This window comes from Lepidochelys kempii, chromosome 3 (genome assembly GCF_965140285.1).
Source record: "Lepidochelys kempii isolate rLepKem1 chromosome 3, rLepKem1.hap1, whole genome shotgun sequence".
Lineage (NCBI taxonomy): Eukaryota > Metazoa > Chordata > Testudines > Cheloniidae > Lepidochelys > Lepidochelys kempii.
The window spans coordinates 97,109,404-97,177,796 of NC_136382.1; the positions used below are offsets into that span (position 1 = coordinate 97,109,404).

General features: G+C 42.5%; 1 protein-coding gene across 1 annotated transcript; it reads left to right on the forward strand.

The window, feature by feature from the left end:
* The first annotated feature begins 50,324 nt into the window (after positions 1 to 50,324).
* HEY2 (hes related family bHLH transcription factor with YRPW motif 2) lies at positions 50,325 to 60,130 on the forward strand. The gene is made up of 5 exons (XM_073337220.2): positions 50,325 to 50,532; positions 52,491 to 52,569; positions 52,673 to 52,756; positions 55,522 to 55,603; positions 58,026 to 60,130. Exons 1-5 carry the CDS (start codon positions 50,450 to 50,452, stop codon positions 58,694 to 58,696), a joined length of 999 nt encoding a protein of 332 aa, XP_073193321.1. The 5' UTR covers positions 50,325 to 50,449; the 3' UTR covers positions 58,697 to 60,130.
* Positions 60,131 to 68,393: the final 8,263 nt, after the last annotated feature.

Genomic DNA, 68,393 nt, shown 5'->3' on the forward strand with positions numbered 1-68,393 from the left:
TCTAGTGCAGGGGTGGACAAACTATGGCCCACGGGCCAGATCCGGCCCGCTAGCCGTTTTAAGCTGGCTCACAAGCCGCGCCACGCAGCTCGGCCCCACTCCACCCGAGGCACTGCTTCGGGGCCACACCAGGTGGCTTGGCCCCACTCCGGCTGGGGCACTGGGTCAGAGGCTACAACATGTGGCTCGGCCCCGCTCCAGCCAGGGCACAGGGTTAGGGCCACACCATGCAGTTCCCAGAAGCTGGCATGGCCCCACTCCGGCTCCTACGTGCTCCAATGGGAGCTGCAGGGGTGGTGCCTGAGGATGGGGCAGCATGCAGAGCCACCTGGCTGCGCCTCCGCGTATGAGCCAGAGGAGGGACATTCTGCACCTAAAAAAACCCCTATGTTGAAAGTACATTGAAGGCTGCAAAGTCAAATGCTCAGAAATTAGGAAATGTCAGAATTTAGGCTCCATGTGCAACTTAAATTCAGCCGCCATGTGTCTGTGCATTATGACGTGGTCTTGATTTACCTGACCACATCCTTTCCCCCCCCCCAGCCAAGTATTTTGGCCACATTGAGTGCAAAGGTTTTTTGACTTACTTCATTTTTTGACCAGACGTTTTACTGAGCTTTCCAAACATTTCAAAATGGCAGCGATATTTTCTTAAGACAAAGCTTCATTATTTTTTGTAATGAATGTTTTAAACGCACAATACATAACAAAGAATCTATATTTTAAAAAATCATGAAACATGACACCCGCCTTAATGCCCCACTCAAATCCCCTGTTGGCATGGGAGGGAAGGAAAGGAGATGCGTGTGGAGTTCCAAAATGCAATGCCTATCTTCCCTTAGGAGACCAAGGCTACAGGAGAGAATATGAACTTCTATGTTTGTAGATGTGTTTGTTATATATTACGCTCCCAAAAATATGCTAAAGTGTTTACAGTACAAGACCAATCCTGGCCTCAAATTGCTTACAGTCTAAGTAGATATGACAAGGGAAGCTCAAACCAAAGGGATGGGCATATGGAAGAGGGGGGGAAAGATTATAAATACCTGACCATGAGACTGCTTTGTTGTACTGCACTCTTCCTCCCTCTCCTCCCCCCATTCTATTTTCCCATTTCATCTTCATCTTCCTTGCATTAAAATGCAGGATCTAATTCCACTCTGCTTCTTCCACAGTCTCCTGCATGGTGAAATAAGGTTTGCCACAACTAGCACCCAAACTCTCTAACTTTTCACAGGCTGGCTCCAATTAAGGATCAGCAGCAGCTTTGTTTTCAGCAGCAATGCTCTGCATATCCATAACAAAGGCTGCAGGCATGCTGGGATCTGGCAATTTTCAGTTATGAGATGTGAGTCAGAGGAGTTCACCAAGATTTGCACAGAGCCTCACTGTGCTCCATGTAGTTTCAGGGACCTTTGGCGTCTGACATGATTTGAACAGACCTAAATAACTAATCTAAATGGCCTAACTGTTGACTCAGCATTAGAGTTGGACCACTAATAATCAAACAAATTTAGGCTTGTGTTCATAAATTATCCTCAGACTGTAGGTTTTATGCGATAACTTATTAAATAATTTACACAAGGAAATTTCAGAGTACAGGTTGCGCTTTAATGCTTTGCTGTAATTATCCATTGGAGGCTTTTCTATGTGTGCTGTGTGATGGGTCACCTAACTTACGTGGTATTGTTTCTGTTACCTGATTGGTTGACTGAAACTTTTATAAGCTGGTAGAGAACTTGAACAAGTCACTTCTGTTCATACTTTTGAACAAATATAGATTTGCATGGGTATTCACAAAATGAGAGCAGTTTGGCCTTGTATGGTATTACTGTGTTAGTAGTTCTTAATACTGAACCTTAATTCTACATGGTAAAAGAGAATGTATATGCAATATAAACTCAACTGCATCTGCTAAAACATCCAGGGCTAGATATTCAAGTGTCCACTGCATCTCTAGAATAGGGACACCAAATTAGTATGCCACTTACTGGACATTGCAGAATAGTTAATAATCCTAAATTACACAGGACTGTACCAGACCCTAGTGTCTGACAGAAGCTCATGCTCAAATAAATTGGTTAGTCTCTAAGGTGCCACAAGTACTCCTTTTCTTTTTAAGTTTAAATCAGATGCACTGCAGGACCCCAATCCCTGCAATATTTCAGAACATTGCCTTTTGGCAGGAGTAGAGTCTTGGGATATCCCCTGAGAAAGCCATAGTTAATTCATACTGGTCTTGTGGTTAATTTAACAAAAGTCTTGATATCATTGTTACTTTATAAAAATGTAGCTAAAACAAATACTTATCAGGTTGCCAAAACCGAAATAAAATCTCAAGTTTCTTAAGTGGCCCTTTTGAATGTTTGGTATAGTACACACATCTCTACCTACGATACACCGGCATACACAGATCTACTTACACACAACGGTGGCTTGTAACATGCCGAAGCTATTTGCAAACAAGCATTAAAATGCTGGCTTATGAAAGTGACAGTGATAAGTAAAGTGCAGTCTGGAACAAATCAATACATTTCCCGGTCACCTGTGGTATGTCAGTACAGCTTGTAGTACTAGGTGGACCCTCATGTTTCCATACAGAGAAAGAACGTTAAGGTTGCAAAGTCAAATATTCAAAATTCAATAAATAAGCTTGCCCATACAACCGTAATTCGGACCCCTTGTGTGTATGCAGTATGCTACAATCTTTATGATATGATCGCATACAGGACCCTGCCTCATTCAGAGCATAGGGTGGGTCGGAAACCAGAAAGTAGAGCCAAAGTGCCACATTCCAAGTAGGGCACAGGAGAACGCAGTAACAGAATTCAGTAGCATTAAGAATCAGTGAAGATCCCGATGAGGAATCAAGTACAGGGTTCTAGCTGGTAGGTCTGGTGAGAGTGCAGATGGGAAAAGGGGGTTGTGCAGGGACCTGGAAGCAGAGGGCCCAGTCCAACTGCAGAGACTAGATAACATTTTATTAGACAGGTTTCAGAGTAACAGCCGTGTTAGTCTGTATTCGCAAAAAGAAAAGGAGTACTTGTGGCACCTTAGAGACTAACCAATTTATTTGAGCATGAGCTTTCGTGAGCTACAGCTCACTTCATCGGATGCATACCGTGAAGTTTCCACAGTATGCATCCGATGAAGTGAGCTGTAGCTCACGAAAGCTCATGCTCAAATAAATTGGTTAGTCTCTAAGGTGCCACAAGTCCTCCTTTTCTTTTTATTAGAAGCACTCTTGGGCTATCCTAATAGAACACCACTAATCAGAGATTATCAGCCTCCACAAACCAATAGAAGCTACAAGTGCTCATCACCTCCTCAAATTAGGCCATAAATGTGTTGCTTTAGGACAAAGATGGGCTTGAGTTTCAAAATTTGGACACAAAGTACCAAAGTCTGGGGTTCTTAATATCTAGGGTTTGATCCAGTCCATAGTGGTCAGCCACAACATTTCAATTCGTAGTGGTCAGTCACAACATTTATATCTGCACCCAGATCCAGACTTTTCTAGCAAGCGGAATTAAGGGTTTTATTCCAGAGATTTGTCTCACACCCATTTCTGTTTTAGGATTTAGCTAATTATTTTTTTATCCTCTATTTTTGGGAAGTCTGTCAAGCCAATTAAATCTTTATTCTCAGGCCAAATAGGTGTTTTGCTTTCTTGAGAAACAGACAATTATTGATTTCATTATTAGGTCTGTTTATTCCTTTTTTGCATGAACTCAATTGTGGAACTTTCACAGCAAAAGTGCAGTAAAAGAAGCTGAATACTGAAGATAAAAGATGATGTGTTGGCGATCCCTCTGAGTTCAAGGATGATTGTCTTCCATAAATGATAGCCAGTTATCACAGGTGGCTAATGAGATCTGCAGGTGTCTAATGAGACTGATCCAGAATCCACAGATCTTGTCACAATTGGGGCAGACATTTCCCGGTGGATGGGGCAGATCTGGATTGTTGAGTCGGGCTGTGGTGCATTCTTTACTCCTTTCCAGTTTCTCCATTTCCTGTTCCATTTTGGTTGGTTGAGGGCTTGGGTTTCCCATGAGTTTCTCAATATTGCACTTCTTTATGCTGGCTGTGAGGGTGACTTTGAAGTGCTTTTTTTGACTGCCCCTCAGCCATTGGCTGTGGCTCAGCCCCAATTGAGAAGATGATAGCTAGCAAGTGAAGTAATTGTACCTTGCTACTACATAGCACCTTTTATCCAAGGATCTTGAAATACATTACTTATGTTAATTAATTATATTCAGCACCCTGTAGCAAATAGGTAAAAATCTCCAATGGTCTTATTACTGTCACTCTTCGATTCTTCCTCCTCACTCAGTTATTTTCTATACCCTCTTTGTGTCATGCTATTTATTAGAACTGGGTAAAAAAGGAGAAAAGGTTATTAAAATTTTCATAACATTTTATCCTCCTTTTCTTAGTTAAAATTTTGACAAAGAATTTCAACCAAATTTCAAAATTTGGAAAATTTAGACCAGCTCTACCATTTATATTGTCTTCTTTGACATTTCTACAGCACTAAGCCCTGGTCTACACTAGGAGTTTAGGTCGACTTTAGCAGCGTTAAATCGATGTAAACCTGCAGCCGTCCACACGATGAAGCCCTTTTTTTGACTTAAAGGGCTCTTAAAATCGATTTCCTTAATCCACCTCTGACAAGTGGATTAGCACTTAAATCAGCCTTGCCGGGTCGAATTTGGGGTACTGTGGACACAATTAGACGGTATTGGCCTCCGGGAGCTATCCCAGAGTGCTCTATTGTGACCGCTCTGGACAGCACTCTCAACTTAGATGCACTGGCCAGGTAGACAGGAAAAGGCCCGCGAACTTTTGAATTTCAATTTCCTGTTTGCATGGTCACCTGCAGCTTGCCACGCTGGCCAGAGCTCATCAGCAGAGGTGACCATGATGGAGTCCCAGAATCACAAAAGAGCTCGAGCATGAACCGAACGGGAGGTACGGGATCTGATCGCTGTATGGGGAGAGGAATCCATGCTATCAGAACTCCATTCCAGTTTTCGAAATGCCAAAACATTTGTCAAAATCTCCCAGGGCATGAAGGACAGAGGCCATAACAGGGACCCGAAGCAGTGCCGCGTGAAACTGAAGGAGCTGAGGCAAGCCTACCAGAAAACCAGAGAGGCAAACGGTCACTCTGGGTCAGAGCCCCAAACATGCTGCTTCTATGATGAGCTGCATGTCATTTTAGGGGGTTCAGCCACCACTACCCCAGCCGAGTTGTTTGACTCCTTCAATGGAGATGGAGGCAACACAGAAGCAGGTTTTGGGGATGAGGAAGATGATGATGATGAAGTTGTAGATAGCTCACAGCAAGCAAGTGGAGAAACCGGTTTTCCCGACAGCCAGGAACTGTTTCTCGCCCTGGACCTGGAGGCAGTCCCCCCCGGACCCACTCAAGGCTGCCTCCCAGACCCGCCAGGTGGAGAAGGGACCTCTGGTGAGTGTACCTTTTAAAATACTATACATGGTTTAAAAGAAAGCATGTTTAATGATTAATTTGCCCTGGCATTTGCAGCTCTCCTGGATGTACTCCCAAAGCCTTTGCAAAAGGTTTCTGGGGAGGGCAGCCTTATTCCACCCACCATGGTAGGACACTTTACCACACCAGGCCAGTAGCACGTACTCGGGAATCATTGTAGAACAAAGCATTGCAGTGTATGTTTGCTGGCATTCAAACAACATCCGTTCTTTATCTCTCTGTGTTATCCTCAGGAGAGTGATATCATTCATGGTCACCTGGTTGAAATAGGATGCTTTTCTTAAGGGGACATGCAGAGGTGCCCGTTCCTGCTGGGCTGTTTGCCTGTGGCTGAACAGAAATGTTCCCCGCTGTTAGCGGGGGGGATGGGGGGGTGAGGGGCTAGCCACGTGGTGGGGGGAGGCAAAATGTGACCTTGGAATGAAAGCACATGTGCTGTGTGTGTAATGTTAACAGCAAGGTTTACCGTGAAAGAGTGTAGCCATTGTTCTAGAAAATGTGTCTTTTTAAATACCACTGCCTCTTTTTTTTTCTCCACCAGCTGCATGTGTTTCAATGATCACAGGATCTTCTCCTTCCCAGAGGCTAGTGAAGATTAGAAGGCGAAAAAAACGCACTCGTGATGAAATGTTCTCTGAGCTCATGCTGTCCTCCCACACTGACATAGCACAGATGACTGCGTGGAGGCAGACAATATCAGAGTGCAGGAAAGCACAATATGACCGGGAGGAGAGGTGGCGGGCTGAAGAGAGTAAGTGGCGGGCTGAAGACAGGGCTGAGCTCAAATGTGGTGGCAGCGTGATGAGAGGAGGCAGGATTCAATGCTGAGGCTGCTGGAGGATTAAACCAATATGCTCCAGCGTTTTTGAGTTTCTGGAGTTTTTGAGCTGCAGGAAAGACAGCAGGAGCACAGACCGCAGCTACAGCCCCTGTGTAACCAACCGCCCTCCTCCCCAAGTTCCATAGCCTCCTCACCCAGACGCCCAAGAACACTGTGGGGGGGCCTCCGGCCACCCAGCCACTCCACCCCAGAGGATTGCCCAAGCAACAGAAGGCTGGCATTCAATAAGTTTTAAAGTTTTAAACTTTTAAAGTGCTGTGTGGCCTTGTCCTTCCCTCCTTCACCACCCCTCCTGGTGCTTCTCTCCTCCACCACTCCTCCTGGGCTACCTTGGTAGTTATCCCCCTATTTGTGTGATGAATGAATAAAGAATGCATGAATGTGAAGCAACAATGACTTTATTGCCTCTGACAGTGGTGATCGAAGGGAGGAGGGGAGGGTGGTTAGCTTACAGGGAAGTAGAGTGAACCAAGGGGCGGTGGGTTTCATCATGGAGAAACAAACAGAACTTTCACACCGTAGCCTGTCCAGTCATGAAACTGGTTTTCAAAGCTTCTCTGTTGCGCACCATGCCCTCCTGTGCTCTTCTAACCACACTGGTGTCTGGCTGTGTGAAACCAGCAGCCAGGCAATTTGCCTCAACCTCCCACCCCGCCATAAACGTCTCCCCCTTACTCTCACAGATATTATGCAGTGCACAGCAAGCAGTAATAACAGTGGGAATATTGGTTTTGCTGAGGTCTAACCGAGTCAGTAAACTGCGCCAGTGTGCTTTTAAACATCCAAATGCACATTCTACCACCATTCTGCACTTGCTCAGCCTGTACTTGAACAGCTCCTGACTACTGTCCAGGCTGCCTGTGTATGGCTTCATGAACCATGGCATTAAGGGGTAGACTGGGTCCCCAAGGATACATATAGGCATTTCAATGTCCCCAACGGTTATTTTCTGGTCTGGGAATAAAGTCCCTTTTTGCAGCTTTTGAAACAGACCAGAGTTCTTGAAGATGCGAGCGTCATGTACCTTTCCCGGCCATCCCACATTGATGTTGGTGAAACATCCCTTGTGATTCACCAGTGCTTGCAGCACTATTGAAAAGTACCCCTTGCGGTTTATGTACTCGGTGGCTTGGTGCTCCGGTGCCAAGATAGGGATATGGGTTCCGTCTATGGCCCCACCACAGTTAGGGAATCCCATTGCAGCAAAGCCATCCACTATGACCTGCACATTTCCCAGGATCACTACCCTTGATATCAGCAGATCTTTGATTGCGTTGGCTACTTGCATCACAGCAGCCCCGACAGTAGATTTGCCCACTCCAAATTGATTCCTGACTGACCGGTAGCTGTCTGGCGTTGCAAGCTTCTACAGGGCTATCACCACTCGCTTCTCAACTGTGAGGGCTGCTCTCATCTTGGTATTCTTGCGCTTCAGGGCAGGGGAAAGCAAGTCACAAAGTTCCATAAAAGTGCCCTTACGCATGCGAAAATTTTGCAACCACTGGGAATCGTCCCAGACCTGCAGCACTATGCAGTCCCACCAGTCTGTGCTTGTTTCCCGGGCCCAGAATCGGCGTTCCACCACATGAACCTGGCCCATTAGCACCATGATGCCCACATTGCCAGGACCCCTGCTTTGAGAGAAGTCTGTGTCCATGTCCTCATCACTCATGTTACCGCAGTGACGTCGCCTACTCGCCCGGTAACGCTTTGCCAGGTTCCGGTGCTGCATATATTGCTGGATAATGCGCGTGGTGTTTAATATGCTCCTAATTGCCAAAGTGATCTGAGCAGGCTCCATGCTTGCCGTGGTATGGCGTCTGCACAGAAAAAAGGCGCGGAACGATTGTCTGCCATTGCCCTGATGGAGGGAGGGACAACTGATGACATGGCTTACAGGGTTGGCTTACAGGGAATTAAAATCAACAAAGGGGGTGGCTTTGCGAGAAACTGAATGGCCCCCTCAAGGATAGAACTCAAAACCTCAAGGATAGAACTCAAAACTGGGTTTGGCAGTCCGTTGATTTCACAGAGGGAAGGAGGAGAAAATGAATACAAAACAAATCTGGTCTATTTCTTGTTCTGAGCCACTTCATCTATCTTTATACATCTTGATGGCAGCAGACTGTGCAGTACGACCGCTAGCCGTCATCATCTCCTGGGTGCTCGGCAGAAGACAGTGCAGTATGACGACTAGCCACCATCTTCTGCTGGCTGGAGGTTAAAAGACAGTGCACTGCCGGTAGGACTGAATCGCCATGAGACGAAACTTAAAAGGGAAATGACCTGGCTGAGTCACTCCCATGTTTGCCCAGGTGCCCGATTAAAAGGGCACCCAGGACTACATCGATGACGACTACCCGTCATACTGCACTGTCTGCTGCCAAAAGGCAATTAACTGCTGCTGTGTAGCAATGCAGTACTACGTTTGCCAGCACCCAGGAGACATACGGTGACGGTTAGCTGAGCGGGCTCCATGCTTGCCGTGGTATGGTGTCTGCACAGGTAACTCAAGAAAAAAGGCACAAAACAATTGTCTGCCCCTGCTTTCATGGAGGGAGGGAGGGAACGGGGGCCTGACGATATGTACCCAGAACCACCTGCGAGAATGTTTTAGCCCCATCAGGCACTGGGATTTCTACCCAGAATTCAGCTGGGCGGCGGAGACTGCAGGAACTGTGGGATAGCTACCCACAGTGCAACGCTCCGGAAGTCAACGGTTGCCTCGGTACTGTGGACACACTCCACCGACTACATGCACTTAGAGCACTTGTGTGGGGACACACACAATCAACTGTATAAAACCGCTTTCTACAAAACCGACTTCTATAAATTCGACCTAATTTCGTAGTGTAGACATACCCTAAGCACACTGACACTCCCATCCTGGTCAGGGCCTCTGGGCACTTCAGTTATTACAGATGGTAAACTGGAGTTCAGAAACATTGAGTCACCTGTCCAATGTCACAAAGTGAGTGGGACAGTGTGAGAAACCAGAAGTTTTGATTCTCAGCTTCCTATTCTAACTACTGAACTTCTGTTACCCTCCCTATTGTACACTGAAAACGGTGCCCTCTATTTAAAAGCCTTATTCTGAAGTACCACATATCATGCCCCCCAAAGCCCACAAGCCTCAGGATAGTATTTCACTAAACCCCAAATTTACCAAAACAATTTCACCTCAGGTGAACCTGGCATGGCCAAGTTTTGGGCTCATGCAATACCTGCAGTCACACAGAGTGCTCAGCCACTCACAAATAAATTTATCCCTGGCTAATTTGTAGGCAACAAACCTTCATACCCCATTCTTGGAGGCTAGGGGTTAAGCTTTGAAAGGACAAGTCCAAAGAGAAAATGACAAGGAGCATGGCATAGGAACTTGCTTTAAAAGGAACTAAAGCCTAATGCACCAGAGTATTTTTCTTTTTAAATCAGGCAAAGAACCTAACACAAATAATACAGTAACTTATTATTCAAAATCGTCTCTGCCTCAAAGTTCCTAAATTGCTGGCGGACTTTACTACTTTTAAAAATTTGAGAACTCTCACATAATCCCAGAAAGGGTATTTACTACCCTAAAGTTGGCTGGAAATAGGAGGGTAAATTCATCATCCTCAGTTTGAAAGCTCTTCCCAAAGGCACAGCACACTTTTCTTCTGGACTGTTTTCAGAGTAACAGCCATGTTAGTCTGTATTCGCAAAAAGAAAAGGAGTACTTGTGGCACCTTAGAGAATAACCAATTTATTTGAGCATAAGCTTTCATGAGCTACAGCTTACTTCATCGGATGCATACTGTGGAAAGTGTAGAAGATCTTTTTATACACACAAAGCATGAAAAAATACCTCCCCCCACCCCACTCTCCTGCTGATAATAGCTTATCTAAAGTGATCATTCTCCTTACAATGTGTATGATAATCAAGTTGGGCCATTTCCAGCACAAATCCAGGTTTTCTCACCCCCCGCCCTGCAAATGGCCCAACTTGATTATCATACACATTGTAAGGAGAGAGTGATCACTTTAGATAAGCTATTACCAGCAGGAGAGTGGGGTGGGAGGAGGTATTTTTTTATGCTTTGTGTGTATAAAAAGATCTTCTACACTTTCCACAGTATGCATCCGATGAAGTGAGCTGTAGCTCACGAAAGCTTATGCTCAAATAAATTGGTTAGTCTCTAAGGTGCCATGAGTACTCCTTTCCCTCTGGACTGTGTTATCAAACTGAGATCCAGCATGAAGAAAATCATTTTATCATCCACATCAACACTTTTCGTGGCAAGAGCCACCAGCAAAATAAGGTTTCTCTCTGCAGCAGTCTTCCTGGGCTGGAATCCTAGCTGGATGGTCACAATGGAATTCTGTGCACTTTTTCAAACCTTATCGGATCGTCTTTACCATTTCTATTCAGGACAGAATGGATAACAAAAGTGTGATCTCTTTATTTTCAGGAATTTCAAACAGCCTGATGTTTCAGCTCCTAGATTTCCTTTAAGAAGATTTTAGAACAAAACATCCATCATTTTGGCATCTAGGGCAGTAATTTACTTTTAGTTTCAGGTGTTTTTTTCTGCCATTGGTAATAGCTCCACCTCTCCCAGTATTAGGTTATCCAGAATGCACATCAGAAAGCTAATCAGCAACTGGAAAGTATAGCCCTAATAGTCTAACACAGATCAACAGTGGGGCTGTAAGCAGTGTGTTAAAGCTTCAGCCTCAATAAAACCTATACAGGAAGGTTTAGAGGGAAATATGTGAACTTACACAATATTCTGCTTTTTCTTTTTGTTGTGCTCTCTGTGTTATGCAGACCATATGAAGCTGTGGGAAACCTGCTGGTTTTGGTTCAGTGGGTTTCAGTGAATTCAGTCTGCATGGTTTTAGTACCTTGCAATTCAGGCTGATGTGAATATGTTTATTCAAATGAAACCTGCAAAACAGATGGGTCTCACTTGGCTTGAGAGGAAAGTGGCACAAATCCTATCCCGCTTTCCCCTACAACCGTTACCTGATGCTGTCTTTTGGAAGACTAAGAGGGAACTGGTGGCTTGCTACACGCTCTTCTACTCTGCAGTCTTCAGGGGATTGATGGCTGCCCTCCTTGCCATCCTGATAATTAAAGGGGTTAGCCAGCAAGCCTTATGTCCCCTGGGGGTAGAGGAAGCAAAGTTAGTTCATTTCCCCCACTTAATCCACTGGTATTCTGTTACCTGTTCCCTATTTCTGCTTGGGCCCAGAAAATTCAGCTCTCCATGGACCACCAGCAATTGCTCAATCAACCACAAATGATCTACAGAAAACAGGAAGGAATGAAACTCTGCCTTATCTAGTTCTAGTGCACCACATACTGGTGGAGATCCACTTAGTGAAAAGTTTGAGTGAAACTCAAAGTATTTTGCGTTCATCATGGAGTTCCAAGTTTTTTGTTTCAAAAATCTCACAGCTCTAATACCAACAATTATTTACTCAGGCTGACCTCGGCTACCACCTACAGACCCCCAAGACTGCAAGAAACTTAATCTGTTCCCTGAATAAGGTAAGCCAGATGCTTAATTACCTTGCTGAACCCAAGCCAGAGTGAAGGGATACAAAAAAAGAGGGCAGTCAGCTATAAATGCTGTATTGTCTTTTCCTACAAACAAAAGATTCTGATGCCTTCTAGCTTTGATTGCTTATTTTTCCTTAGGTTAATGAGTATTGTTATCACCATAGAAACCTCAATGGAGCTCACATTTTCAAAAAAATATTATTTCCAGGATGAGAGACAGAACTTGGGGGAAGCAGTTCACAAGACAAAATTAGAATGTCCCCTGTTTAATCACGTACCCGTTTTCAACATGTAGAGTCTGATCAGGTCACGAAATCTATCAAACAAAACCAAACTTCTTTGCTTTCTTTAAACAGTTTTGAGTTATTCCCTTCTTGTTTGATCACATATTTACTGAATGAAAATCAATCCATAGTGTTATATGAATGGCACAAAAAGCAACTGGCAGGAGAGCTTGCAAACATTGGAAAACATCTTACATCTGTTATTTTTAATGTGGTTTTACATTTGAATGTGGTGCCAAGTTTATCCATGGTCCTTTACAAAAAGAAATCCTTCCACAATGGCTCTGGAATCAAATGATCAGAATGAAACTTCCAGGGAAAGAGATGAAAGAATGATTGTAACGTACTTCAGGACAACGTAAAGGATTCATTCTTATAAGACATACTGTATTTATGAGGGAGCCTGTCATGGGGCGATGACTCACTGCTGTGGCGCCTCCTGCTGGTTGTCCAGGGAATTAGCTGTTTTCAGCTAGGAGTACCCTCCGCCAGTTGGTGTCTTGCCTGCCGCTGGCCCCGTGCCCCTCCCAACCCCGGTGCCCTTCTAGATTAGGGTTCTACCCCCTGGCAGTACCCCCTCAGTCTGGGTCTCCCCTCTCAGGGGAACCCCTAACCCCCAACTCCCTATCCCTCCCTTGCCTTAGTGACTACTGTCAGTCATCGTCTAGCCCCTGCTCCCTCGGGCAGACTGCAGTCTGTACCACTCATCATCAGCAAGGGATGGGTCGGACTAGCTGCCTCTGTCTAGGTCTGGGCAGCTCCTCTGCAGCCTTAGTACCCTTTCATAGGCCTTTACCTCAGCCTGCAACTCTGCTAGGCTGGAGCTCCCCAGCTCCCCCTGCCCTGCCCTGCCCTGCCCTGCCCTGCCCTGCCCTGCCCTGCCCTGCGCTTCTCAGGCAGCCAGGTCCTCCTCTCTCCATGTAGCTAGAGAGAGTGTCTCTCTTTCTGGCCCACTGTCCTCTTATAAGAGCCAGCTGGGCACTAATTAGGAGACTGATCACTTTAGATAAGCTATTACCAAAAGGAGAGTGGGTTTGTGGGGCGGGGGAGAAAACCTGGATTTGTGCTGGAAATGGCCCACCTTGATTATCATACACATTGTAAGGAGAGTGATTACTTTAGATAAGCTATTACCAACAGGAGAGTGGGTTTGGGGGGAGAGAAAACCTTTTGTAGTGATAAACACCCATTTTTTCATGGTTTGTGTGTATAAAAACATCTTCTGTATTTTCCACAGTATGCATCTGATGAAGTGAGCTGTAGCTCACGAAAGCTTATGCTCAAATAAATTGGTTAGTCTCTAAGGTGCCACAAGTCCTCCTTTTCTTTTTACACAGGCTACAGTTGTGGCTGTTTTCCCAAACAGCCCAGCTTTTTCCCTTTCAGCCCTCTCCCATGGCTGTTTTAAGCCCTTCAAGCCACCCCACCACAGAGCCATTGTCTATGAATTGGGTTAAAGGGGAGACTTACCTATTTGGTAGCCTTAGTGCTGGAGGGTTTAATGGAGTGCAGTTGGAATTGATTATTTATCTCCATTTACTTATTGTTGGATGTACTCAGTTCTGGCTCACCCACACTGCTATTTGATCAAAGCACTGCGAGCATATTTTTTTAGCATGTGTGTAATGCTAAGGTACCCATTGGTGTGTATGTCACTGAAAATACTATTGGCATGACAATGTACGGTTTGGTGCACTCACCTGCATTTTAATACCCAGAATGCTCTCACGGAAGCGCTAGTGACTAATCTCAAGCAATATACTGTAAAGTTTGAGCCTGATTTTGGAAGCACTAAAATTATTTCTCTGTTATTTACAGAGGTTAGAAAAGTCTTCTCACTGAAGTCTTTGAAGCAAATAATATATGAACAGAAAAATTATTCTCCAAAAATGTAAATCACTTCAGTCTTATCCCACAGAAACCTGCTCATCCCTTTTGCCTATTTCTACCACATTTGTTTTATGCCATCTCTATCTAAAACAAGTGGGGAAACTGATCAAACGCATTCTGTACATACCACCCAGCCCACAGTCTCAGCATCCCAGCTGTATCCTAACCTCACAAATTCACAGTGAAACCATCTCCAGTGTTTCAAAAGCATAATAACTTTCATGAAGGGGGGCAGTGGGAGCTCTCTTAATTAACTCAATTTATTTCTGCATTTCTAGACATGTCTTCCTCTTTGTTCACCTTCAGTAGTTTAATCTCAGGGTACAAAAGGAACATTTTTCCCATAAAATGCATTCTTTTAGGACACTTATATTCCTGTCAAAGTTTTGGCAGCCAGGAAAACATTTTGGGCCAAACATTCAAATGGAAAGAGGTGCATTTAACCAATATGCAAGCAGTAAACTCTAGCAGAGGAAAATTCAGAAATCTGGCCAGTTAGGCAAGCATTTAATTTCCATGAAGTTCTTCACCTATTGTCCATACAACTTATCCTGTATATAAAATACCTCTGCACTGTCCTCAAACCCATTAATAACCATCGAGGGACGTGATCGTTCCCCTCTATTCGACATTGGTGAGGCCTCATCTGGAGTACTGTGTCCAGTTTTGGGCCCCACACTTCAAGAAGGATGTGGATAAATTGGAGAGAGTCCAGCGAAGGGCAACAAAAATGATTAGGGGTCTGGAACACATGACTTATGAGGAGAGGCTGAGGGAGCTGGGATTGTTTAGCCTGCAGAAGAGAAGAATGAGGGGGGATTTGATAGCTGCTTTCAACTACCTGAAAGGGGGTTCCAAAGAGGATGGCTCTAGACTGTTCTCAATGGTAGCAGATGACAGAACGAGGAGTAATGGTCTCAAGTTGCAGTGGGGGAGGTTTAGATTGGATATTAGGAAAAACTTTTTCACTAAGAGGGTGGTGAAACACTGGAATGCGTTACCTAGGGATCAGAGTAACAGCCGTGTTAGTCTGTATTCGCAAAAAGAAAAGGAGGACTTGTGGCACCTTAGAGACTAACCAATTTATTAGAGCATAAGCTTTCGTGAGCTACAGCTCACTTCCTCAGATGCATATCGTGGAAACTGCAGCAGGCTTTATATATACACAGAGAATATGAAACAATACCTATTCCCACCCCACTGTCCTGCTGGTAATAGCTTATCTAAAGTGATTTCCAGCACAAATCCAGGTTTTCTCACCCTCCACCCCCCCACACAAATTCACTCTCCTGCTGGTGATAGCCCATCCAAAGTGATAACTCTTTACACAATGTGCATGACAATCAAGCTGGGCTATTTCCTGCATAAATCCAGGTTCTCACATCCCCCCCACCCCCATACACACACAAACTCACTCTCCTGCTGGTAATAGCTCATCCAAACTGACCACTCTTCAAGTTAAAATCCAAGTTAAACCAGAACATCTGGGGGGGGGGGGGTAGGAAAAAACAAGAGGAAACAGGCTACCTTGCATAATGACTTAGCCACTCCAAGTCTCTATTTAAGCCTAAATTAATAGTATCCAATTTGCAAATGAATTCCAATTCAGCAGTTTCTCGCTGGAGTCTGGATTTGAAGTTTTTTTGTTTTAAGATAGCGACCTTCATGTCTGTGATCGCGTGACCAGAGAGATTGAAGTGTTCTCCGACTGGTTTATGAATGTTATCATTCTTGACATCTGATTTGTGTCCATTTATTCTTTTACGTAGAGACTGTCCAGTTTGACCAATGTACATGGCAGAGGGGCATTGCTGGCACATGATGGCATATATCACATTGGTGGATGTGCAGGTGAACGAGCCTCTGATAGTGTGGCTGATGTTATTAGGCCCTGTGATGGTGTCCCCTGAATAGATATGTGGGCACAGTTGGCAACGGGCTTTGTTGCAAGGATAAGTTCCTGGGTTAGTGGTTCTGTTGTGTGGTATGTGGTTGTTGGTGAGTATTTGCTTCAGGTTGCGGGGCTGTCTGTAGGCAAGGACTGGCCTGTCTCCCAAGATTTGTGAGAGTGTTGGGTCATCCTTTAGGATAGGTTGTAGATCCTTAATAATGCGTTGGAGGGGTTTTAGTTGGGGGCTGAAGGTGACGGCTAGTGGCGTTCTGTTATTTTCTTTGTTAGGCCTGTCCTGTAGTAGGTAACTTCTGGGAACTCTTCTGGCTCTATCAATCTGTTTCTTTACTTCTGCAGGTGGGTATTGTAGTTGTAAGAAAGCTTGACAGAGATCTTGTAGGTGTTTGTCTCTGTCTGAGGGGTTGGAGCAAATGCGGTTGTATCGCAGAGCTTGGCTGTAGACGATGGATCGTGTGGTGTGGTCAGGGTGAAAGCTGGAGGCATGCAGGTAGGAATAGCGGTCAGTAGGTTTCCGGTATAGGGTGGTATTTATGTGACCATTGTTTATTAGCACTGTAGTGTCCAGGAAGTGGATCTCTTGTGTGGACTGGACCAGGCTGAGGTTGGTGGTGGGATGGAAATTGTTGAAATCATGGTGGAATTCCTCAAGGGCTTCTTTTCCATGGGTCCAGATGATGAAGATGTCATCAATATAGCGCAAGTAGAGTAGGGGCTTTAGGGGACGAGAGCTGAGGAAGCGTTGTTCTAAATCAGCCATAAAAATGTTGGCATACTGTGGGGCCATGCGGGTACCCATAGCAGTGCCGCTGATCTGAAGGTATACATTGTCCCCAAATGTGAAGTAGTTATGGGTAAGGACAAAGTCACAAAGTTCAGCCACCAGGTTAGCCGTGACATTATCGGGGATAGTGTTCTTGACGGCTTGTAGTCCATCTTTGTGTGGAATGTTGGTGTAGAGGGCTTCTACATCCATAGTGGCCAGGATGGTGTTATCAGGAAGATCACCGATGGATTGTAGTTTCCTCAGGAAGTCAGTGGTGTCTCGAAGGTAGCTGGGAGTGCTGGTAGCGTAGGGCCTGAGGAGGGAGTCTACATAGCCAGACAATCCTGCTGTCAGGGTGCCAATTCCTGAGGGAGGTGGTAGAATCTCCTTCCTTAGAGGTTTTTAAGGTCAGGCTTGACAAAGCCCTGGCTGGGATGATTTAACTGGGAATTGGTCCTGCTTCGAGCAGGGGGTTGGACTAGATGACCTTCTGGGGTCCCTTCCAACCCTGATATTCTATGATTCTATGATTAAAGGGAAAATCAGATTTGATTTCTTAAATCTTTTAACTCTTCCCATTGAGGCTTCCCATTTGGCTGCTGGAACGGGATGAAGGGAGAATGACTCTGTGATTTTCTCCTATATACCTTGAAGTGCTGTTCTCTTCTGAAAGGAAATTCATTAATAATGGCCTGGCAGAGTTCCAAGATTATTGTGTTCATGATTTCTGTATTAAATGTACTCAGTTTACAAGAAGGAAAACATTTGATCCAACTGACAGCCATGCAAATGAAATCTGGGCTCTGAAGGTCAAGGGCCATAATCCTTCGAGTGACGGAACACCAAGGCCCTTATCTTGCAAAGCACTTAAGCACGTGCTTAATTAATGCATCTGAAGACCTTTAAAGATGGAGTTTCAGAATAACTGTGAACTTCATCGCTTTCATCAGTCTCAGTGTTACCATTAAAATACAATTTGAAAATCAAGGTTTCATATCATGAAAATTGTACATTACTTCCAAAATTTGTAATAACCCATGAGTGGATAAGAAATACCAGGTGATGTGTAATATTTTGTAGTTGTTCATAATCAAATTATCTTATATATTCTAATGTTTATAGCATCATGGAAGCAAAATTAAGAGGTTGCAAGATTACTTGTATAGGAGTAAATAGGAATTCTTTGATACAATATTGGAAAATAGTCCTAGCAAAATTATTTTATCATAATTACATTGGGTACATTAACATCAGTTAATGCTTATTTCTATTATAAGAAGTCAGAATGGAAATTGTAAGAGCTCAACCCCTGTGGCCCAGCACATGTCTCAGGACCAGGGTCTAAATTCCCATTCTGATGATGCCTAAAACTGGTTATAGGTTGACTTTCTGCTGCTATTAGCCAAGAAGCAAATACATTTTTAACAGATATTATAAAACTTAAATCAAAATCTAATTCTCTATTTAAAGCTCAGGTGTTTTCCCTCTCTTCTTTAACAACTCAGTCTGTTTAGTTTATCCAAGAGAAGGTTAAAGAGGTGACTTGTTCATGGTCTACACGTACCTATATGGAGTCGAGATTTCTGATCGCGGACAGATCTTTAACTTAGCAGCAAAAGATACAACAAGATCCAATGGCTAGAAGCTGAAACTAGACAAATTCAGACTAGAAATAAGGTGCAAATTTTTAACAGTGAGGGTAATTAACCATTGGAACAACTTACCTAGGGATGTGGTGGATTCTCTGTCACTTGAATTTTTAAATCAAGACTAGATGTCTTTCTAAAGAGATGCTTTTGCTCAAATGGAACCTATGGGCCTCAGGCAGAGATTACTGGGTGAGGTTCTGTGGCCTGCTATGCAGGAGGCAGACTGGATGACCAAAATGATCCTTTTTGGCCTTAAAATCTATGATCCAACATCCAGTGAATAAATGAGACTATTGAGGAAGGGAAAATGAAGAGGGCAGAGAATTTTCAAGACCCAGATGAATGTGGCAACTGTCCTTGACGGAAATGGAATCCCACTGCACATATCTGGGGTAGACTTTAGCCCTAAATGTTCCATAATCTTACATGAAAGGTCTGCCTTTCTATACCAAGTGACCTAGATACCCAAAAAATTCCCATGCAAATCCCTACATGACAAGACAACATAAATCTGCCTCAGTCTTCATCTCAAACCTTGCCTCGTACTGAATCATTCCCCCATCATCTGTACTCTGCCAATATTGGCCAGGATGCCCTGTTCATTTATTTCTCACCCAGCCAGAAGCATGCCTTCTAGGCTTCTCCCAGTGCATGGATTGGAGCTAGGAGGCCCTTCCACAATGCTGGTGCCTTCTCTTCATTCACAGCTCTCCTGATGACTCAGTACTACTTTGTTGCCCAGGAGAAGTTAGTTAATATAACATAAGATACTTAAGTTTTAAATATAAATATATCCTCCTGTATATTTGTCCTCTGCTTTCTAGTGTGTCCCATCTCCTTGGTCTGCCTTGCTGAGAAACTGTAAAGTCTTTGGGGCAGATTCTCTCTGCATTTGATGTCTTCTATAGTACTAAGCACACTGTCAGGGCTTAACAAACCCATAATATTTAGTTATACTTATGATGTCAAACAACCTGACAAATCCAGGAAACTCAGCATTGAAGTGTTTGACACTCAAATGCCCTCTCCTCTAACTCCTGCTGCTATGTCTTCTATATTTCGTTTGATCTTATTCTCCCAATGGCACAAAATAAAGCCCTGATTCTGCAAACCCTTATGCACATGCTTAACTTTACGCACTGTGAGTAGTCCTATTAACTTTAATGGGACTACTCAAATGGTGAAATCCTAGCTCTACTGAAGCCAATGCTATTGGCTTCAGGATATTAGCCACAGGGGAAAGTCAGTGCATAAAGTGAAGCATCTACATAAATCTTTGCAGGATCAGAGCCCAAAGATGGAGTATTGACCTTAATTTTGAAGCTGCTAAACTGCTACTTTTTTGTAAACGAGTATCTTAACTGCCTTGTTTTGTTTTTTTAATTTTGTAATCTACACACGAGTGGCGTTTGTGTCACAGAGATTTTGAAGATGAAAGTTCTGTCAGTCTAAGAAAAATTCCAAAGGGATTATCAGATTTTAGTGAATAAATTACTTCTATTCCTATTGGATTTTGCTGTTCATGGTAACTTAACTTGGGCCGAAGCCTCACTTCTTGATCATTCTGCTGAACAAAGATCACAGACTTTACATTTACCCATGGAAAAAAAGAGGCCCAAGTGAATTTTTTTGGCCAGCTATTCACCCTCATGTTTTTCAATGTAATATGTAACATGTTGATGCCATTTTAAAATAACTGGCCTCATTAACACATTATCCAGCTTTATAAAAATTTTGTTTGACAATTAACTCCTTGTCTCTGCTTTGCAGACTTGAAATGATAAAACAAAATCAGTTTCATAAAGCTTTTTGCTGTTCTTATTTTCCAGCAGTCTTTTCAAACTACCAGTTTCTTTAAATAGTTGTGTGAAAGGATAGCCCTCCTTACCTACTCTTCTTCTTTTTCCCTTTTGTTTAATTAACTATCGTTACAGACTTTCTGCTGCCTGAGGAGATAGAAACATTCCCTATCTGGGAAGTTACTGACTGTCTAGAGCCAAGGAAAATAGTTTAGGATACAATTCAACAAACACTTATGCATGTGCTTTGCTCATCTGTAAAGTTAAGCATGCAGGTCCCAAGAGAATAATTTCCACAGCTTCTTCCCTACAGCACATCACTGTTTCCTTGTTACAGTAAATTACTCTAGACAGTTCAATCACATTTATGCTAGCAGATAATGACCCTAATCCTGTTCCCACTGAAGTCAATTGATTACAATGAAAGCAGAACGGGGCTCACTGATCCATTCCAGAACTTTACAACTTTAGGCCCTGGTTGTGAAATTCACGGAATGTGGGCAGACTGCTGCATACACATGGAGTCCTGTAAACAACAATTGGGCTCCAATGGAAGAACAAAAATCTGGCCACATGATATCAATTGCATGAGCAGAGTAGAATTTAGTAAGAGAAAAAAGGCAACATTTTTTACCAACATATCTGAAAAATTTGTGGTCTTGAATCGGAGACGAAAACAAGAAAAATACTCCATGAGTTACATTAATGTGTTCATAGTAAGTAGAGCTGGTCAAATTATTTATTGCAAATAATATTGACTGTGAATACTGCATGCTTTTCTGTTGGCAAGGTGAGCCTGATTTTTACACATTTATTTCATATTTATAAATATTCATCAAATAGTTTATGCAAACAAATTTCAGCCTATGGATTGTTTCCAAATGGTTCCCTTTGACTATTTGCTAGTCATGGTGCATGACAGGTCTCCTAAATCACCTGGTATAGTTTCTGTTCCCTGTTGGAAGACTGAAATTCTTAAAAACGGGAGAATAAAGTACCAAGTAATTCACATCTGCTGTGATTTTTCTTTTTTAAAACAAATGATCTGTGCCAAAACTGGTGACATTTCCTAGATTTGCAAACATTTTCATGACTAAACTGTCAGTCACCCCACTATGCATGGAAAACTAATACTTTGACATCCCACAACTACCGGCAAAGTGAACTCACCACGTGTATTCACAAATAATTGTTATTAGAACTGGTTAAATGGTACTGTTAATCAAACACAATGAATGTCAGCTTTGTGAATGTTACATTTAATATCCCTGCCAAACAGAGTTAAAAAATTATTTCATGGTATATCTCTCTATATTTTGGTTGACATGTCTTGATTTGACAGGGACATGGTTGCCCCTGAAAACTGACAGAGAAACAAAAACAAGCATGTTACTGTAAAATAAATATAAAATAAAAATATCTTTGGAAATAACAAATGCAAATTAATAAAGTGTAACAGAAGCCTTGGGCCAGTCAGCCCTGTTCAATTAGCCTAGCCCACTACACCAGTGCAGGACTGAGTTTAAGAGGAAGGATGCACAGCAGTGATGCAGTGGTGGGTGAAGTAGAACAGACAGGCTGTCCTGCAGTGGGAAAGGAGCCTACATGGAAGCAGGATCTGATCAGGGAGTACAGCCTGCCTGAAAGCCCTGGGTAAGAGCCCTTGGGTGGTGAGGTTGAAGCCCAAGAACTGAGGTTGGTGTTAGGACAGTTTATTGCAGCTGGGGCTAGCCAGCAAAGCAGGAGGCCAGCAGCTGAGCCAAGCTGGGCTGAAGATACAGTTGTTTTGCTATTTTCTGTTGGACTTTAAGATTGTGAGGCCCTGAAAGAGGTTGCACTCTGTTGCATGACTTGGGGAGCAGGCTAGGTCACTCCTGTGTCCTAAGAAGACACTGTGGAAGGCACAGCTGACAGGAAGCGGTGTACTGGGGTAGTATCTCTGTGACAAAGATTATACATTAAAGATTTCTTTGTGAAGTAGATTTCTCCCTCATTCCTATTAACAGATTGTTATATTTAGAGCTGGTGGGAATTTGCTATTGAAATACTTTTGCAACAAAAAATGCAGTTTCCATGAGAAATTTTCAATTTTGCTAAAATTTTTCCATTGGGAAATTCTAAACAAAATATTTTGTATCAGGTTTGGTTAACCCAAAGTGAAGTCTTTCAGTTTGTTCAACCATATCAAAATGGTTTGTTTTGGGGGTTTTTTTTTTAGGTCAGTCTGACTCTAATCTGTATTTACCAAACCTGCAGGGGACCTCATGGGAGTTGTAGTTTGAGTGCTTCATGCTCAATTCTTCTATGGGCTGGGTTACCTGGTTCTACTATATCACCCATGAGGCATTACAATCTCCATCCCTGGTTGATGTGGTGCATCATGACAATCAAATGGCATACCAGGGGAGATGTAGTCTGGCCAGGGAGCTCAGCCAATAGAAAAGAGTCGGGGCATGTGGTATTTAGACTACAACTCCCAGGAGGCACTGCAGCAGCCCAGGCAAACACAGATTAATGTCAAACCAAGTCAAAATGAAATGTTTTGATTCAGTTCAACAAACCAGTGTGAAGTGTTTTGATTCCGGAATATAGAATCATTTTGTGAAACTTTCTGTTCTGTGAAAATTTTTGATATTTTAACTTTTTGTCTCAGTTCAGGACAAAAATAAATTTAGAAATATCAATTTCCCACAGGATGGAAATTCTAGTTTTTGACCAGCTCTACTAATTTTTTACTGTTCAAAAGGAATTTAAGGTTAGGGTCACTTAGATATGGTTTTTCTGAACTGTGTCTAATTTGCTGTCTTTGTTGTCAATGGCTCGGCCGATTGCAAATTTTATGAGTGTAAGGAGAATTCTTAGGGATTGCTTTTCATCTAACTGATGTCCAAAAAAATTAGATTATTCATTACCAGATACTTCCTAGCTATTTGCATAGTTCATAAGGACAGATAGGAAATGCCTGAAAAGGACATAAACATAGGGGTTGAACTCTCAAAGGAATTTTTCCCTGTTCTCGGCTTGCTGAAATCTGCACAATTGCTGGGATAAATACAATAGTTTCAAATGAGTTGGTTTGCTCTTCTCATGCAACTGAACTCATATTCCTATAACATGAAGACAGCCACAGTTAAAACTAAAACAAACAAACAAACAAACTATAATCATTTCACCATTAAAAAAGCAGAACAAAATCACAGGAGATAGGGAGAAATTTATTTTAACATTAGTGTGACAGGTTGGATTCCCCTGTCTGGGATGTCACCTGATATACTGGGGCCCACAGAGCCCACCCGTTCCACCAGCCTGGGCTTCCTCACCCTGTCCTTGCTGTGTCAAGCCCTCAAGCCTTCTCTAGCGTACACACACAAGTAAGGCCACGCCAGATATGAATTGTACAAACTGGTTTATAAAAAACAAAGACAAGTTTATTAACTACAAAAGACAGATTTTAAGTGATTATAAGGGACAGCAAACAGATCAAAGCAGATTACTGAGCGAATAAAACAAAACACACAAACTATGCTTAATACGTTACAAAAATTGGCTACAAATAGTAATTTCTCGCCCTAAATCTTGTTTTATGAAGGTTGCAGAGTTTCCTGAAGGTAAACTGCACTGCTTGCAGCTTAAATCTCCAGGTATACCCTTCACAGACTGACCTTTCTCAGTCTGGGTCCCAGTCCTTCTCCCCAGATCAGTCTTAGGAGTATCCAGCAGTCACCCTGGGTGGGGATTCCATGAAGAACTGGCAACTGTGATTAACTCATTCTCCAGTCTTAAATAGACTTTACATATGGTGGGAATCTTTTGTTTCCGAGTCTAACCCCCCACCCCCTCTTAATGCAAAAACACTGAAAGCCCAAGATGGGGATCTACTACCAGGTGACATGATCATCTGACCCTGTAGCGTCAAGGCAGCAACCCAGGAAACTTCTCAGGAAGGTGAGAGATTAGTATCTTCAAAGTCTTATTGTTCTTCCTAATGGCCCATTCAGGCTGATTGCCTCCTGTCTGGTGGGCATTTCCCAGATGCAAACACTTTTGCAACTGATACAGAGTTCATATTCCTAACTTCAGGTCCAGCAATGATATATGCACAAATAGGATGATCATATTTGGTAAATCATAACTGTTCCAATGATATCTTGCAAGACCCATCTTGCATCAAATACAACTTAGTTATGCCATATTCATATCATAAGCATATTTCTATGTAGAATATGGGCATGAGGTGACAATTAGAATTTGTGAAATAAGTTTTTATAAAATATTCATAGGTCAGGGTTTTGTGTTTCTTGGGCAGCTTAAAAGATCCCAGCATTCCTAAAAAATGTATGGGGAAATGCTTTCAGACTACAAACTGACACAGGATGGCTCCATATAAAGAGAACCTAGTATAAAGAAACTTCTGGCAAAAGCTAAATGGGCTCCTGGCTTCCTCCTGTCTCCTTCCAACTAATTTTCCAATAAACTTGTGGTGACCATTAACATCTCAGCTAGTGTGAGAACATCTTTTGTTTTCCTCCTCTAGCTGGGTCTTTGCAATCAAACAGCATGTTGTGTCTCCCATACACAGACACCTCCATGTGCACCTTACCATCCACTCCCTCTTTGACCCCATTACTGCATTTTGGGAGCTGAAGACTGGCATCTTTCATTCTTTAGTATGTTGAAGCAAGAAAGAGAGCACAGAGAAAGCAATTCTCTGAGCACTTGAACCAGTGAATGGTCCTGGGAGATGGGAGGGTCTCACAACCCAGGCTCCAGCCCATGCCCAAATGCCTACACTGCTATTTTTAATACCCCAGCCTGAGCCCCGTGAATCCGAGTCAGCTGACCTGGGCTCTCAGACTCGATGCTGTGGGATTTTTTATTGCAGTGTACACTTACCCTCAGGGCCCTGTCAGAGAACATCTTGCCAATGGCCCCCTCTATCTGACATACCAGTGCAGCTCTAGGTCAGGCACTTCTGCTGACCAAAACTGTGGCAATATGTCACAGGGAGAAAGGGGGTCTCTTAGATAGGGGTCTGTTAGGTCCCAGACCATTTAGAGCTTTACAGGTTAATCCCAAAATCTTAATATCAATCCAGAAATCAACAGGCAGGCTGTGCAAATCACAGAGCAGGGAGGTAATACATATGGCTGAATTTTTCCACCAATCCACAGATCTCTTCCTTCCTTCACCCTGGGAGGTACAGTAGACTGGCAGTGCTCAGTGTTCAAGAGAACTTCTTAAAAGGTGAGTGCACTGTAAGCAAAAGGGTCTTGAGAGAATGTGCCATCTCCTCAACAATAAGAAAGGGCTTAAGATGCAGTGAGTAAAAGCCAATTGCAAAATGGATACTTTAGGCCTGCAGCTGATTGGCTCAGCCCAACCTAAAGATCAGCCTGAGGATATCATGTCGGGAAAACAGCTCCTATAAGAAGACAAGCCTGCACTAAGAAGAAATAGTCGAAATCAGGACGTCCCGAAGAAAGGTGCTTTTGGGAAAGAGGTTGCCAAAGGTGTATATCACCACTAGATCACAGGCTAAGGAGTATTCCCTCTTTGTTATACCATTCTCCCACACATGGTGATTGAAATCCTATAAATACCATAGATAGTACTCAGCAATGCAGACAGTATTTACTGTGTAGATTACATTCTGACTTCACTCTCCAGACAGAAATAACTAGATGAATCAGAGGAAGGTCATGGTGTGGGGTAAAGGTTAGGAAATGGGAAGAGGAAAATATTATGCTGTGGAATGGATGTCTACATACTAGTAGTATTGATCCACAGTTAAGGTGCAATTAATTGGACCTGCAAAAATGGATACCAGCTTGAGGGCCCTTTAACAAAAATGAGGCCCCAAAATTATGATTATCACAGAGAAAGCCCGGTACTACTGACTCCCTCTCCCCCTGCCCCCCCGCCCCGCCCCAATCAATTCTGGTAACTAATCCCTGTCACCACTAGAATAATCCTGATCTCAGAAGTCTGATCAGAAAGTGTAATAGCTTTTATTGTGGCAAAACTACAAAGCCAGAGGATTAAGGCCTCAGAATTTAAGGATTTGTTTCTTTAGAATTAACCCTCTATGATTAAGAGTTGCAATTTCACTGGAAGCACGTAGTGTAAGGTTACATTTTTGGGGACTAGAAGACATGTCAGTCCACAATAGTACAGCAAAAGACTGGGTTAATAGGACAGTATAGCATCAGGCCTTCAACTTTAGCCATTTGTTTAACCAAGCAATCACTACTGTTATTATAAAAGGAAAAGGGACAGCAGCTTCTGTTCCCTCAAGGGGGTTTTCTTAGTCAGTTCTTCATGTTCAGCTCTCCTTTCTCACCTTCTTGAGGGATGTGTCTAACAGGAATCAGAGATTTTGAAGGCCCTTATGGGAAATCTAGCAACAAACACTTACTGGGGGTTCTGTATGGCCACTCCAGAATCTTCTCAGACCTCAGCAGGAGCAGGACTGGCAAGCTACTGAAACACTTTCTGTAAAGCTTCTAGCAACAACTTCCTTCTCTTTACAGCTTGATTCAGTGGCTCTGAAATGACTGATTGTTCTTTTCTCTCAGACTAGCTTCTTCCATCGGTCATGGAGCTTTCCCTCAGGTCGCAGTAACTCCTGCTTCATCAAAATAGGGAAGGGAGGAAACATGAAATGTCCAGTGTGACAGCTCCACTGTTTTTCTTCTTAACTACAAACAAAGGAAACCCCTGGTGGGTAGTGGGGAGTAAAGAAAAGAAAGGAGTCGAGCCTGAGCAATTCTCCTGCTTACTTGTTCCAACTTCCATTCCACTACTATGAATGATCATGTGATAAGGGACACTGAAAACACTGACCAAACATGAGTGGCAGTTGTAGATCCCACTGTTTGCTTCCACTCTTTCTTCTCCTTATTCCTCTCTGGGTTGATCAGTAATACACCAAGGATTAGATTTGATTCATTATAATAATTTATGTTCTATTACTGCTTATCGGTGTAACATTAGACTTCAGTGGGACTACTGGTGTGAGAGTAAGTGCTAGCTATTAAATGTGAGTAAGCTTGCTAGCGAATAACTGTTCCCAAATTGGGCTCTCCAGATGCAGGACTTTGATTTATTTGAATGAAATTTTCCCTCATTGCCTTCAGCCTTCACTGTTCTAATCTGAACACAAGGATAGAGGGAGTACCATACCAGAACAGAGCAGTAGTTCACCTAGACTGTATCCTGTCTCCAACAGTGGCCAGTACCAGACACTTCAAAGGGAGGTGCCAGAAACCCTGTGTCAGCAGTTATGGAATAACTTCCCCACAGAGAAAGTTTCTTCCTAAGCCCCTAAGGCTGAGTTATATACAAGTTGGTTCTGTCCTCCTTTGTCTGCACTGATGCTTCTCCAATTTCGGTGTCATCAGCAAATGTGATCATTTCTGAACTTGTACCAAAGTAACACCCAACAATGGAAGGCACAAAACAGCCACTCTAGGAGCAAAGAGATGCTTGGTTTGGATTTTCTGTTTATTAATTTTTTTATTTAGTTGGTTAAAAATCCTTTTGGAGTGCCTAAGAGAGTGATTGACTGGACTACAATGAACAGGGAGAACCACTACTTGATGGGTAATAGTTGATTCAGAAGGAGCACCACAGATCTTTTTGCAGTTCTCAGAGGCCATCATAGCTTGGGCTCCGTTGCTCTAAATCAGATATACTGTGATGAGTACTATTGTGCTTTACTACACTGGTAATGAGTTGCCACAGAATAATAGACAAAAACGATCTATCATCTACACCGTCCCTCTGCTGATGCAGGATTGTTACTACAATATATTTTCTAGAGTGATTCTTCCAGTCCTATTTGAAATTACTCAAGTGACGAGTCTTCTATCACTTCTAGCTGCAATCTACCAGCTCGCACTTGGCGGAATATTTCCTGATATTTAGCCTAATTTTTCCCTCATTTCATCCTATTACTCCTGGGTTGTACTCCTTGAACCTTCCTAAACAATTTCTCACACTCCTTGGTGCCTACAACCTTGCAATACTTGTAGACAGTTACCAGATCCCTCACCCCCAGTTTAGTCATAGGCCCAGCAGCATAGTACATGACAGTGATGAATGTGATATAAACATCTAGACAGACAGACATTTCTAGCTATTTTAATCTTTCCCATAAAACAGTCCTTGAAGTCCTTCACTGATTTTTGTTTTTTTATGTGACTTCCCTCCAGTTTATAGATATAAATCTTGAATACATTGATCTTTGTATAACTGGGTTATCATAGTGCTAAGAAGGCATGGCTGTTTATTTCTTGGTAGGTATGCTATATACTTGTCACATTTTATTAAATGCAGTTGATTCTTCTTCTCTTTTTTCTCAGTTCCCACCATCCGCTCTATACGCTGTTTATGGTAACCAGCAATAGAGACAGACAATTAGAATCTCTGGTCCTTGAAGCAATCGGGATAATTACCACCAAAACATAGCAGTGACCCCCAAAATATGAAGCAATTTAAACACTCTTGAAAGTATCCTGCCTCTACACCAATCCTAGCTACGGCAGCAAAGCAATCACATTACAGTATTGTCTCTCTCCACCCCTTCCCCCCGTCTGCTCTGTGCTGCACCTCCTCCTCCTCCTCACAGGGTTTTTGGATGATGTTCAACTGGGTACAGACTTTAAAAAACAAAACAAAAAAGGCTTTCCAAGTGCCAGTTTGGCTCTGGGAAGGACTAGCTCACTTGCTGGGTGTAACAAATTGCGGAGTCAGCCAAGTCGACAGCAGGAGGGAGGAAAGTGTTTTACAAAGGAAAGTAAAATGCAGAATGCTCCAACCTCCAAAGGAATGCTTGAAAAATTTGTTCCCCCATGACAGAACTGGAATTGCTCTTTTCATTCACTGCTTTTTAAAAAAAAAATTGTGACAGATTGGCAAAGAAACTAAATGCATGAACTTCATGCTATGCTGGGTAAGGTAAAGCTTTCTCCACCTGATATAAGCTTTGCACAGTTACTACTAACATGCCCAGGGAAAGGCTCCATTTGTCTCACCCAATAGAACTGCAGTCTGCAGAATACTAGGGTCCCGGTCCCATTCATAGCTGTGATAGTAGGCAGGACATATAAATCATGCCTAGTGTGGAGGCATTGACAGCAGAAAATATTTTTCAGCAGGAAGGGGTGCCGTGGTTCCCAGCCAATGGGAGCTGCAGAGCCAGCACTCAATGCAGGGGCAGCACACAGAGCCGCCTGCCGCGCCTCAGCCTAGGAGCAGCCAGGACAGTTCGCCACTTGCGGGGAGCCATCCAAGGTGAGTGGCACCCAGATCCGCCACCTGGCACCCCCTCCCATGCCGCAAACTGCCTCCCACACCCAACTCCCTCCCAGAGCCCAAGCTTCAACAACCCTGCTTGCACCCAACCCCCAGCCCCGCATCCCCTCCTGCATCCAAACTCCCTTCCTCTTAGTTAACTGGCATTTTTCACTTACCAGCACCCCCCATTTTCCCAACGTGCTGGATAAACCAGCTTTTACAGTATATTGATTTCAGTTACAACACAGTATACAAAGTAGACAGTGCACACTTTTTTATTTGTTATTTTTGTTATTTATTTCTTATTGTTATTTTTATTACAAATATTTGCACTGTAAAAATTGCAAACAAAAGAAATAGTATTTTTCAATTCACCTCATACAAGTACTATAGTGCAATCTCTTTATGGTGAAAGTGCAACTTACAAATGTAGGTTTTTTTTGTTACAATAACTGCACTCAAAAACAAAACAATGTAAAACTTTAGAGCCTACAAGTCCACTCAGTCCTACTTCATGTTCAGCCAATTGCTAAGACAAACAAGTTAGTTTACATTTTATGGGAGATAATGCTGCCCACTTCTTATTTACAATGTCATCTGAAAGTGAGAACAGGCATTCGCATGTTACTTTTGTAGCTGGCATTGCAAGGTATTGATGTGCCAGATATGCTAAACATTTGTATGTTCCTTCATGCCTCAGCCACCATTCCAGAGGATATGCTTCCACACTGATGATGCTTGTTAAAAAAATAATGCATTAATTAAATTTATGGCTGAACTCCTTGAGGGAGAATTGTATGTCTCCTACTCTGTTTTACTAGCATTCTGCCATACAGTTCATGTTATAGAAGTCTCGGATGATGGCCTAGCACATGTCATTTGTTTTAAGAACACTTTTGCTGCAGATTTGACAAAACGCAAAGGAGGTACCAATGTGAGATTTCTAAAGATAGCTACAACACTCGACCCAAGGTTTAAGAATCTGAAATGCCTTCCAAAATCTGAGAGAGATGAGTTGTTGAGCATGCTTTCAGAAGTTTTAAAAGAGCAACACTCCAATGCAGAAAATACAGAACCCGAACCACCAAAAAAGAAAAACAACCTTCTGCCGGTGGCATCTGAGTTAGATGATGAAAATGAACATGCGTCAGTCCGCACTGCTTTGGATGGTTATCAAGCAGAACCCATTATCAGCATGGACACATGTCATTTGGAATGGTGATTGAAGCATGAAGGGACATATGAATCTTTAGTGCATCTGGCACATGAATATCTTGCAACGCTGGCTACAACAGTGCCATGTGAATGCCTGTTCTTTCTTTCAGGTTATATTGTAAACAAGAAGTGGGCAGCATTATCTCCTGCAAATGTAAACAAACTTGATTGTCTGAGCGATTGGCTGAAGAAGAAATAGGACTGAATGGACTTGTAGGCTCTAAAGTTTTACATTGTTTTATTTTTGAATGAAGTTATTTTTGTACATAATTCTACATTTGTAAGTGCAACTTTCATGATAGAGATTGCACTACAGTACTTGTATTAGGTGAATTGAAAAATACTATTACTTTTGTTTTTTACGGTGCAAATATTCGTAATCAAAAATAAATGTAAAGTGAGCACTGTACACCTTGTATTCTGTGTTGTAATTGAAATCAATATATTTGAAAATGTAGACAATATCCAAAACTATTTAAATAAATGGCATTCTCTTATGGTTTAACAGTGCAATTAATCATGTGATTAATCGCAATTAATTTTTTTTATCGCTTGCCAACCCTAGGGGAAATGAATGAGTCCTGCAGCACAATGGAGGGGAAGTCAAGAAGTTAATAAAAGATGTAGGGACAGATGGAACTCTATTCCCCTTGAACACATTAAATAACTAGTCAACTAAATCTAGGGAGAGAATATAGGGGGAAGAGTTACTCTTGTTGAATATTAACCATCTCTTGCTTTGCTGCATATAAAACTTTCTTACAACAAAGCTTGCCTTTTAATGGAAAAAAAATAGGGGTTGGATGCAAAAACACTTCTCTTCTATGTGGCTATAGGAATATAAAGGATAAAGTGATATAGAAGCTTATACAATCTCCTCTGAGATACCGCTGGAAGCCTACTAGAATCTTATTTCTCTCCTGTCTCAAAACTCCTTTCCTGTGGAAGGCTGCCTTCGATTAAAGCAATCTGGCCTGTAAAAAGATACTGGAATACACTTCTGGCACAGCTACATCACTACTTGTTATATTCTCGACAGTATATTCCCTTTACATTCCTGCTCATAGCTTTGCTTTTAAATGTGGCCAGTTTAAAAGCCCTCTGAAGAGCTAGCCGTGACATGTCAAGGTGATTTTTACACCCCTGTTTGTTCACACCCCTTTGAAACTGGTCTTGTGATGTGGCAGCATTAGTAGCTGGACACCCTTCTTTCCAAGATATGTCTTTGGCTTACAGTACCTGATTAGTTGAGCAATGAGCACTTGCTAAAGGGGACAAACTCCATGCATGTGTGAGGAAAGTGGAGGGTTTCCCCTTCCCTTAGTGAAACATTTCATTCCTATCACTTGCAGCTACGGGTTTTGCCTCATAACAGCAACAGCAATCCCAAGGCCCAGTTCTGGATAGTGCAGGAGGGGATGAAATTAAGTTCATAAGGCAAAACATCTTCTTCCCTCTGCTAGTTTTGCACTTAGCAGCAGCAGCGCTGGGCATTGCCTAAAGAGGCAGCCACCTATGGCACCATATGTAAGAGGGCTTTGATACACAGAGATAGAACCATGATCATTATGTCACAGTTTCTGAGTTAACTTCACCTCTGAGACACCTTAAGCTTTCAGACTCCCTGCCATTAGCTCTCTGGGGCAGAGACCCCTCGTCTCTTCTCATCCAGACAGGGGTTTAGGCTTGCAGTCCATCTGTACCTCAGAGTGATTTCCCCAGCAGATGTGACCGGAGTCCAGCACCTGTGGTTAACCTTTCTGCAGGAGCTGCAACACTGTATAGCAGTTACCAACCGGCCTTCACAAAGCAAAAGACATTTATTCTTAGGGTAAAAGCATTACAGAAAAGCATATAAAACAATCAGGTGACTAGATGCATGCTAAAAGCTTACCCATCAGTCCTAGGGGGTCCTAGTAAGCTGAAGTCCAACCCTTCTTCCGCAAGGATTCAATCCCCCGCCCCCGTTGGACAGAAGGTCCTGTCAATTTGCTGAATTAAAAGAAAGTTCTGTGTTAGTCTGAACTCATCCTTTTTATATCAAAAGCCCATTCTTTGTCTGTTGGCCTCCAGAAAACCCAGCTTGAACCAGTATGCACTAGCGTCTCTGGAGGTGTTTACAACCTGAGTGATTCACTTTAATCACCCCCTATTGTTTTTGGTACCTGGAGGAGCTATGGTAACCCTCCCCACTGGAGTGCCATACAATCCTTGGCCCACAGTGATTCATAAACTTTACACAGTGTGGTCCCCAAAGACATTGCATGCAGTTGCAATTCCTGTCAGAGGTTACCTCATCAGCCTTTGCGTAGTACCCCCCGTCTTTTGTTCATTGCAGTTGGACCACAGTAGAAAATCTGAACCAATGTCCCAAGTGCACCAGAGAGAGAGGACCAGATCTCCTGCCCCATTCTGCCACCTTTGCAGTGGTTTGACAGAACCAAGTACCAGGTACCAAGCAGAAATAAAGCCAGTAGATCTGGTTCCCTGAGCATTCCACTGTCTAGGGGAATCCTTAGGTGGCATGTTATGGCTCACATGCCAATATCACCCCTGATTCTCAGTGTAGGTGGCATTCCTAGCACGCTCCTTGCCTCAAAGATCCCCAACTGCTGCTGGAACCACCCTTTGCTACAGCTGGCAGTCAGGCGTAAATTAAAGCCGCCCCAATGCTGCTCTAGTTTATACTGGAGACATGCCCAATCCCCAGCTAGCCCTAAGCTAATGCCCGCATCCCTACCACAGCCAGACCACAGGATCTGACCCTAAGACCACATCTACCCTATGAACTAGGGGTTTGATTTCCCTGCTCATGTACACATACTCAAGCTAGCTCTCAGGGAGCTAGTGCGAGTATAAATAGCAGTGTAGCTCATGGTAGCATGGGTAGCAGCAACTAAGGTATGGCTTAGGTGCACTGCACACAAACCCACCTATGACCAGTGGGTACATACTCAGCATGGTTAAGCCAGGCCTCTATTGCTGCTTCCCAAACATTGGTATGAGTTAGCACGAGTATGTGTACACAAGCAGGGGCATTAGAGCCCTAGTTTGCAGGGTAGACATAGCCTTAGAGAGGAACTATTAATTGCTTTTTAACATAATACCTTTACATATGCAACACAAAATCTCACTGGTCTTTTTTTCCTGCTCTATTACATTGAAAATGCTGCCCACTACCACGTGTAGCCCTCTTTTAGTAGGACTGTTCCCCAGGTGTCCTTTTCCCATGTATGTTTTGGTTTATTTTTCCTCAGATGGACTAGTTTGCATTTTCCCAAACAGGATCTCAATATTCTTTTATTTTCTGCTCAGGTTTCTGCTAAGCTTTCTAGTCTCCTTTGCCTTAGTTCTCTATCCTCACTGTTCTTTTCACCTTTTTTGAATTTAGTACTATCCAGTGTGCATTATTTAGTATTTCAGCAGTGTGCTGTGTACTGCCTCTTCCAGATCCCTAATGAAGATTTAAATAAAACTGGTCCAAACGCTAAGTTCCACAGTACCTCATCAGTCACCTCCCATACACCACACCATACATTATCATTTTCCCTCTGTTTACAGGCCACTCACTGATTTCGGTCTTCGTGGCAGTGATTTAATCTAAGCCAATTTTAGTTTGGAGTTAAGAGTTTTTTGAGACACTCTGTTCAAAACTGTATTAAAATCCAAATACATTTACCTCATTCCCCTTGTGCATACAGAACCAAGTCCTGGTCACTTTAGTCTCATAAATGACCCCATTGACTTCAAACAGGCTACTCAAGTGAGTAAAGCAAAACAAGCTTTCATCCTAACATTGTGATTACATCAAAAGAAGCACATATTGCAATGTGCTGTCAGCACTTGACCCCAGTTGAGTATCTACTGGCCCTGCTGACAGTGGGGAATCCAATTTCAGTGCTTTTTTATCCATTACATAAGTGATAACTTTTTTCACACAAGGAGGAAGGACATTTGCTTACCTGTAATGCTGTATTGGGCACAATCCTTGCTCTCAGCATGGGAACCGATTGCCATTCCACCTTCTTGTTGAGTAATTTGATGGATCAAGCCTTTTGCTTTTCTTGTTATTAACCATTTGCGACAGCGGGAACATCGCCACCCACTCTTATGCAGCTCAAACACTGCCCCCTGTGAGTGACTAGGCAAATTAAAGAGGCAACCATGAGAATACCAGCCCTGTACCACCATCCCTCCCACCAACAGCTTTTGAAGGACAGCAAGAGTGTGGTTTCTGGAGCTTGTTCCTCTCACCTCTTCAGTGACAGAACCAACAGAGCCGCAGTTAATGCTTGGAATTCCCCTATCAGAAAAGAAAAATCCTTGCTGATTATGTAAAACCAAATCAACAGCAGCAGTGGGGAAGTGACTGAGTCTAAGTGCCACTACTCTGTGATGTCACTCCCTGAAAATCTGGCCCTCTGCAGTACCTTCAAGTCAGGCTCGCAGACTTCAGAAGCCATGTGTCTGGTGGGAAAGGTAGCTCTAAGGTGAAAGGTCTGCTTCGGGACCCTGATATGCAAACTAGTCCTAGAAGCATCCTGGTCCTGCAGTGCCTACCCCTAAGTCCTGAATTAAAATAAAGGCAGTATGGGAAATGTATTAGAAGTGGCACTGGTAACCATGAAAGGGCTGGAGTTATTCTGTGAAGGGGAGTGCCCACTGGGCCTGGGAGATGTGCAGGGCTAGCTCTAAGCACAAGTAATATAGGTGACTGCTCAGAACGCTCTGCTTTTAAGGGCCCTGCATTACCTCAACTACTTCTGATTGCTGCACAACCTAGTGAGCATCAGTTATCCAGTTTCTTGCAGGTGCCACAGAAGAAGTGGGTACTGAGCAGGACTTTCAAGAAAAGAAGAGTAGCCTCAGAAGGGGGCACCTGGAGGATTGCATACAGAGGTACTGAGACATTTGTGTGAGAAGCTAAAAAGTGGGCAGACAAGAGAGCCATTATTGGCTTAGTGGAGGAGGTGTGGAGGCAACATGGCAAGAGAAAAGGGTGACTAAGCGGGGGGCAGAGTTGTGAAAGGGCCTCGATGGTGAACACAAGAAACGTGGCCTTCATGCGGTGAAAAAAGGGAGACGGTGAGGATTCAAAGAGGGGAGTGATATGGTCAGAGCTATTGACAAGGAAGATGAACTTAGAAGCTGTTTTTTGAATGGATTGGAGGTGCTGGGGAGACCATAGAGAAGGAAGTGACAGTAATCAAGATGGGAGATGTGGGCTTGAACAAAAGTTTTCCCTGGACAGAAATGTCAGATTTTAAATGTTTTGGGGAAGAATTAGTGGCAAGATTTGGATGCAGACTGGATGCTTAGGGCAAGAGCAAGGACAGAATCAAAGATATCAACCAAATTCTGAGCCTGACTGACTAGATGTCTGGTTTCAGAGTAGGTTTTTAGATGTATGGTGGTGGTGTCAGAGAAAGCAGGGGAGTGGGGAAGTTTTGAGAAGGAAGATAAGGAGTTCAGTTTTGGCCATGTTGCATTTAGGATGAGAGACATATCCAGGAAGAGTTGTCAGACAGAAAGAATGAGATGCTGAATTAGGTGGAGGGAAACAAGTCATCAACAGAAAGGAAGATCTGTGAGCCATCAGCAAAAGAATGGTAGTGTGAACAGAAGAGAATACACACAGTGAGAATGCAAAGGGAGACGAGGAGGGGACCCAGGATAGAGTCCTGTGGGACCCCTAGAAGAATGCTAAAGGGAACCCAGTAAAGGAATAATGAAAGAGGTAGAAAAGAACCAGGAGAGAATGAAGTCACAAACAACAATGGAGGACAAGGTTTCAAGCAAGAGGGTGTGATTGACTGTATTAAAGACAACAGAGAGAGTTTCAGGAAGGTGATGATTGAATAGAGATTCCAGATTTCACTAGGAAAAGATAGTTAGAAATTTTGTTGAGACGAATTTCCATGGAGTGAAGTCCATCTGCAAGGGATCTGGGATGGAGTTAAAGGAGAAGAACACAAGACTTGTTATAACATTAATACCAGAAAACACCCCTCTGGGACCTGGTGGTTCTTCTGAAAATGCAAGCATTCATTTGCTGGTCCTCGGAAATCATTGCAGGAAGTCCAGCTTTTAGAAGGTGGAAAACCTTCTTACTAGACCACATAAAATAGTGATCTAACAAGAATCAAAGCATTCTCTTACCAATAATACTTTTAAATGTTCATTAGTTAAATCAGCATCTGCCATCAGGCAGCAACTCATTACTCACAGAACAACGGAAAGCAGTGTAACATTTTGGCAAAGTTTCAGTCTGCATACTTTTGTTAGCTCTTGCATTGGAACAGGAGGGAAAGGCTGTAAAGAATCATGGACAATTCTTAAGTCACTGGCTTCAGCAAAGAGGGCCATCCTGCAAGCTCAAATAACAGATCACTTTCCTCCAGAGCACTACAGATCCATATTCCTACCTAACCATACTGCTGTCTTTTTTCCTATACCTTGACAATCATATTTATGAACAACTGTACAAAAACAAGGTAAATATGTACCCAAAATACAAGAAATACAATGATTAGTAAAAGTTTAGATTCAAGTTATTTCTAAAGTGATATATTTCACCAACGTATATGAAAAATATCTAGATTGTGTCCTTTTATGTAGGATATGTGGAAAAAAATAGAATATGTACACATTATGCCCAATCTTCTATAATACTGAAGCAAAACTCGTATTAAAATCAACATATTTCACTGAATAAGTACAGCAGGATCAAGTCCTATTTTAGTTAAAGAATTGTACAAATGCTTGTCTGCATACAGCCAATTGCAAGTCTAAGTACTGAACTGAATCTAATCAAGACAAAGAGACCAAAGGAGATAAACATCTCATCACACACTACTTTCTCTCCTGAGGGAAACTGCCTGATCTTTGATAAAAGGAATCTTACTACAGACCATGCTGGCTAGTTTAATGTGTCTCCTCTCCTTGCCATTCATGGCAGTATTTCAAACTCTTGGTTTGGGAAAAGCAACTTAACTTTTTGGCTGAAGATCCTGGGCCAAATTCAGCCCTGCTGAAAGAAGCTGCAATTCCACTAACTTTATTGGCCTTATGCCTGCTTTCATCAGGTCTGCATTTGGCCCTGAGTCCAAATATTAACCTTGGCCTTAAACATTTCATAGTAAAGACTTTTAAACTTGGTGCTAGACCTACTTTTTATTAGTATTTTTCATTTTCTGTTTCTAAAGCTTAGCAAGCATAGTGACAAACTGATGTGCTGTGAGTTATTTGGCATGTCCTTTTATTTGCCTAGCGTGGCGGCGAGCTCCATTTTCATCGTCACTTGCGAGGTGCCAACAATAACTACTGGCATTCTTTTACGGAGGGCTCCTTATAAAGAGAAGTAACCCAGGGCTGAGTTATTAAAAATGAATGCCTAAAGTTAGGCATGTAAATAAGGGTATTTCTACACAGCCCACAGCAGCAAGCCTCTCAGCCCAGGTCAACAGACTTGTGCTTATGGGGCTCGCATTAGTGCTGTAATAATAGCTGTATAGACAGTGCTTTGAATTTGCAGTTGGCCTGGAGCTGGGCTGTGAAGCCCACCCCATCCTTAGGCCCGATTTTCAAAAGTGCTGAGCACAATGCAATTCCCGTTAAAGTCAATCGGGCCATTCATTTAGGTGCCTAGAGCTGTGGTATTTTAAAAAATATTGGCCCAGTGTCATAGGGGAAAAAATAAAGAATCAGCATCATGTAAATGTGCAGTGAAATTTTAAAATGTACATTGAGGTCCTGACCTCCACTGCTCAATGCTTTGTGTAGTCATGTGCAACACAGCTATCAGGCCAGAAAGGTAGCATTTTACAGCTAGGTTGCGCTCACTGTGTGCAGGTGCAAGGATGTGGAGAATCAGGACCTGACTTGTTCAGAACACACATGCTGAATATTAGACAAAACTCTGAAATTACCAACCAGTGCTCTGTTGCCCCTCATGTGCAAAGACTTAAAATGCTTGTAAGCAACAGTGTATTATCCCCATTCTACTGATGGGGAACCAAAACACAGAGATACTAAGGGATTCACCTAAGTCACACCGCCAGTCTGGGACATAACAGAGAACTGAAACCGGGTCTCCGAAGTCCAGGCTAGCACCCTAACCACTGACCTATCTTTCCTCTTCCTTTACCTACCTGTTGAATTCCAATTAATGTCACTGGAAATGATGTGCATATGTGGAGAAAGGCATAAACTTCATTCTTGTGTGGACTGGAAAAGAAATTCTTGTCCTTCCAACAACATATGCCGAGTAATAACAACAAGCGGGGAGAGCATTTCTGGCATTTGATGAGAAAACTGGAAGAGCCTTAAGCCATCTATTTACTGCCTCCAGAAAATGAGCAACCTGAAGGCCATTATAAACCATGAAAATATACAGATTTTATGTATGGAAAATTTAAAAGCTGAATGACACATTGCCCGGGCTATGGAGTTCTGTTTACAGCAATGGAACTAAATTCTGCTCTCGGTAACCCCATTGAAGTCACTGAGCTTGCAGAGATGTAAATGAATGATAAAATCATAAAAGTAAAAGCTATTGATTTATCTAATCCATCTGCCTGCCAATGCCAAATATTTTCTTGCTATGCTTCACTCTGATAAATCCCATGGTCACAAAGCTTTTTTCCTGTTATTCAGCCTAAATCTTTCCTTTCTTAAGGCTGGTCTACACAGTTTTCCTACTGCTATACATTTATGTAAATAAACTATACCAATATAAGCACAGAATAACTGAGTCCATACTAGGAAGTTGTATCTGCTGCTAAACTGATATGGGGGTACAAAAACTGTGCATAGACCAGCCCTTATGTTTATCTGTTAGTTCTAGCTAGACCTCCCTACGTATCGCACTAAATTTCTCTCCCTACACATTCAAATATTTGTGGATTCTTATGCACACACACTCCTACACACAGTCATTGCTTAGGCAAGCTACACACATTTTGTTCTTTTTATCTGTCTTCACACATCAATCCCTTTAGACTCTTAATACTTTTTCTTGCTGTTCTCCACAACCCCTCCAGTTTGTCAATACCTTTCCAGTAAAGAGATGGCAAAGAAATGAGTTCAGTCTTCTAGGTGTGATCACACCAGAACCAGTTCAGGGAGTATAACTTGATTCTCCATATTCTATTAGGTTTGTCATTTCCTTTCACTGGTCTTAGCTGTCACTTTTTAGTGTTTTTACCATTTTTTTTAATAAAAGAAAGGAAAACTGAAGGTAATAAAATGCTTGTGTATCAACTTGAGGCTCTTTACTATTTGCTATTCAAGGGAAAATTATAAAAATATTTATTTAACTATTTTGTAGTATCTAAAATTGGTCTTTGCTTTTTATCTTAACTTTGGGCTATATCATGCCACTGATATTTAAGATAAACTCTTAAAAATAAGTGGTGAACTACAGTCCTGTGTTTTTTAATGACTAAAATGGTCTTACTGAAAGCATTCTATTTTACTCTGGTAGGACAGACACTGTTTGTGATCTGAAAATTATCCTGCCTCACCCTCTCCAGTTATATCAAATGGGTGTGAGAGAGATCAATAAATACAGGCTATAAAGCCATCTCCAGAAAGGTTCTATACACCCTTAATGACCAGTACAGTCAATAGGCACTAACCTGCATGGCATAGAACAGAACCATTATTTAGAAGCTACACATTACTCAGGAGAACCATATTCATCCTGTGGTGTTCATGTAAAATCTTTGACACTGGCCCTTAAACATTTTGCTTAATGTTACATGAGGCATAATGAACTGCCAAATCCTGAAGTCTTTACTCAGGCAAAACTACCATCAAAGGCAATGGAGGAATTTTGCCTCAGAAAATATAGTAGATTTGTTCACTCTATGTGGCAGAAACAAATTATAGAGGTTTGGTGGGAAATGTCCTACCATGCTCTATTCCCTTATCTCTCAAAGAGATCTCTAAGCTTTCAGTTACTTTTAAGCAAACCCTTTAATTTCAATAGGGATGCAACAATGTAACAGAGCAGAAGCTTACTCGATATTTTGGCTCACCTTCATAGACACATGTTTAATTCTACATTTTTCTTAATTTCTTTAGACCTAACATCCAGACTAAGACTTGTTATTTTGCATTTTTAAAGCAAATACATACAAAAGTAAAGGACCTTTTTCATTCCCCATGGCAAATAGTTGTTTTATTTCTGTCATAATTGGCCTCAGATATTGTAAGTTGTCATTCAAGCATAAAGATGTAAACCCATTGTTCATTTTAGATTAACAAATTCTACTTTCAAAAGCAGTGAGGGTTGTTGTAGGTCCATATGCTAATCTCACCATGTCATCCCAGTAGTTGTAGCAATGTAACACAATGTATATGGACTGGTGTTGTGCCTTCCCTGTATCTCAACAGGCTGCTGAGCAAACTGCCTATCCGGAGGATGTCCAATCAGGTCAATCCAGACAGGCTGTCACACTTATAATTCTTGACATCTGATTTGTGTCCATTTATTCTTTTACATAGAGACTGTCCAGTTTGACCAACGTACATGGCAGAGGGGCATTGCTGGCACATGATGGCATGTATCACATTGGTGGATGTGCAGGTGAACGAGCCTCTGATAGTGTGGCTGATGTTATTAGGCCCTATGATGGTGTCCCCTGAATAGATATGTTGGCACAGTTGGCAACGGGCTTTGTTGCAAGGATAGGTTCCTGGGTTAGTGGTTCTGTTGTGTGGTATGTGGTTGCTGGTGAGTATTTGCTTCAGGTTGGGGGGCTGTCTGTAGGCAAGGACTGGCCTGTCTCCCAAGATTTGTGAGAGTGTTGGGTCATCCTTCAGGATAGGTTGTAGATCCTTAATAATGCGTTGGAGGGGTTTTACTTGGGGGCTGAAGGTGACGGCTAGTGGCGTTCTGTTATTTTCTTTGTTAGGCCTGTCCTGTTGTAGGTGACTTCTGGGAACTCTTCTGGCTCTATCAATCTGTTTCTTCACTTCCGCAGGTGGGTATTGTAGTTGTAAGAATGCTTGATAGAGATCTTGTAGGTGTTTGTCTCTGTCTGAGGGGTTGGAGCAAATGCGGTTGTATCGCAGAGCTTGGCTGTAGACGATAGATCGTGTGGTGTGGTCAGGGTGAAAGCTGGAGGCATGTAGGTAGGAATAGCGGTCAGTAGGTTTCCGGGTGGTGTTTATGTGACCATCGTTTATTAGCACTGTAGTGTCCAGGAAGTGGATCTCTTGTGTGGACTGGACCAGGCTGAGGTTGATGGTGGGATGGAAATTGTTGAAATCATGGTGGAATTCCTCAAGGGCTTCTTTTCCATGGGTCCAGATGATGAAGATGTCATCAATATAGCGCAAGTAGAGTAGGGGCTTTAGGGGACGAGAGCTGAGGAAGCGTTGTTCTAAGTCAGCCATAAAAATGTTGGCATACTGTGGGGCCATGCGGGTACCCATAGCAGTGCCGCTGATCTGAAGGTATACATTGTCCCCAAATGTAAAATAGTTATGGGTAAGGACAAAGTCACAAAGTTCAGCCACCAGGTTAGCCGTGACATTAATCGGGGATAACTTCAAATCCAGACTCCAGCGAGAAACTGTTGAATTGGAATTCATTTGCATATTGGTTACAATTAACTTAGGCTTGAATAGAGACTGGGTGTGGCTAAGTCATTATGCAAGGTAACCTATTTCCCCTTGTTTTTTCCTACCCCCCCCCCCGACGTTCTTGTTAAACCCTGGATTTGTGCTGGAAATGGCCCACCTTGATTATCATACACATTGTAAGGAGAGTGGTCACTTTAGATAAGCTATTACCAGCAGGAGAGTGGGTTTGTGTGGGGGGGAGGGGGTGAAAAAACCTGGATTTGTGCTGGAAATGGCCCAACTTGATTATCATACACATTGTAAGGAGAGTGATCACTTTAGATAAGCTATTACCAGCAGGAGAGTGGGGTGGCGGGAGGTATTTTTTCATGCTTTGTGTGAATAAAAAGATCTTCTACACTTTCCACAGTATGCATCCGATGAAGTGAGCTGTAGCTCATGAAAGCTTATGCTCAAATAAATTGGTTAGTCTCTAAGGTGCCACAACTACTCCTTTTCTTTCTTCTTAAAAGAAGGATTTTATTTTTAAAAAAAGGTAAAAATCACCTCTGTAAAATCAGGATGGAAAATAACTTTACAGGGTAACAAAAGATTCAAAAACACAGCAGAACTTCCTCTAGGCTTAGTTTCAAAGTTACAAAAAACAGGAATAAACCTCCCTCCAGCAAAGGAAAAATTCACGAGCAGAACAAAAGATAATCTAACATGCCTTGCCTGGCTTTTACTTACAGTTTTTGTAATATGAGAGACTTTTAGAATGGTTTATAGGAGAAGGAGTTTTCTGACCTGATGCTTCTCTGCTTCCCAAGACAACACACAAAACAAAGCCTCCCCCCCCCCAGGATTTGAGACTATCTTCTTTCCCCATTGGTCCTTTTGGTCAGGTGCCAACCAGGTTATTTGAGCTTCTTAACCCCTTACAGGTAAAGAGAAATTCTAGGCTACCCTTAGCTATATGGTTATGACAGCTACATTCTGCCTCAGCTGTGCATGCGTGGCTCCCATTCACCTTTTTGTGCATAACAGAGGGCAGAATTTGGCTTTGTAAGATAAGGATTCTAAGTCTTCAGCACAGCTCTTTTTGGAGACCCAATAAAAATTTCTCCTCATGAAACTACATAAAAATATTTGGCAAGTAACATAGGCTCCCCTTTTGAGAATGCTGGACCTGACTTCTCTATTGGTTTCCCTTCCATTGGCTTTCTGTGTTTACGGGGGTTGGTTGGTTGTTTGATTCCCTCCCCCTTTTATCTGTCAATTGTCTATATAAAATTGCTTTCCCCCTGTTCCTGTTTCTCTTGCTCTTTTAACTAGACACTGTCCCTGAAATATTATTTTTTATGTATTTATGTGCCTACTAGGGTCATCACTCTGAGACACTAATGGGAGATATTGAATCTGATAACAGACTGTCCCACACTGGGTCAGTAGGGACTGGCTGGCATTGCTGTGGAAATAGTGCACTTAACCCCCTTCATGAAAGAGGTTGAAATGTGCCCATTATAATCTAATTGTGTGCCTGGTGCACTGCAAGGTGCACAGTAGAAATGAGTGAAAATTTTCAAACAGTTTATTCACCAAAAAATACAGTTTTAGGTTGTCATGAATTCCTGTCAAGTTCACCAAAGTTTCAAGTGAACAAAAAAATTCAAAATGTTTTGGTAATGTCAAAATGGAACATTTCATGTCGACTCCAAAATGTTTGTTTAGATTTTCAGGTAGTTCGACAAAAGCAAAGGAAAGGATTCACAAAATGACTGGAGAAGTAAGAGGATTTTGCTTCCGCACTCATAATGTTTAGCCTGGGAGTTAGGGTACTCACCTGCTCTTTAGGAGACCCATGTTCAAGTCCTTTCTGCCTGATGGTAGAAGAAAGGATTTGAACTCATGTCTCCCATCTTGTAAAAGACTGCCCTAACATGAGGCTACAGGCTATGGTAGTATAGCCCTTTCACAGTCCTGCTCTCCAAGCTGTTCCACTTTTTATAACTAATTAAATAGCTCTTGGAACAGAGCATTGAATTTGGGTCTTGCACATCCTAAGTAAATGCCCTAACTACCAGACTGTAGAGTTATTCTCACTCTTTTCCTGGCCCAAGAATATTGTCAACATGAATGACAGAGCAAACACATACTACACTGAAATAGGTAGGGAACTATTTCACTAGAAGCTGAGGAGAGCAGGGATATAAAGAGGGGGCAGAAGGAAGCTCGCCTGCAGGTGTTCATTCTCTCACTCTGTCTCTGCCCACTCTGGTCAGGAAGTTCCCAGGCCCAAGCATCAGGAGGAGCTGGGAAAAGACAATACAGCTGTCTGCACTACTTACCAGAAACTTTACACCGTGGGGAAAGTTTGATTTTTACATAGTTGAAGCAAGACATCCATTTCCCTTCCTTCCCCCACCATTTTTGTTTAAAAAACAGGTAGAAGAACTCCCTGTTCCTGGGGCCAGAGTTGGGAAACACTTGAGCAGGGAGTATTTATGCCTAAAGTGTCAGGGTGCAATATTTTCTTTCTCTTTGTCCCTCTGCACCTCCCCCCCCTCTTCCTAGTATCTGTAGCTATGGTCAGGGCATGGATAAATTACAACCATACAAGTATAAAGAGTAATGCTCAAATTGCTGTAAATGTTTAGAAATATAAACTAATCTATTGCTAATTTAAGCAATAAAAAAAATTTTTAAGCAATAAAAAAAAAAAATTTAAGCAATAAAAAAAAATTTAATTCATTTCCAAGCTTTTAAAACATTTGTAAAGATGTAGATTTTTGTAAAAAATGTCATGTTGGCGGGGGAGGGGCTGGGTTTGGGGGGTTTTGTTTGGTTGGTTGGTTTGGTGTTACTAGGACTCCAGAGAAACAAATTTTCAAACTTAATCTTTTTAAACATTTTTGTTTGTGAATAGGCAGCTGTATAGGCATTGCTGGCTGTTACATTGTTATGTAATTATGATGTAGTTTATATAAAAAACATGAAGCGTGAAGAACACATTTGACATTAATGCTGATGTAATCTCTTAACTAGTTTTCCATTCTAGTTCCATATATGTTAATACAATTATAAGTGTTATTGGCAAAAGAGCTATGTTGACATTGCAAAATAAATAATTATTGAATAAGTTAGGTACACTTTTGTATATCAGTGCCACTTTTCCACTTGGAAAAAATACCCTGGGAAGATAATATTTGCTGCATTTCTAAATAATTCCCATCAATGTACATTTACTATGTGGAAACCACATAAAAGTAAAAGGTCTGAGCAGTAAATCTTTAACAACAGAGATGAAGCAAGTTTTTAACTGAGAAAAGTGGTTATTAGTGTCTTAAAATTTCTCTCCCCTTGAGACCTAAGAGAAACAGAAGGAGCAATTACCAGGAACACATTGTTAAGTAATGCATTGTACAATTCCTTGACCTGCACCTCTCTAGTGACTGGTTCTACAGTTCTTACTCAGACTAACAGATTGACTCCCATGCCCTCAATAAGGACTGCAGGATCTAACCGTCAAAGAGACACCGTTACCTTGGAATGACAGGCCTAAAATGACACCCTACCCACTTTGCTTTGGTAGCATAAGAGCGCATGTCATGGTGACCTGTGTCGGCTCCATTCTTTCTAGTAGGCAGGGCAATGAAATGTACAAGAATCCTGCCCTTGGACTCTGGTAGCAGAGTGTGGAGTTATATGTACACTTCAGTATCCTGCCTGCTCACAATGACTTAGGCAGCTGGTAGAGCGGAGGGACGGCGTGATGAGCACAAGGGTGCGTATGTCATGCCAGTGAACACATACCTGCAGTAGCAAACAAAACCAGCACTTTAGTTTTGCTCTTGGCAGCCGGTAGTTGCCATTTTAACTATCTGCAATGCAATTTGGAAAACTGATACACTTTTTCTCAATGAGCTGTTAGATTTTTAAATGCGATTTTTTAAAGGCTGGTTTAAATCATGGACTTTATTCTTAAAGGGGCATTTAAAGTTAATTCTTTAAATCTATCCTATTTTAAACTTGAGTAGATCCATTTAAATGATGACAAAATGAGAGACTTGCTAAATAGTCTGGACAACAGCAATAGACTTTTGAATTAATTGCAAACAAAATACCATCTTTTTCACAAGCCCCATAAACAGTAAATAGAACTAATCAACATGGGGAAATAAAAAGGAATTCATCCAGATTTCCACATACACAGTGGAATAAAGTTTTGCCATAGAAATTTTCAAAATACAATAGGGACCTATTATTAATACAGTAAATGTCTAAATCCAGAGACATTGACCAATTAAATAAAAAAAATGTACAAAATTCTGGGGCACAATGGAAACTAATTAATAGCCGAAAGTGCTCAATATTTCAGAAACTATTAAAAACACACACTGTCCCTCATAAAACAAGTTTGTAAGTATTTCCTCAAGCACCTGAAGCAGCTACAGGAGTGTCTAACAACAGTAGTCTCATTTATTAGGAGGGAGACTTCTTCAGCTTCGTGCAGTTCTGAAAGTGCTCTAACTCCTACGAACCATTATTTTCTTTGTCGGTGTTTCAGAGAGATTTAAAATGCATAAAACCATATGCCTTCAGGTCTATATATATCACATTCAAACTGTCAGACCTCTGTAAAGGAAAAAACAATCTGGAAAACTGCACATTGGGGAAGAAACGCACAGCGTTGTCCAAGATTTCTAAGTCGCCTCCTTCAATTGAGGTCAGACAGTCTCCACACGTTACCCTTTCTACTATTTCAGTTTTCCTGAAAGGCCATCATACCTTTCTGTCTACTTCCTTAAATCAACCCATTGTAGAGAATGTTTTTTTAAAAATCCCTGAGAACTGCAATTTGTTTTTCTTGTCGGTGCTTGCCTCTGTCCTGTCGAACATTATCCTGAAAAAGATGCCCCTGTAGGGCAATGAAGCATGAAATCTCGCAGCTCCTTCACACAATAACAATATCCACATGGAAGACTAGCAACACCATGACAGGTTTCAGAGTAGCAGCCGTGTTAGTCTGTATCCGCGAAAAGGAGGACTTGTGGCACCTTAGAGACTAACCAATTTATTTGAGCAGAAGCTTTCCTGAGCTACCGATGAAGTGAGCTCTAGCTCACAAAAGCTTATGCTCAAATAAATTTGTTAGTCTCTATAGCAACACCATGTCACTAGATACAATTACACGTATTGGAAGTGTCAGTAAAAAATAGCTGGGGCTGGTTTCTCTTTCAGTGTATTCCTCTCTCTCTCACACCCCCACCCTAAAATCACCTGTACAGGGGAGAGGGGGAATAGCTGAATGTGGAAATTAGTCGTTTGTAGAATCATATATTAAATAAGACGGATCATGCAATACAAGCAAACTCGGATGGTTATTTTGCTTGGGTAAAAACAACAGGAACGGGCTCTAATTAACTAATAATTATAGTGTACACTTTCGAATGGAAATCCTCCAACAATGTCCCCTGGTCTATTCACACATCCTTAAATACTGCTGACAAGTATGATTTGCTTCAATGTTTCTTCCTTTCGTTGTATATATTCCCCACCCGCTCCAGATCTTAAAAATAAAAAACCCCAGAAAAGCAAAGAGCACTCTTCTAGAAAGCAATGGGGTAATGCGTTCTGATTTGAAGATTCACAAACCTCCTTCGGCATAGCTTCTCTTTAGAATGATTAAGTGCGTATGTGCTGGAACTTTATATTCCAAGGAAAACAAACTTTTATTTTTAATTAGAAAAACAGCTTATTGTTAAATGTTTTACTTTTGTTTTTAATTTGAAAAAGCACTTTGGTGTAACAGAACATTTCGCAATTACTCGGCCCTCTTTTCCTTTGCTTCATCCTTTGTAGTCTTCTTTTTAAGACGCTTGGAGGGATGCAGAAGACATAACTACATTTCTAGATTATCACTGGTGATAGTCTAAACTTTAACAAAAAAAAAAAGCAAACGACTGTTTTTTCAATCCGTTTATTCCATGGGATATTTTAGCCTAATGTTATCCTTATGCTTTAAAATAAATAGAGGTAAACAAACATAAAATCAAAATATCGATTTTGCCCTTCACCAATAACTTAGTTTAACGCCTGTATTCAGACTTTAGCGAATAGCCTGTGTATATTTGTTTAATCGCCAGTTAATTCTTTTAGCCTGATCAGTACAACTGCTCCAGCCTTCTTGGAATGCAAGATCGAAGCTCAACAAATCCTGGTCTTCTCTGCGGTTTCCCGTCTTATCACACAAGGACCGCCAAGGACCGATGTGCTTAAAAACTATCCCGATCACTTAGGACCCCTGAACAGATGAAAACCTACCGCTAGTAGGGAGCTGTTACAGTTCAGCAGGAGCTCGCCACACTCCGCAGCCCCGCTTCCCGCCCCGGCCTGCCCTGACACTGTGTAATTGGCGCCGGTTACATTTCAAAAGCCAGGATGACAAGTTTCAGATTTCTGTCCACACGGGGAGCCAGCCCAGCCCCGCCGCCGGGGGAGGATGGGGCTGCCTGAGACAGTTTAACTCGCCCGCCGAGCGGGCTCCACGCCCCTGAGCTTCAGCCACTTCTCTCTCTCCCCCTCATCACTTTCATCTGCTCCTTTCGGCTTCCCACTTCTCTTCCACCTCAACTCTTCTCTCCTCTTTTCCTCTCCCTCTCTTCGCGCCCTCAGAAAAAAGCAAGCCCCTTCCGCCCCTCCCCTCGGTTTGCCAGGCTGGGCATAAGGCTATTTCTGTTTTAAGCAGTTTTTCTTAAACTGACTCCGTGTGTCCAATCCAAAGCAGCCAGTTCTCGTGCCCCTGGGCTTCACGCAGGCAGCTTTCGGCTGTCAAACTGTCCACTGCAAAACTGACACAAAAGAGTTCAACCTGGCAGCGCTACAATCCCCAGCATGCTGAGTGACTCCCAGTTTGGACCAGATCTCCCCCCGAAGAGAAAACGGGACTCGAAAAAAATGACTGAAGAACAATAATCGGGGGGGGGGGGGCGGAAGAAACAGTCACCAAACTTTTAAAATACGCTTGAAATTATTATGAAAAACAGATTTTTCCAATGGTGTATGTTGTAATATATCTAGTCAAACCGCGTGCCCGGTATTAGCAAACCCCGTCTGTTGTAAATCCACCGCCTCACAGCCTCCTCCAAATCCTGTACAACACTTATTCCTTCCATCTTTGTCTCCCTAGTCCTTTAAAATGCCAGACACCGACAAACACATTGGTCACTCCAAGAGCAGCTACGGGCCATCTCAACTCACCACCTCCACTTCCAGGAAGGGAGGGGCAGGACAGGGGAGGCCCAGCCCAGACTGAAATCTCCCCAGAGATGAAATAATCCCCAACACCAGGATCGAGCTTCCCACAATAAAAATTCCTCAGCTCACAGCAGCCTAAAAGCAGCAAAGTCACACGGGTTCAGGCGGGACCCGTGACTGCATTTTTTAACCCTCCCTTCGAACTACCTGCAAAGGGAAAACACGAGATCCGTTTGCGATTTTGGGGTGCGTTAATCCAGCACCACGGGGTGAGGCGGATCATGCATCGGAACGGAAACACCGATGTGTGTGGGGAAGGGGGGGATCAAATCCCCCTTCTAGTGCGTACAGCCAAGGCGGGCTGTGCCAGTGACCCAAGAGAGCGGGGTCTGGGCGCTCTGGCTCTGGCCCAGGCCCAGGGGCGAGGCTAGCGCTCCGCTGCACTGAAGGAGGCGGCTAGGCGGGCAGCGCACCTGGAAAGAGCGAGACACTCTCAGAGGCTGGCTGCACGGAGCGGCCCGCCTCAGGTGGGGCACGTGCCCCAGCGCAGCCCCGGCCAGGCCGCCCAGGCCAGCACCGCCGCGCTCGCGGCACGCCGAGCTTTCCCACGCTCCGCGGCCGCCGGACCGCCCCCCAGCGCTCCAGCCTGGCCCGAGCCCGAACGGGGCGGGGCAAGGCCGTCACTCACGCGCTTTCTCCTCCAATGGGCGGCGGCCCCCGCCCGAAGGGGCGCGGCTTCGGCCGGCGGTGGGCGGGGTCCGGGCGCTTGAGGCTGAGCGGCGGCGTGGGAAAGCGCCTCAGAAGCTCCACGGGCTGCTGGCGCTGCAGGGAGCGCGCTGCGCCGCGCCGGGGGCCACGCGTCGGTTCGGTGCTCGCTCCCCGTCCGTGGCAGGGGCCGTGCCGCCGCCATGAAGCGGCCGTGCGAGGAAACGAGCTCCGACAGCGACATGGACGAGACCATAGACGTGGGGAGCGAGAATAATTACTCGGGGTGAGATCTGCGGCTAGGGGGGCTGCTGCACCCCCTGGCTAGGCGGGGTCCCCAGCACAGACGGGGTTTGAACCCTGTGGTTGAGTGGCTCTCAGCTCCCCAGGGCGAGGGGCTGGCACGGTGCAGCGCCTAGGCGCTCTGCGCTGGGGGGTGGGGGGTGGATGTCGGCCAATGCCCAGGCAGGCGGTGTCGCACACGTGGGGGCTTGTGAGCTGGCAGTTCCAGTGTCCCATTTCTCAGGGCTTGTCTTGGGGATTTTTTTTTTTTTTGGTCTGTGGGGGAAAATGTTCTGGTGTGGAGCATCGCGGCCCCTGGAGCCAGCCTCTGGTCAGTAGGGAGGGGGGAGTTGCTGGGGAAAGATTGGGGTTGGGGATTGTAGCTGAAGTAAGAATTAAGAACCTTCCTGCGATCCCATGTTCGGAGCAGTTTGCTCACCTGAGCCCAAGCTGTCACACCCCTATAGGTGGATAGAAGGGGGGCGGAGGCCAAGAGAGGCTTCAGCTGACAATAAAGTTCAGTACATTCTTTTCACTACTTATCTAATTTTAAACACTTGAACAGTCCACCCTCTGAAAAATGAAATGATAAAAGGGCTAATATTGAATTATAGAAATGAAATCAACTCGCTGTGTTTGGTCCGCTGTTGTGTGTTTTGAGGAATGACCGTCACCATCTGATTAAGACGGTGGTATTCTGTTGTAAAGATCTGTTTCAGGATTATTATTTTTTTACAAGCTGAATGATCAGTACATGTGGAGTCATGAAATCATGTGCTACCAATGTCAAATATGGACTTGGACTTAGTATCTCCATTTAAAAAAAGACTAGTCAAGTTCTGCTAGGAATTTTAGTGACCAGGCAGGTCAAGTTATAATTTAATCTAATCTGTATTCCCACAAATGTTTCCATGATTTATCTATAGCTGTATATCACCTGTGAGATCCAAAATCTTGGAAATAATTTTGAAACTTAAAAAAAAGAAAAATGCACTGTTTTAATTAATTAGTTACAATTACTTGTAAAGACTGGATTGAAAATATAACCGATATATCCTGAAAAGTGATCCGTATAAGTAGTCTCAAATACCTCAGTACCTATAGAAAACTACTTTTGGAAAGTGATTATTCCAGTCACTGAGAGAACACTACAAGCACGCTCTTGCTGTCTCTCTTCCTGTGTAAAATGAGGATGAAGTTTCCCAGAGTTTGAAGAGACAGGGCTGGATTTGAAGGTTTGCAGAGACAGGGCTGGATTTGAAAGTTGAAAGATATTGCCAATTTTGAGAAGCAGGTCCCAGAGTCCATTTGTGTCTGCAGATATGTGAAAAATCTCTCTTTATGTATCTTTGAAAGATCATAATGGTTTCTGTTCACTGGTGACAGAATGAAATGTCTAACATTTGGTGGTGGTGGCGGCAGATTTAAAAACAAACGTTTTAAACTGTTTTTTTTCTGGAGCTGGACAAAGCAATGGAATTAGGACATATTTCTATTTATGTAGGTGGCAATTGGATCCTGCTGCGATAGGCACCAATGTGAGAATCTCGACAGAGACAGTCTGTGGTTTTATAGCTGGTATATTAAAGCATCTTTCATCACAAGTGTTAGCCAAGTATATGAATTTAGCATGTTTTCTTTATTGAATTTTTTTGACTGACTGTTATATACATGAATTTGTCATGGTGGAAGCCAAATCAACTGAGCTGGTACCATGATGTCTTTGGGAGGGATACTTGTAACAAAGTTAGCTGCCAACCAGTTCAAACACTATGTTAGGGTAGGGAGAAAGTGAAACCTCGGTAAGAAGGAAAGACTTAACCGCGCCGTACAAAGCACCTCTTCCAAACATGAAGAACAACAAAGAAATAGCTGTGAATATTTAATGTCGTGATAACTAGGTATTTATAAGACAATAATGTCATGTAATGCAACACCTGACATACCTTTACTATTTCACAGGCAAAGTAGTGGTTCTGTGATTCGATCAAATTCCCCAACAACAACATCTCAGATTATGGCCAGAAAAAAAAGAAGAGGGGTATGGAATTTCTTTAATTTCCCATGTAATATTTGCATGTGTGCTCTGATTTTTGTCCTTCATGGTTTTATAAACTCGTTTTTGTTTTGTTTTTTGGGGATAGATTATAGAGAAAAGGCGCCGTGATCGTATAAATAACAGTTTATCTGAATTGAGGCGGCTTGTGCCAACTGCCTTTGAAAAACAAGTAAGCTTTTCTTTTTTTTTATACCTGTATCTCATCTGGCAGTGTTGGTTTTCTTATAAAGCTCATTAAAATAATATTGTATGTGTCCTGATCTGGCACAAAGCAGGCATTTCAATAAAATGCTTTGTTGTGGCAAAACTATTAAAAACAGAATCCACCATAAAGCTGAAAAACATTTCCATTCTTTGGCTTGTTTTTCCCTAAAGGGTCACAGTGTTTATGTTGTCTCTGTTCTTTCAATGATTTCCAGTAGTGGTTTTGTTAAATATGTGCTTTATTCCATATACTTTTAAAAAATTGTGTGCTAGTTACCCGTCTGTCTAACTCTTCTAACAAAATCCCCCTTTCCCACCTCTTTAAATAGCTTTCTTATAAACAAAATTCACAAATCCAGAATAATGTAATCAGTCCTGTTTCCTAAAAAGTAAACCGATTGCCTAGGTTACTCAGTTTTTAAATATCTAGTTAGTAGCTGTATATTAGATTGATTGGACGGTCCTGCTCCTGATGAAGTCAAAGAGATTTTCAAAGGCTTTCAATGGGAAAGTCTTCAATCGAAAGATTCCCCTTGACTTCAGTAGGCTATGGGTCAGGTCCTTAGGTTTTATCTGTATTGAACTTCCCAGCTAACAACAACTTACTTGTTTTGATAATTTCATGCAACGTCAACATCCATAAAACCCCAATATTCAGTAAAACAGAAATGCTAGGGCATATTAGAATAAAACCAAAACTCAAAATATGGCAAAAGTAATTCTTAATTTAAACCAGCGTGCTTCAATAAGAAGTGAACAACTAAAATTTAAGAACAAAGCTCTTAGTAATTTAAATACATTTTTTTTAAAAAAAGCAAACAATGAGCCAAATCCTGCAAGGTGCCGACTACTCTCAACTCCCATTGATTTCTGTGGAAGTTGAGTGCTTAGCTACTCCCAGGATTGGGCCTCATACTATTTCTGAACTGAACAAAGCTAACATTTAAGGAACCGTGCACTTGTGCTACCTGCAATATGCCTTTAATAGCTCCTAGTCAGAACAGTGCTATTTCATAGACTCTGGCAACATGGCATGACCAAGGCATTTTCAGCTAGGCAAAACAGGCAAGAGATGACAATTGTTTGTCCCATTTCATTGTTTACCTCTTGAAAACCACAAACATTATAAAACAAGTCCTATAAAGTCCTTGGAAATTACCCAGCAACATGCAGTTTTGAGCTATTAGTCACTCTCTCATCGAGATGGCTTGTATTCTGTCTATGGAAAAGATTAAGACTGAGAAAAGTACAGGATATAATTCCATATAAAATTCTAACAAACAATAGTCACAAATTCACCAAATTTTGGTATACTGAGATGTTGAGCATATTAACTTAGTAAAAAATATTAATAAGTGGAAAAAGTAGCATGTAGTGGGTTCTTAAAGTTTTCCCATGATATATCGTCCACAAAACATGAGTTTTTAATATTCTTCTTGATGTTCAGATCACTGAAATTGCCAGAATTGTAAAGGGTCATTAGTCTTAGTTTAACAACAACAACAACAAAATCAAAATCTCTGTTCTTTGGAGATTCAGTTGTGCAGTTTTGTAGGTCATATAACTTAGTTATAGAGAAATATACTTCTGACTTCATTTCCACCATACAACCTCAGTGAAATCAGTGCATTTTTTTTATACCTACTGAAGTCGGTGAGCTTGCATGGATATAACTGAGAGAAGAATTGGCTCACGTGGCCAGATTCTCAGGTGGCATAAATCAACATAGCTCTGCTGATTTATGCCAGTTGAGGATCTGGCCCATAATATTTAAAAGAGAGGGTGGATCTTTGGGCAACCTCCAGATGTGTAAGGAAATGCTAATAGCCACAAGAATATTCATAAATTTATCTACAAACAAAATTAATTATCTCAGTATTGTAGAACTTAAATTTTATATTTTTCCAATATTTATGAACCAGCATAACCAAGTTTCATGGACACAGCAAATTGTGCTCTCTGTTAACAGTGATGGTCTTTCCTGGTCCTGTAAACAAGGCCTCTTCCTAACCCAGAAAAATGTGGACAGTGTATGTGTATACACAGAAATGACCATGTGTCAATAAAGGATGAGAATAGAATTTCTGTCATCCAAATGACTGATCAAAAAATTGTTGGGTCATCTTAAAAAAAAAAAAAAAAAAGTCCCTGTACAATTCCTGGATTCTCTTTTGTATGTGTACACAGTGACACCTACTGGTAAAAGCGGAAAACAATGCTGTGTTAGGGTCCTGTCAATAATTGCACATTACTTGCCATTTGTTATATTTCCATGCCTCTGTGGGAACAAATCTCTGAAGAGCCACCTACTTAATCCATTGCACAACAGTGTAATATCTGACATGTCCACACTGACTTCTAGTCCACAGATACATTAGGCTATACCTTTCATAAGGCAAATCGCCTTGTCAGGCAATTTTATTATTTATGCATCTTTAATAATGATCCCTTCTGTTGCATAAATAGACTGTGAACTCCTAAACTGTTAATTTTTTTGTAGTATCGCTATTTCTTTACTAATGTGTTAGACACATACACATTGCTAGACGTGATATGGTATTTGTCTTTAAATAAAGTCTGGGATGCAGATGCTCAGTGAAAGGATTAAGCTGAGAATGTTCTAATGGTAGGGAAAATTGAAACCATAAGACTGAACTCAATGGAAAGTATACCAAATTAAAGCTTACAGTACTTGTAAGCCTTTATTTATTTGAGCCTCTTATCTCAAAGGGATCTGCAAAATTAGAAAAAGCAGAAATACTGCAAATGACAGTGGATCATCTGAAGATGCTCCAGGCAACAGGAGGTAAAGGTAAGGAGTTGACTCTTTTTTTCCTAATATTTGGGGAAATCTTATCAAACAGTCCTTTGACGAGCCATGATAGGCGATTCCAGATTAAAGGAGTGGAAATCAATGCTAATGTCAGGACTGAACTCGTGGGAAAGAACTGCTGGGACAAAAGAAGCACTTGACCCTGGGCTTGTGTTTGCTTTCATAACACTGTGGGAGTAAAGGCTTCATTCACAGGCAGCCCAGTCAGAGATTTGTTTGGGGTTTCCAAAGAGCACTGAAATCTGCACAGGGAGACAAAACAAATACACAAACATCCAAATATAAACAGGAGGTTTGTGGCAACAATTGTGCAGCACAAAACCAATGTTAAAACTCACTATACAGCAGCTATACCAAAGGAAGTGGATCCAGAGGAACTTTCGTTATTGTTTATATATATTTTTTTGTTCTGAAAGACTATTTTAAATGCAAGATTAGACTGTCTCATTCACCAGACCAAAATCTAATCTTGTTACGTGCACCTCTGGGTATCAGACGATAGACAGATAATGCATATTTAGACTCAGACTCTTATGCAGGAAGTAATACACGGCAGGGTGTTCAGTTATTCCTCATTAGCCAGCACTGCAATGATGTTGAAGCTGGGAAGTAAGAAACGGGAAATGGCAATTTCCAACAATTTATAACTCCGCTCAACCTTAACATAATTTTGGGTATGTCTTCACTGCATAGTTAACGCAGGTGATCTGCACCCAGATCTGAACTCCTGAGCAGCCCCTCCTGAGTTACTGTGTCCCCATGTGTGTTGCTAGGACTTCTGGGGGCACAGCCTATGGTTATCTGTGTTTCTTTAAGTAAGCCCTGAGTTGCTCTGAGTCTTTCCTTGTGAATTGTGGGAGAACTTGTCTATTCTTCTGGGCACAATGGGAATTGTGGGAAGGCATTGGAGAACTATCAGTACTTGAGTGATTTAGCCTGTGTATTTGCTGCGCAGTGGGTGGGTTACCAGACCGAGTGAAAGGCTCACGTGGGTTTTAGCGTACAGCCACAGACAAGCCAACTAGCCCAGGTTGGAAGCACCACGAAAGGAGGGGGCGGGGGGTTATGTGTGGACAGGAAAGGGGTCTGAAGCAACTTCAGAATAAAAGCCCAGGTTGACTCAGCAGTGAAGTCATACCCTTCATGAGATAATAAAAGGCCCTGAGGACTGCCTGAAATACTCTGACTCGAATTCAGATATATCAGGGGTTCTTAAACTGGGTGTCGGGACCCCGCTGGGGGTCATGAGGTTATTACATGGGGGATTGCGAGCTGTCAACCTCCACCCCAAATCCCGCTTTGCCTCCAGCATTTATAATGGTGTTAAATATATAAAGGGGGGGTTGCACTCAGAGACTTGCTATATGAAAGGGGTCACCAGTAAAAAAGTTTGAGAGCCACTGAGATATATAGCGAAAAACTACCCTGCTTTGAACTGAAAGTGACTGACAATGGGATACCATGCTGGTATAATGCTGAATGGGCATTACTGCCATAGGGCATTATTTCCCACTGGCAGCTACTTTCACTCTGAAGGGCAATAGTTTTCTCAATAAACAAATTCTGTTGCCTATAAATTGAGTTTGATGATAAACTCTTTGGGAAGGAGAATGTCATTTCCTCTGTGTTTAGAAAGTGACTACCATGTTTTGGGCACCTAATAAGATACCCATTTAATTCTTTCCCTCCATCCAATGTGCTGTAGATTCAGCTATCATTTGCTGAAGTGCCTCAGAGGTCAGATGACCATAGTGCCTACATAGTATTTCTTTAAATAAGTGATTACAACATTTTATATAAAGCATTTTTTATTCAAAACCTTTTTATGCAGAAGCAATGACAAGCTGTTTTTAGTTTGCTGTTAAATAACACATGTCATGAAGCCGTTATGAATTTACTTAGCAGAGTTTGTAAAGACTGTCTCCAAACTGTCACGTGGTAGATTTTAAGAACTATTTTATAAATGCCAGCATAGGGGAGAAAAGGCAGGATATTATATACAAGCCCTTTAATCTTCAACCCTTACTTTGTGCGTATGTGCGTGAGACACACACACACACACCGAGACTCTGGGTCAATGTTACCATGGAAAAGCTTGCTGTGGAATTTCAGTTTCCCACAATACAAGATGAGAGGCATCATAAAGCTTTTTGAAGAACCTCAAACACTGATGGTCTTAATTTTTCTCCATTGTAATATTTGGTTGCAAAAACAACTGTAGTATATTACATTACCAGAGATAATCGCACACACAATTTACAAAGCAAACTTTCCTCCCACCAAATCTCAGACCATAAATAGGAGATACAGATATTTAGCCAGGATCATGCTAGCTGACTCATAGCTAAGATAGGCTAGGAAATCATCTGATACTCAGTGCCTCTTTTACCTTTCCTTTCAGGTTATTTTGATGCTCACACTCTGGCCATGGATTTCATGAGCATTGGATTCCGAGAATGTTTAACTGAAGTTGCAAGATATCTGAGCTCAGTGGAAGGTCTGGACACATCTGATCCGTTAAGAGTTAGACTTGTGTCTCATCTCAGCTCTTGTGCATCTCAAAGGGAAGCTGCTGCAATGACCTCATCCATGGTTCATCACCATCATCCCTTGCATCCTCACCACTGGACAGCAGCATTTCACCATCTCCCTGCCACTTTGCTACAGCAGAATGGACTTCATTCCTCTGACACCACTCCTTGTAGACTTTCAACAGCGTCAGAAGTTCCTCCTCATGGCTCTGCTCTTCTCACGGCCACCTTTGCCCATGCTGACTCCGCACTCAGAGTGCCCTCTGCTGGCAGTGTTGCTCCCTGTGTCCCACCTCTTTCTACCTCTCTTCTCTCACTCTCTGCCACTGTACACGCTGCTGCTGCGGCTGCTCAGAGCTTCCCTCTGTCTTTTGCTGGAGCATTCCCAATGCTTCCACCTAGTGCAGCTGCAGCAGTGGCAGCTGCAACAGCAATCAGCCCACCATTATGTGTATCGGCAGCTTCCAGTCCTCAGCAAACTAGTAGTGGTGGAAATAGTAAACCCTACCGACCCTGGGGGACTGAAGTTGGAGCTTTTTAAGACACACACACACACACACACACACACACAGACACACAAGCCTTCTTTGGACTTCATGCCGTAGTAACTCAATGTCTTTCCTGTTCAGTCAGATTGAAGGTCTGTATCCACGCAAACAGCCTTATAGATGCCTGCAAGCCAATCAAGGAACAGTAAAGCTATTCTAGTGTCAGACTTCAAAAAGGGCATATAGCAGTATTGGGTATATTTTTCTTTGTTTTGCTTAAGACCCCTTGGTGAGCAACAGCGGTGTTCAGAAACATCATACCCCATATGACCATTTAAAAGTTTACTGGGAAATATGTAGACTCTAGACCCAATAATCCTCTAGCCATGCATCATTATTTGGCAGACAGATGGGGGATAGCACATCTAAATTTCTCCTGAGGCTGGACAGAAAGTTTGAGTTTCATAAGTGCCTGACATACATACGCGTTTTTCTAAAGCAAATCACACTGCAAAAGTATGAAATAAAGAGATTGGGGGGAGCAGGAAGGGGAGGATCCTGCATTAAGCTACAGACATTTTGATACGCTTCCAGGAAAGAGTGAACTCTACACCAACAGGTTTATTTAGCCAAAAGGATTACTGAGAAAGAATGTTCAGCTTGACAGGCCTAGTTTTATCTCACCTAGTTGACTTTCTTTGTACAGACTTGCCAAATGGTGACATCTAGCATAGCACTGGTAAAAGCAATTATCTTATCAGCGCTTGGATTGATGAACATTTCAGCACTGTCTGTGAGCCTTGAGGCACTTTGTGTTGTTGTTTTTAAATGGCTTAGACTATGGTGCTTGCTTGTCTCTTTACAAGCAATGAATTTATAGTGCACACAGAAGTAGCTGCCTACTAAAACCATGCACAAGTCAAGACAGTTGATCCATGCCAATACAAGAGACTCAATTTTGTGAAGAGTTCAGATTAACTTATTTAGTTGCATTTGGACATTTATTTTTATCAGCCTCCTGATTCCGTGCAAGATCTCTGCTCTTTTCACTGTCAACTTCTGGAGGTAACGATTTCTCTGGGTCTGAATGAAGTTACTGTGGGGGTGTTATTTTAAACTGGCTTTTTACATGCCAACATTGTAAATGTGGGTTTGATTCCAAACCAAAATGAATGTACTAAAGGCGTATCAGTAAATTATTTTGTCAGTACCCAGACAACTAGTGCTGCATTAAAGGTTTTGCTTTCTTTTTTTATTACAGTGACTTAAAATAGCCTAATATTTTAATACATTGACTCAAGAACTAGAGATTTTATGAGAAAATAAAACACAGCATGTATTATTATGCACTTGATTTCTCTGCTGTGTGGAGAAAGCAATAAACATGGAGAATGTTAAACATTATGCAAAATATACTTTAAAATATTTGTTTTTAAAATACTGTACCTAGTTGCTTTTTTGTGCATTACTTTGTTAACCTTTTTCTATGCAAAAGTCTTTACATATCACTAATTAAACGAAGTCCTTTTTGACTGCGTTTTATAGATGATTTGTTGCAGTTGTTTTTGCTTGCCTTTGGGAAGTGGAAAGCCTAAATGGACTTGAAGTTCAGTGTCTACCTCTGATAACAAGCATCCATAAGTTGCTGTTTTTGTTTTGACCTCTTTGCTCATTCTAAAAGCACATCTGGTATGTAGTGTGCTTAAAATGGGAATGGAAAAATAATCCTACCACTGAAACAGTGTTGTTTTCAGCCTTGTAAACTGGCTCAGTGTCGGTTAACAGTAAACCTTACAATATGAACCAGTCCCGTCCACTCTCCACCCCCCCTCCCCACACACACACACCTCACCCCCAGCAACAAATGGATATAAACTGGCCACCAGGAAGTTTAGTCTTGAAATTAGATGAAGGTTTCTAACCATCAGAGGAGTGAAGTTGGAATAGCCTTCCAAGGGAAGCAGTAGGGGCAAAAGATCTATCTGGTTTTAAGATTAAACTCGATAAGTTTATGGAGGAGATGGTATGATGGGATAACATGGTTTTGGTAATTAAATATTCATGGTAAATAGGCCAAATGGCCTGTGATGGGATATTAGATGGGGTGGGATCTGAGTTACCCAGGAAAGAATTTTCTGTAGTATCTGACTGGTGAATCTTGCCCATATGCTCAGGGTTTAGCTGATCGCTATATTTGGGGTCGGGAAGGAATTTTCCTCCAGGGCAGATTGGAAGAGGCCCTGGAGGTTTTTCACCTTCCTCTGTAGCATGGGGCATGGGTCACTTGCTGGAGGATTCTCTGCTCCTTGAAGTCTTTAAACCACGATTTGAGGACTTCAGTAGCTCAGACATAGGTGAGAGGTTTTTCGCAGGAGTGGGTGGGTGACATTCTGTGGCCTGCGTTGTGCAGGAGGTCAGACTAGATGATCATAATGGTTCCTTCTGACCTTAGTATCTATGAATCTATAAAACAACAAGAAACAGCTGTGGGTTGCAGATGTCTCTTTCGTTAAAACACTAAGGACGTGGTATTACTTGCAATGAATGGCCAGGTACTAAACCCAGGAGATCCTCGAACATGTTAATAGAGCATGTTGTTTTTCCACTACTTTCCAGTTTTCCGTTCGCAGAGCCTCATGGATTTGCAGATCCCCATGGATTAGTAAAGTAGTCACTGACCTGAGTTTGCTGTACCTAGCATTTAATCTCAAATCAAGAAGATAATATAACTTCTATAGTACATTTAATCTCATGAGCTAAAAGCACTTAATCAACATTAAGCCACAACATCCCTGTGAAGTGGAGAAAGTATTATGATGCCCACCTTACAGATGGGAAGATTGAGGCACAGAGACATGACATGCCCCAGGGCAAACAGCCTGAGGCAGTATCAGAGTCTGAACTACAGCCCCTACACCTTGCGTCGCTGTGCCTGATGCTTGGTCCAAGCAGTAAAAACCACTTCCAATCTTAAAGAGAATAAACTAGCCTATTGTGCAGATTTTTGTTTGCTTGGACAGTAGAATATTAAAGAATGAACAAAGGGTGGTTGAGACATTTTATCTCTGACATGTAATAACATACTGGATGTTCTTGCAAGGTCTGCTGTTTGAGGAGGGAATCAGATTTTTCTGTATGGAAACACAAGCGCTGTTCTAAGTATGTTTTTACTAATGGAACAAGTTCCGTTCCTGTACCTTGAATTTTTCCTCTAACTTAAGTAAACTTAGGCCAACTTGCAAGGAGGGGGAAGGCTGCATCTTTTCTGCATAGAAGAGCACAGATTGCAGCATCTCGCTCTTGTCTTTAATGCAGAAACTATTAGACTTGCCAGTCAAACCATGTGGGACATGAAGTATTCCTCAAGTCACACCAGCATACTAAAAATGAGAGCAGCCAGTGTTTTCATTTGCCCCGGGGCTTCATTTTGGTTCCCCTATCACCACCACTTTGTGCCTCCAAATCATAGACAAGAATACATAATTCTGAATCAGAAGTACTTCCTTTTCTATATTTTAAGAAATTGAGTTTTAAATTTTAGTTATGAATATTTTAAAAATAAACTGAGCACAGGCAGCGTATTTACCTTAACTTCAGAAATAAAACAGTGTGGGTTTGTGAGCTCATGGGAAGTGCCAATTTCACGGTGTTTAAATCCTCTTTTTTGATCCATGCAACAGAAATGTTACAGGCAGTGGTAGTTCAAAGTTCTCAACTGTGCCATGACAGCACTGCTGTGAAGTCCCCTAGGCCACCCCATCCATATAAGCTGAGCCGGCTGCAAGATTTGCAGCTGGTACGCTTTCAATCCACGCCAAGGGCACAACTGTACAAGCTCGTGCTCCATACTCTTCATTTCCTCACCCTCATGTCCTACCCTGATACCAAGTGGTGGGACCTAATGACACCCGTTGAGGGTGGGGAACCCTGGTGGACCAGCCTGTATTCCACCTTAGTCCCACGGCCTGCCAGGGATATTGGTAGGCGGCTCCTTCATGGAGCCATGAGCATGGGCATGTACTTGGCGCAGTTCACCTCTGTCCTGAAACCTGTCCCTTCTGGCATGAGGGAGACCGTAACGCACTTTTATCTGGAGGGCGTGAGGTTATAGCCCCTATTCTGGCTGCTCCTAGATCTTTTATTACGTTTTTGGCTGCACTTCTCTCCTCATCTTCTCATTCACGCACACCCCATCCATGGCCCCACAAAGTCACAGGACTGCCTCATCAACTGCCTCCTGGCAAGGCCATAGTGGCCATCTATAACACCAGGGAGAGGATGTTGGCTGAGGGGGTTCTTTGTGACTGGAGCCTATTTCTGGTCCTCACTCTGTTCACGCATCTCGGCAGAGTTCCTCTGGGCAGCATCCATTGGCTCCCTTGACACTTTTTGAGGAGCAGTGGGCGCTGTCCAGGCTTCTCTGCTCTGTGTCCCCTTTAGGTTCTCTTGTTTTGACCTTCACACCCGTCCTTGTGTTTTTTTGTTGTCCCCTGTAATCAGTTGAGTTCCTGGGCTCAGTGGATCCTCCCCAAAGGCTGGGGGCGGATCCTTTAGCTGTGAGAGGGTTTATGCCCACCCACTTCCCCTGGAATTTTCAGTAGGACTTACTGTGAAAGCTGACTTGGAAGGACCAACTCTGGGGATGAGACAGTAGCTCAGTCTTCCTGCCCATTTAGTTTTTGGCCTCTCTGCTTAGAATGCTAACAAAGGTGCCATCTGTAGTGATATGACATAGACATTTGCCCAGTGAGAACTGAAATGAAATCTATCATATTTTATGGACACTGCTGAATAGCCAGCAGAGAGTAATGATTTCCAGGATTTGATGACTTTAGCTTCATTCATACTAATAAGTTAAAGATGAAAGAGTCTATATATCTATTACATTTAAAAAATACACTAAAAGAAATCTATTTGGATTGCAAAATAAAGCACGCAAAAGCTAGAAAATGCCAGATTTATGATTATCTGTGTAACCTAACTCTGCCCTTTTGCGCATCCATTCTGTGTACTGCATGAGGCAGTAGTCCTGTGGAAAAAACAGAATGTGCTCATGTAATCAGAGACTGTATCATAACACATAATACAAGGGGGATGATTAAGGTTGTATGGTCAAGTGTCTTGCTTTTCTTAATTTTCCAGTGCTTAACGTTGCAACCTTAATGTTCATTTAAGATGGAAGGGGGGATTGTATGCAATTTCCTAAGATGTTTCTTAAAAGAAAAAAGATTAAAAAAAAAGGGGGTACTTTTTGTACAGCTGTAGCCTCCCCCTGTCATTCCTCATCAGCCTGAACCCATACCACTTGAGCTGTATAACTAATTACATTAACTGCCAGCAAGAGAAAGCTATTCTCCCACTGAAGGGAGATGAACTGCTGGGGCCATGGACTAGGTCAAGTGATGAAATTAGGGGGAACTTGGCCTATCTCCCCATCCCCACCCCCTGGGAGTCAAGGGAACTCCTTCCTTACGTAGTGTCCCAGATGCTGGAGCCCTGTGCTGGGCAGGTATAGTCAGAAGGAGTTGTGCCTGGCCCAGTTGCAGCTACATCTGTTCCAGACATTCTCAGTTCAGTGCACGTTGCTGCTGCTTTATTCAATGTTTTATTCATTTTGCTGTTCAATGATTATTTTACCAGTCTGACAATGTTTTTCTGCAGAACACAAGTAACAGAAGAGAAATGGGAATTTTAAACATTTTGTCTCAGCCAAACATGAACAAAATTTCCTGAAATAAATGAAGGTCATGTCTTTAGCCCAGGACTTTGTCCCTGCCAAATTTCAGAGGACTTCTGCAAAAACCTTCTGTGTTACATTTTCTCTCTCTCAAAAAAGTTGCAAGTGCATTTTATAAGGTAAAGTGTTAAGAAAACTAAATATAGGGGTTGTTATTTATTTCCTGTATAAAATTACTCGTCCCCTGAACTATCCACTCCCATAGGTTTGGATATTTTAAATATCACACTTATGAGAATTTGATTAAGTGATCACTCTAACAGCCACAGGCAGGTTTGTTCAACTTTACAAAATGATAAAGGGATTTTTATATTTTATCCATGAGTTTTATACACTGTGTAAATAGTTTGGGTGTAATTTTTACTCAAAGTAGCTGCAGCCCACTTCTGAGTCTCTTTAGCCTTTTCAGCTTTACATGTTTGTAAAAATTTGTACTTTGTTTCACCAATTAGTTTAAAAATCTCAAAGAACAACAATTCAGATATATATATGTACCCTGAATGAGTACATTACAAGAAGCACAGTAAGTTGTAATTGAAGGAGAAGTAGTTGGGTTTTGGGCAGCAGGGGGCTTTATCAGTCTAAATATATGCCCAATATTTCCTGATTTTACAAGCTAATACAGCTTCCTGTCTCCTGAGACTTTTTGAGAGTTTGAAACTTTTTCCTATCCCAAACTGGGATTAAAAAGTCACTCATGAATTTTTTCATGACCCAGTAATCTGAAAACTTTGGGGGATTGGGTCAATTGAAAAATTTCATTTCAGTCATCTTAAAACATTTGGTTTACATTTTAACTTTTTTTTGTTTAACCTTTTTATTAGTATGAATTAACTACACTTTTGAAACAAAAGCTCATTTTGAATCAGAACATGAAGCTTTTCATTTTGAAAATGTCAAAATGGGCATTCTGGTAATTCTGAAACGTTATTTAAAAAAAAAAATTCAAATCAGAAGATTTCTCAAAACTGACCCTTTCCTGCAAACAGTTTTGGTTTTGATGAATTGACATTTTCCAAAGAAAGCATTTAATCAGAAAATTCCCAACCAGCTTGATAAGCTAAACAGATTTGGTCCTGGCTTCAGTAGGTAGAACCTGAGAAAAGGCTTTGTTGCTTCTGTGGTAGTAATGGCTACTGCTAAAGGGCTACTATTAGTAATACCATACCATATTTACCCTTTAAGATTGCATATAATATAGTGTATTTATATATGTCTATCTTGGGGTGGGAGAAAGACCTGAGTTTGATTCCTGCTCTTATGTTTTCAGAGGAGTGAGTGAACATAAACAAAAAAGGATTAGTCAGCAGCCACGCTGCCATATGTTGCCCTTGGCAAGATAAGAGCTGGTCACACTTGAATGGGGCACCTTTACAGCAGTATTTGGTGCTTTTCTTAAATCCCCATCTGCTGGAGTCTTAGGGGAAAAAGTAAATTTCTAGCTCTTCTGGTAGCAAAGAAAAGCCTCAACATGTGACCTGAGTGTTCCTTAAAGGCTCAGAAACCAGAAGACAAACAAAATGAACATAAACCGTACTATTTTTTAAAAGTCTTGGGATTTTTAAAACGGATTTCATGATTTTGGAGACCAGACTCATATTTCATAGAATCATAGAATCATAGAATATCAGGGTTGGAAGGGACCTCAGGAGGTCATCTCGTCCAATCCCCTGCTCAAAGCAGGACCAATCCCCAATTAAATCATCCCAGCCAGGGCTTTGTCAAGCCTGACCTTAAAAACTTCTAAGGAAGGAGATTCTACCACCTCCCTAGGTAATGCATTCCAGTGTTTCACCACCCTCCTAGTGAAGAAGTTTTTCCTAATATCCAACCTAAACCTCCTCCACTGCAACTTGAGACCATTACTCCTTGTCCTGTCCTCTTCTACCACTGAAAATAGTCTAGAACCATCCTCTCTGGAACCACCTCTCAGGTAGTTGAAAGCAGCTATCAAATACCCTCTCATTCTTCTCTTCTGCAGACTAAACAATCCCAGTTCCCTCAGCCTCTCCTCATAAGTCATGTGTTCCAGACCCCTAATCATTTTTGTTGCCCTTCGCTGGACTCTCTCCAATTTATCCACATCCTTCTTGTAGTGTGGGGCCCAAAACTGGACACAGTACTCCAGATGAGGCCTCACCAATGTCAAATAGAGGGGAACGATCACGTCCCTTGATCTGCTTGCTATGCCCCTACTTATACATCCCAAAATGCCATTGGCCTTCTTGGCAACAAGGGCACACTGCTGACTCATATCCAGCTTCTCGTCCACTGTCACCCCTAGGTCCTTTTCCGCAGAACTGCTGCCTAGCCATTCGGTCCCTAGTCTGTAGCGGTTGTCTGCATTGGATTCTTCCATCCTAAGTGCAGGACCCTGCATTTATCCTTATTGAACCTCATCAGATTTCTTTTGGCCCAATCCTCCAATTTGTCTAGGTCCCTCTGTATCCTATCCCTGCCCTCCAGCGTATCTACCACTCCTCCCAGTTTAGTATCATCCGCAAATTTGCTGAGAGTGCAATCCACACCATCCTCCAGATCATTTATGAAGATATTGAACAAAACCGGCCCCAGGACCGACCGCTGGGGCACTCCACTTGACACTGGCTGCCAACTAGACATGGAGCCATTGATCACTACCCGTTGAGCCTGACAATCTAGCCAACTTTCTACCCACCTTATAGTGCATTCATCCAGCCCGTACTTCTTTGACTTGCTGACAAGAATACTGTGGGAGACCGTGTCAAAAGCTTTGCTAAAGTCAAGAAACAATACATCTACTGCTTTCCCTTCATCCACAGAACCAGTAATCTCATCATAGAAGGCAATTAGATTAGTCAGGCATGACCTTCCCTTGGTGAATCCATGCTGACTGTTCCTGATCACTTTCCTCTCATGTAAGTGCTTCAGGATTGATTCCTTGAGGATCTGCTTCATGATTTTTCCGGGGACTGAGGTGAGGCTGACTGGCCTGTAGTTCCCAGGATCCTCCTTCTTCCCTTTTTTAAAGATTGGCACTACATTAGCCTTTTTCCAGTCATCTGGGACTTCCCCCGTTCGCCACGAGTTTTCAAAGATAATGGCCAATGGCTCTGCAATCACAGCCGCCAATTCCTTTAGCACTCTCAGATGCAACTCGTCCGGCCCCATGGATTTGTGCACGTCCAGCTTTTCTAAATAGTCCCTAACCACCTCTTTCTCCACAGAGGGCTGGCCATCTACTCCCCATGTTCTGATGCCCAGCGCAGCAGTCTGGGAGCTGTCCTTTATAGTGAAGACAGAGGCAAAAAAAGCATTGAGCACATTAGCTTTTTCCACATCCTCTGTCACTAGGTTGCCTCCCTCATTCAGTAAGGGGCCCACACTTTCCTTGGCTTTCTTCTTGTTGCCAACATACCTGAAGAAACCCTTCTTGTTACTCTTGACATCTCTTGCTAGCTGCAGCTCCAGGTGCGATTTGGCCCTCCTGATTTCATTCCTACATGCCTGAGCAATATTTTTATACTCTTCCCTGGTCATATGTCCAACCTTCCACTTCTTGTGAGATTCTTTTTTATGTTTAAGATCCGCTAGGATTTCACCATTAAGCCAAGCTGGTCGCCTGCCATATTTACTATTCTTTCGACTCATCAGGATGGTTTGTCCCTGTAACCTCAACAGGGATTCCTTGAAATACAGCCAGCTCTCCTGGACTCCTTTCCCCTTCATGTTAGTCCCCCAGGGGATCCTACCCATCCGTTCCCTGAGGGAGTCGAAGTCTGCTTTCCTGAAGTCCAGGGTTCATATCCTGCTGCTTACCTTTCTTCCCTGTGTCAGGATCCTGAACTCAACCAACTCATGGTCACTGCCTCCCAGATTCCCATCCACTTTTGCTTCCCCCACTAATTCTTCCCTGTTTGTGAGCAGCAGGTCAAGAAAAGCTCCCCCCTAGGTGGCTCCTCTAGCACTTGCACCAGGAAATTGTCCCCTATGCTTTCCAAAAACTTCCTGAACCCATTTGAACCCATGGGACT

Excerpts from the sequence above, each read along its gene's own strand:
- HEY2 (XM_073337220.2), top strand. The coding sequence starts at position 50,450 with ATGAAGCGGCCGTGCGAGGAAACGAGCTCCGACAGCGACATGGACGAG. Across the intron at positions 50,533-52,490 it reads AGCGAGAATAATTACTCGGG|GCAAAGTAGTGGTTCTGTGA; the intron begins GTGAGATCTGCG and ends ACTATTTCACAG. Across the intron at positions 55,604-58,025 it reads CCAGGCAACAGGAGGTAAAG|GTTATTTTGATGCTCACACT; the intron begins GTAAGGAGTTGA and ends CTTTCCTTTCAG.